Source organism: Diadema antillarum, unplaced genomic scaffold (assembly GCF_040938485.1).
Source record: "Diadema antillarum isolate AM-2024a unplaced genomic scaffold, OU_Dant_1.0 seq00000398_RagTag, whole genome shotgun sequence".
Lineage (NCBI taxonomy): Eukaryota > Metazoa > Echinodermata > Echinoidea > Diadematoida > Diadematidae > Diadema > Diadema antillarum.
Window position 1 is genome coordinate 826,780 of NW_027271389.1, and position 60,948 is coordinate 887,727.

At 39.5% G+C, this 60,948-nt stretch overlaps 2 protein-coding genes across 2 annotated transcripts; one reads left to right on the forward strand and one right to left on the reverse strand.

Moving 5' to 3' along the window:
* The first annotated feature begins 91 nt into the window (after window positions 1-91).
* Window positions 92-17,696, forward strand: LOC139732023 (quinone oxidoreductase-like). Its single transcript, XM_071642899.1, has 8 exons — window positions 92-196; window positions 1,777-1,926; window positions 7,697-7,857; window positions 9,013-9,064; window positions 12,780-12,932; window positions 13,535-13,636; window positions 14,395-14,490; window positions 17,532-17,696. The coding sequence occupies exons 1-8, from the start codon at window positions 92-94 to the stop codon at window positions 17,694-17,696; spliced, it is 984 nt and encodes a 327-aa protein (XP_071499000.1).
* An 11,685-nt stretch (window positions 17,697-29,381) lies between these two features.
* On the reverse strand, window positions 29,382-60,152 carry LOC139732024 (progesterone-induced-blocking factor 1-like). Its single transcript, XM_071642900.1, has 16 exons — window positions 59,705-60,152; window positions 58,265-58,507; window positions 56,997-57,116; window positions 55,452-55,585; window positions 51,016-51,124; window positions 50,229-50,410; window positions 49,104-49,229; window positions 45,920-46,018; window positions 44,631-44,796; window positions 42,625-42,775; window positions 41,267-41,357; window positions 39,524-39,626; window positions 34,112-34,242; window positions 33,153-33,237; window positions 32,414-32,596; window positions 29,382-29,649 (listed from the first exon to the last, which is right to left on the reverse strand). Exons 1-16 carry the CDS (start codon window positions 60,065-60,067, stop codon window positions 29,554-29,556), a joined length of 2,382 nt encoding a protein of 793 aa, XP_071499001.1. The 5' UTR covers window positions 60,068-60,152; the 3' UTR covers window positions 29,382-29,553.
* Window positions 60,153-60,948: the final 796 nt, after the last annotated feature.

A 60,948-nucleotide genomic window follows, 5' to 3' on the forward strand; every position in this document is an offset into this window, starting at 1 on the left:
CATTGTTTATGGGCACGCCTCACAACTGTAGTCTTGCAGGTTTGAAGTCACTGGCAACTTTTTATTTACTTGCAGGACAACAACAGCTGCTATGGCGGGGCGAACGATGAGGGCGGTTGTCATCGAGGAGCTAGGTAGCGCTCAGACGATGAAGGTCAATCCGTCTGCGCCAGTTCCGCTTCCAGGAGCCAACCAGGTACGACAGTTTCCATTGGCAAACTCCCCATATAAAGCCAGTTATAAACATTTCGTATAACTGTTTCAGAAAACACAGACCTTTCGTTTAAATATGAGACTACGAAGGGCACAAATTTCGCTCCCAGGACACAGGAGCTAAACAGGTACGACAGTTTTCATAAGCAATCTCCCTATAAAGCCAGTAATACAGTAGACATTTCGTAACTCTTTCAGAAACACAGACATCTTCGTTTAACCAAGGAGGAACTACCTCCTTGGTTTAACCATAAGACTGCGCAGAGCCGGCAAAAAAGAGAGAAAATAATAACAATAATAATCCCAGGAGCTAACCAGGTACCTCGGTCACGATCGGCAATCTCCCTATATAGCCAGTAATAAACATGCCGTAACTCTTTCATAAACTCAGACCTTTTGTAAGACGTGCGCAAAATTCGTGTGTGTGTAGGGGGGATGATGGGTAAAGAACAAAAAAAAAAAAAAAAAAAAACGTCTATCGGCTAATGAAAGTTGTGGTTTAGATCACTTTCTAAGGTGTCTTTTGCATTAAGATGGATTACGATAGAGGCGTCGAAAGTCCTCAAAGAAATGGGAATATCCGAGTCAGTTGTTCCTGCCACCCCACCGATTTATGGCTGGGACTTTGGTGTGTCAAAATCGTATTTTTGTGCACGTTTAGATAAAGTGATATGCAGGTAATTTAACAATAATAACGTCCATATCCTATATAAAAATGGTATTCAACAACAATAATTCATAATAGCTCGGGTGTCGCCACTCTATAAGGCTGCGACGTATAAATGTTTACGACATTGTATACATTTAACGTGGAAATATAATGCCTTCACTGTTATCTTACACACGTAAACATAGATTTGCTTACACTTTCTTGTGTATGTGATATAGGCGACGTAAATTCAGGATAACTAATAGATTATTTTATCGATAAGAACAAACGGAGCGAGCAAGCTCTGAAATTTTGCACCTTTGCTATAGACAAAGACCCGCAACACCTTTATTGTTCAATGGAAGGGAGGGGGATTGGAACGATGATATTTTCGCTGCTCCTACATTTCTGTCGTCTTTTTATACATGTATGTGCAAACCAATAAGGAAAGTGGCATTTTATAGGTTCATATTTCCTTTTAGTGAAATATAGGGGCTGTTCCCCGTCATGTTCGTTTTGTAAACGTTATACCAAATGGAATCTGCAGCTTTTGCATTATGGTATCGTCTTTAACTCACCATTGCTCACGAAGGTGTTAATTTGGGCGGGGGATGCACAAAATTGATACTTTAATGTATAAACATGATGAATGAAATGGATGTCGTGCTTTCATCATTAGGCGTTTTTGAAGGGAAGAGGACATCCTCTTCACACACAGACACAGACAAACACACACACATACACACACACACACACACACACGTTAATCCGTTGAACCACAGAGAGGTGTATAGGGAAAACATAATCATGTCAAGATATCAAACTGTATTCATGTAGACTTTTATGATGTCATTGTTCTAATTTTTTTTGTTATCAAATCGGAACGAACCTCCTCCCCAATAACAAAAAAAAAGGTGCTGATCAAAATGAAAGCCGTAGGAATAAACGAGCTGGACCTTCGGATACGGGCGACGGGATGGCGCTGGTACACGCCGCCGTTTACGCTCGGCATCGACGGAGCTGGGGTGATCGACTCGGTCGGAGAAGGTGTCACAAGTTTAGCGGTATGTTATCATGCGTTAATCATTATCATCATGATCATCATCTGATTTCTCCTTTCTTATTCACCCGGTGATCTGAAAAGATTTGATTTTTTTTAATCATGATTTATTGTCCAATACGGAAATTCAGTTTTCACATGTTTGACAATCATACAATATTGACTGGCCTTTAGGGAGATACCAGAAAATATTGCCCATGCAGTATTTTTTTTTTCTGGTATCTCCCTCAAGGCCAGTCAATATCATAATCAATACCTATTCCTTTGGTTAATTAGGAAAATATGTGAATACGGCTATACGCTATGATATAGATCAAGCCACATTTGACTTACTTGTAGATCATCACCAACATGTCGAATAATTGTAAAATTGTTCATCAATATACATCATTCAACTCCAACTTCCAAGATACATGATAGTTGTAACAGGCGAACTTCAAACATCTGAACGTATTTACACTTTGTTTTTTCTTCTGTTTCAATTTGGAAAGTTGTAATAACTGATGGTCACTAGGCCTATGCAGTTATTGAGCACAAATGGACTCGTCATTGTTTGACGCGTAGTGCTGCTGGAAGAGGTTGACCTTATATGAGTTGATTTATTGGCGTTCTTTTGCGGTGTGTGTGTCCCGGATTTGTGAATGTCTCCTTTTTGTGATTGACCGGAATGTTTACATGTAAAGTGAATGGCGAAACCCGGATGGAGGGTGATACGCACTAATATCGCCCGCTGACCTCGACGACCGATCAAAATACCAACTACAATTGCCCCGCAAAACTACCTCATATAGGTAATAATACAGAGTATAGACATTGCCTTGTATGATATAACACTTGATATATCCCTGCGGGAGTTATAGTTTCCCGAAGCACGCAGCACTGAGGAAAAACATTGTCTCGAAGGGTGAATATAACACCAAAGGGACCGTCAACTTGGTTATATTATTTTGGTCTACATGGATATACATAATTTCATTCTATAGCTCCATCGGAAGCCATTCAGGTTCTGGAGGTATATTATTTTATACCTGACGTCACGTCGCTGCTCGCAATACAATACAATTTCGATCCTCACTATATTAGTCACGTGGTTGCATAATGACCAATCACCGACCAGTATTTAGGTATAGACCATTTAATCAATATACACACATTGTAAATACTGTATCAACATCCGGATCAACATCTGATGCGACATGATCGCTAGGCTAAGTGAAACTGCTATAATCATCGCACAACCACTTCTAAGGCACTATATAGACCAATTCGGTTTAGATACTGTTTTTATGGTAATTTCTAAATGGGGGCTTCCGATATGCCCAATAAAAGATAATTTATAAGCACTTACATAGCAACGCACCTGGCTCAGTGCATAACTCATTTAAAGTGCTTTTGTTCTTCTTTGGAAGCCCCCTAGGATGGCCGCCATAAGTTACAGTGCTCTGAAGTCGGATTCATCTTTAGCAATCACTATTTTGTGCAGATGCCATACACTCGCAATCTGTTTTGGCATCATGTCGTTTTGCCCATTAAGTCGTGGGATAAAATTTTGTAGTGCGAACTTATTATCAGTGTCCTCCGTAAATTGGCAACTCTGAATTGTGCTGTGCATCCTAACGTTTGCATACGACCAGGTGAAACTGCACAATATCAGAAGAAAATACGATACGTGGCCAATTTGAGAGAAAACTATCACCCTTTGTCTTCCAAAACGTGCTGCCAATTTGACAGTCATTTATTAATGTAAATAGAGAATATGGGGCCATTGACAATCCTGCAACAGAAATAGAAAATTATATCAAACGAAAATTGGGTTCAAATCACAAAGAAATTACATTTGTCCTTCTCAAACACTAAATATGAATATCCATAAGAATAAATGAATTTAAGATAGAGTAGGTAAAACAACAGAGAGATGGTTTTTGGGACGTCATAGGCTAACAATATACAACAAAGTGAATTTTTTACAATGAAATGACGCTAATTGTATTTATTACGTTATTTTTAATGACATTAACTGTAAACGATATACATAGTTAACTTCAAATACATTTTTAACTAGAACAGTATATAGAAGTGTCATCAGAACTGGAGATAAAGATGAAAAATTGCTGGACGTTCGCATGCTTTCACAAAGCAGTATATTGTTCAGATATCACGATGTGATGTGTAGATTAAAGAGTAAATTCCTCCTCTTGTGTTGACAAAATCATGTAATAAAAATCATGTTTGCTTGTTGGTTTTTAAAGAAACATGATGTAACTCAAAGCATCTTTCCTGCTTAGTCACTGCAACTCTACACTTCGATTATGCGTGTAATACAATAATAACAATAACAATAATAAAAATAACAATAATAATAATAATAATAATAATAATAATAATAATAATAATAATACGGTCTTATTTACCCAGAGTAGCCTCTTCAGTGGTTCCACTGCTCTACCAGAGGGCCCTGCCATTATTATTACCCTAGCGTTGCCAGGTACCCATTTATACACCTGGGTCGAGAGGGACGTGGTGGGTAAAACATCTTGTCCAAGGACGCAAGCACTGGGCGGGACTCGAACTCGGGTCCTCCGATCAGGAGTCGAGAGTTTTATCCACTATGCCACTGTGCCCCCACACTTTATTGTTTTCCATTTTTGTTTTCCTTTATAATTCCTGAAATGGGGGGGGGGGAATCGAGTGTACAGGGCCCCATTTCATAAGAGATGTTAGGATAGCAACTCTTGCTGGAATGGCAACTTCCAATACCAACAACAAATCAGGAAGCTGGATTCTTGTTGTTGTCATGACAATTGACATTCCAGCAAGAGTTGTTATCATACCAACTTTTAATGAAATGGCATGAATGGGTCCCAGATCTGTGTGCAGGTCAATCTATGAGACTTGTAAGAGAAACGAAAGTATCATCTCATCTGATTTGCATTTTAAGGACGTGACTTTTATCCCTGTTTGTGGGTTTAAAAAAGTGAAACTGTTATTTCAAGTACGTCAATGACGACATTAATACGATTATTGTTCCGTTTTCAATTCAATAGTTAATTCATCCCCCTAAAAAAATGATACAAAGCGGTACATGTGTCAATTCGACTTCATATTTGTATTGTTCGTATTATTTGCTTTATACTTTTACATACTCTCTCTATATATATAATTCTGCTAAACGAACATAATATTCATAACAGCCCAGAAGAGGGAAAAAAATCGGTGGTCATCCCACAAGACCGACATCCAAGAGTCATACAGCCCATGAGTTCGACACTATACTAGGTAAAAACAGCCCAAGAGTTTGACAGATACAACACGGCGCTTAATGTGTCGGTCTCGTGGGCCTAGTGATTGTTATCTTAGTGTCGAACTAATGGGATGTATGACTTGCGAGCTGTATAACTCATGGGTTGTATGACTAGTGAGCTATATGACGTGATCTGTATGACTCGTGGGGTGCATGACTCGTTGATGTCGGTCTCGTGACGTGTACCAAAAAATAAATAAATAAATAAAAATCAGTCCTTGCTCGTAGACAATGCTTGAAAGCTGCATGCAGACACTACTCGTATAAGCCGAAGCTATTACACGCAATGTTGTGATGATCATTAAAAATGAGGAGATAAAGATCCATAATGATGTTTATTAAATTCACATGATCATACAGGGACGCACGAGATCTACTGGTAATCGTTATAAAAGCGTGTATCATTATTATTACTACCTGTTATTCTATCTGTAATAATTTTGTGGGTTTCTTTTTCTCTCTCTTTAGGTTTATATGATTAATCCCCATTATTCAATTTCATAACTAAAATGAACTTTTTAAATTTGTTTTTGTAGTATTTCGACTGTTTTATGTTGTGATCGCTAAGAAATATTATTTCATTTTCTTCTTTTTTAGGGGGAACTAACCTGCCAAGACCCCTGGCGTTGGAATAATTCATACAATATAATGATTTATGACATATTGCCAAAATTCTGTTATACTTTGTATTGAACACGGAATGCAGACAAAAAAAAGTGAATTGAACTAGTAGGCCTAGTGGAGGAATTGATGACGTCATATCCTTGAGGATTCTTTACTTTTCTCAAATTCCTTTAATGAGGAAATTGAAAAAAAAGACAAATATGTATCCTTCAAATCAATGTCTTATTACACTTGTTACACGTTGTTGTGTTGCGATGACTTAGCTTAGTACCTTCATTGGCAATGTTAGTCGTTACTTTATCATCTTTGTACTATATATACAGACTTCGCTTATGTGATGTTTTGTGCACTAATCAATGGTAGGGCCCTTCAGTCAACGAGAAACTATTAAAAGAGTCACGTGCTTTCACAGATATTGATCTCAACCACATCCATCACAGCATGTAGTACATTAAAGGGACATTCCAGACGATTTTCATAATGTCACATCATGTGATACATAAATCGACAACTCCATCTATAGATTTGTGGAATTTATTGTGGTTCTTGAGCAGAAAAACAATACTTTGAAAAACCTTAAAACAAATTACACCGAACAAGGATGATGACATAAGAGGTTCACATATTTCAGAAATGTAGCGGTGTAATTCCATTACAATACCGCTTGCTTGCGAGTTCACCTGTTTATGATATATGCATGCCTTCTTCTTTTGTTCTGCTTCCTTGAGCCCCGACTCATGCATTCTTATGGTGACTCTGCCATGTCATCATCCTTGTTCATTGCAATTTGTTCTAGATTTAAATAAATATATATATATATATATATATATTCTTATTCTTCATCCTAATTATCACAAATTCCGAAACTCAGTCCTCAGTACAGCTAATTAATAGTTGTTCAAATGTAAAAATCTGAATATCATCCGGAGGTCTCCTTTAAACAAACGAGTTTATGACGTCATTGTCTCACGAGTTTCCCTAATCAGTGGCGGATCCAGAGGGGGTGCACCGGGTGCACGCCCCTCTTTATTTTTTGTTAAAACAAAAGAAATTTAAAAAAATGGGGGGAGGGGGGCACCTGCGCCCCCTTTTAGTTTGTAAAGGCGCTTCCCCTGTACGGAATTCCTGGACCCGCCCCTGCTATTCGACATACCACTCTGCCTTTAAGTGTTATTTATTACTGGCCTTTAAGTTCACATTTATAGCAATGATAGCGAGAAAAGTAGAACTTGTGACCTTGACGATGTCCTTATGACCAATAAAGATGATAACTTCTGTGGGGATGGGTTTTGCATTATAAAGTTGTTAGGTGATTGGAGAAAAACCAAGCTGTTTTTGATATTTACGTACACATACCAATAGGAGATTCGTGAGGCGTCGAATTGTCACTTCATATGAGAATTTCTTTAGAGTTCTGTGATTCGTCATTGTGTACGAACCAGCGAAAGATCACTTGTGACGTCACAACGACGTCACCTCATTATGGTGATGAACATGAATAAATGAGACCGATTCTGATAGAATTAAAGAGTACGTGAGGCGCTGACATCGTCACTTCATGTGAGAATATATTTGAAGTTCTGTGGTTTGTCATTGTGTACGAACCAGCGAAAAATAATCTGTGACGTCATAACGACGTCACCTCTTTATGGAGATGATCATGAATAGATGACCCGATTTTAAAAGAATTAAAGAGTTCAATAACTTTCTTTCTGTCTACAATCTTTTTGTTGTTGTTGTTGTTGTTGCTGAGAGAACGTTTAACCCCCCTTTTGATTGACTTTTCTGTTTTAATTAAAGTGAATTTTGAATGTGGATTTCAATTTGCCTCTGACAATATTGCACACAGACGGGCGACAGGGTGTACGTCTTTCAGCCGATCACAGGCACTTACGCCGAATATTGCCTGGCAGACGAGAGCCGAGTCTTCAAGCTACATGACAAGCTAACCTTTGAGGAGGGTGCTGTTATGCCAAACCCCTACATGTGCGGTATCAGGGCTCTTACGAGGTAAAGAATTTTATCTTTTTAATATCTTTCTTTTAATCATGATTTTACTGCATTGTTCGGGTTTCATAATAAGGAGGGGTAAAAAGGGGGATTCTTTTAACATTATTTGAGCCTTTCTGTGCTCTTATTTGTTTGTTCCTGTATCAGAATTTGCAGAAGCCTCTCAGTTGCTGAATGCCTAATAGATTCTGAAAATGGAAGCACATTAAAGATTTAAGATCCTATTTCTAAAATTAGCTATACTTTTCGTTTTTTGAAAATGGGAGTGGTTTGCAGTGACAAGCAGTACTTCATAGGGGAGATATTAGATCGTTTCTCAGTTTGTTACAGTAGTCCTCATGTGTGACTATATCATTTCCTAATAATAGCCATGCTACCTGTATAAATTTCATTGTGTGCGTTATCTGTAAACAGTATATCACAACCAATTGTCATGTGATATTCACTCCATTTTTCCCCTTTGCACTATGACTGGAACTAGTAGTATTCTAATGGTTCAGCTCATTACACGTGCATGGTATAGCAACGATCACTTTTTATTTTGGAAGACGTGGTAAGAATGCTAAACACCATGAACTATTAGGGTCACCAAACACTGTAGTAGAAGCATGAAAATGGCAAGGACGAAATGAAGTTTTAGGTTTAAGGATGTTGCTGCAGATATTATCCTCACGGTCTTGGCATTAAATTGGCAACTCTGAATTTTGCTGGTCTCCTCAGAGGCAGATTCGATTGAACCGACCTAAAATATATAGTATGGTTTTCTTTACATCTGAACAAAATCATGAAAAAAAAAATTGTCTAAACTGATACATGAGACAGAATTTTAGCTTTAATCTCTTTATATAAGAATATATTGCCAATGTGAAGGTCACTTTACCGGATTTGCACCGTAATCATTGCGAGGAACGTGAGAAGGAGACGGAAGGCGGAAGAGAGATTATTTGCGTCAGCGCAAACATTATTGACAAACGATATTGAATTCAGTGGCTCGTAAACTTCGCAAATACCAGTACATAGAGGAAACGCATACCCAATTATGCGGTATTGATAGCAGTATCAAATGTTATCACGCTATTTATTATATACGCCGGGTTTTTGTATGATTTTATTTTCATCCTTTCTCTAAAAATTTACCATGTGCTTCGTTTATAGAGCTAACTTCAAAAAGGGAGAAACCGTTCTCGTGCAAGGCGCTAGTGGCGGGGTAAGTGGCTTTTATTTCATTTCATTATTTTTTATAGTTTTTGCGTTGTAACTGGCATGAAAAATGATAGGCCTATATTACTTGTGAATTCATACCACGCACCTAATAACACGAGCGGCACCCAGGCCTATTATATACAGAATGTCAAAAAAAAAGAATACAACTGGATTTTCGCATTGATAACTTCCGATATGATTTAACTATCTAAATGGTCTAAACTTCGGGGTCTTAAAATATAACATCTTAGCTATATTTTGCAGAAAACCCCATTCAGTTTGGTCAAGCGATCACAGAGAAATGTGGATTGTTGTGAAGCATGTCATGGGTCTGATTCTTCCAAGTTTAGCACTTGGATGCTCTTGGAACTGCATAATGTGTGTGGGGGGGGGGGAATGACAGAACTTGGAGGGAAGGGATTCCTGACATGCTCTACAAAACTCATTTCTCTTTTATCACTAAAGCAAATCGGATGGGGTTTCTGCAATATGCATTTGGATTGATTCTCTATTTTTAAAGTTATCATTGCGGAGGCTCCCGTTGTATTTTTTTTTGGGGGGGGGGGGGGGCATACGGTACAGAACAAAAACACTCGGGGACGCATTATCATTGTAGTGTTCTAGGCTTTTGGCCTACTTTCATTATTTTGATCTGATTTGATTCGATTCGATTCGACGTTGCTTCCTTCGAACACTGTGATGTGCACACTAAAATGTTATGATAAAAGAGAGCAACTTATTAAAGAAACAATGATAGATACTGAAAGAAAGAGGCTATCCATACAGAGAGGAGAAGATGTGCTAGATTTGCTACAGACAGATATTGGCTGACCCTGCTTTGAATATAATTCCACATGCAGTTCATTTTCAAGTTGGCTTTAATCTCTTTAATTCTTCAATTCCTTTATTTATTCATTACGATAAAAGAGCTTCAATATCTGATACGGGGAGACTGAAATTGTTGAAATTCACCACGATGCTTCGCTTAGGGTGAGAAGGCGTAAGGCGACTTAATAACTCTTTTTCATGGTGTCACGCTGTCCCGAAATTAACACAAGGTGACAATACGAATATCAAGTTCTGAAGTATAGCAATGGTATAGTTTTGGTTGATTAATGGGGTTTAAGGTTGCCAACTTTTTTTGTGAGATAATGAGCAACTTCTCATGAAATATGAAAGAGCATACAATTCTAAAAGGAGATCAAAGTTTATTTGATGAAAATTGGTTTTGAAATGACTGAGATATCCTAAAACAAAGAGGTTCTAATAAGAGATGGGACCCACCTTTTATTAGGACCACTTTCTTTTGCTATGATTTTTGATATCTCAGTCATTTCATACCCAATTTTCGTCAATGAAACTTTGAATTCCTCTTAGAATTGTATGCGCTTTAATATTTTGTAAGTGGTTTCTAGCTAATCTCGCAAAAAGTAAAAATCTGAATCCCCATCTCAGCCAAAATATACCATCCCTTTAATTGGCCCCTGAATCCCCATGTCAACCAAAACTTGTATACCATTCCTTTAAATTGACCCGAACATGGTTAAAAGCCAATCAACAGCCAAAGCAGGTACAATGCTTACACAATGTCACACGAAAGGCACCCGGACCACGCACGAAGGGTACACGAAGATGTGAATCCTTATAAAGAAGATAAAGCCCCCGTTCCACTATCACGATTTGGACCCCGATCTGTCCCGATCTACTAGCAGATCGGGAGAGAGCGGCAAAAGCGTACGGGGATCGGAAGCATCGTAGCAGCAGCGTGTGGAGGTCGGGATTGGAGCGGGCAGTTTTTCAGATCGGGAAGAAATTTTGAACCGGTTCAAAATTTCTTCCCGATCTCCCCGATCAAAATTGACATATTTTTAATCGTACGGCAAGCGGGGAGAGCGTAGTGACAGCGTAAACGCAGCGGGGAGAGCGTAATGACGGCGTAAACGCAGCGGGATGAGCGTAACAAGGTCTTTCTGAGCGTAGTAACATCGGCACAAGAACGGGAAGTAATTTTAGCTGTAATTTTCGAAGAAGAAGAAGAGATGAAGAAAAAGAAGAGAAGAAAGCAGGAAGCAGCTACCCAAAAGGCGAAGAAAAAGAGACTGCACGTGATGCTGAAAGAGGAGGAAGAGGACATAGCAGAATTTTGAAGAATATGAAATCATCTACAGCTGGAGGAAGACGGACTATAAAAGCAAGGACATCAAGAAAAATCCTTTGAAAAATCAGCACGTCTTTGTTTATACAATGCATTGCTGCAAAAGAACCGTGAGTTGAGGAGGCTCTTCAAGTTCAAGTTCAAGTTGATTTATTTCACTTCCAACAAACAAATAATAAACAAATACAAAGAAACGCTCATATACACAGACGTCATGAAATCAGTACCACAATGCGATGAACAGAATAACATTGTAAAAGAGATACAGGCAAATTATCAACAGAGATACAAATGACAGTTACGTCACTGTGGTAAATACATACAAAATATTGCTGGAAATGGAGGGGACTGCTAAAAAGCAGAGCTTGTAGTATTAGAATGCAGTCCCCTCATTGAGAAAAATATATAATTGCAAAAGACAACAACAACAAATTTCCCTAAGCGGTAGCAAAAAAGAAAAGACAGACAGAGTAATACACACATACATGCACACATACGGACGCACATTAACAAACACATGGCGGCTCTCTTGTAAGGAAAAACTAGATGAGAGGATAGAAAGATATAGTTGTGAAGAAGGTAGTAAGTCCGAGGTGGACAAGGGGGGGGGGGGGGGGGAGGGGAGAGGGAAATGGTGGGTCATAACCAGGGCACTGGAGGCGCAGAAGCACGGGCTCGCTGATGAAGAAAGAGTAGTGAGAGTAACGAAGCAACAACAACTTTGAAAATCGAAAGTAAAAAAGAAGAATGAATCTTCGAGGTCCACAGTATATTTCTTCGGTTCTGCATGTTAATAAGTTGACTGACTGCTGACCCACAGTCGAATCGGGGTACATCGGGGCACATCGGGCACTTTTCAGCTCTCTGAACGGGGTAACATCGTGATAAGATCGTATAGATCGTTCAGAGCGTAGATACAGCGTGCATTGATCGGATAACATCGGCAACATCGCACTAACAGCGTAGCTACATCGTTCTAAAGCGTACTGGCAGCGGCAGAGATCGCAATGTCTAATTCCCGATCATCGTAGTAAGAGCGTAGAAAGCACTTGGTGGTCGTAACTGCAGCGTACTTAGAGCGTTCTAACATCGTACTGTGTCCAGATCGGCTCAGATTTTAACCGATCCTTCCCGATCTGAGAAAATTGTCAAATCGTAGCGAGAACGGCATAGTGGAACGGGGGCTTAAACTTGAAGGAGAACGATGCCAATACACGAATACGAATGTTTGTGCGATCAGAGCCGAATTTGAATATTTCCTTTTATATCTCGTGTCTATCTTTGCTCATTATTTTTGGACAGTGTGACGCCAGCGTTTAGCGAGAAGGCTGAAGTCCGGCAAATACGCCACTAAATATGTTAAAGCCTTCATCATGGCAGAAATTGTTTCTTGCTTCTCATTTGACCAAGGCGCCTTGCCATGTTTCAACAAGTAGCAATATCCGTGTTTTTATACCTTTCACTGACATTATCTTCTAGTAAAACGCTGCTTCCCCCTTTTTCCTCCCTCCCTCGTCAACCCCCCCCCCCCCCCAACTCATTAATATTTACTGCCCCTTTACAGTTCGGCTTGGCAGCTGTTCAGCTGGCCCGTGGTCTGGGCGCGTCGAAGGTAGTCGGGTCCGCTGGCAGCGAGAAAGGACGGAAGCTCGTGAAGGAGATGGGTGCCGATGTCGTGCTCGATTACAAAAGTCTAACCTTCAAACAGCAACTCCGGGTAAAGAGTTTCATTAAGTTGAAGTTTACGACATTTTAACACTAACTTGGTGCAGGTGGCAATTCGGCTCGCGTTCCAGGTTGACTTGGGAAAAGCGACTGTGCCGAAAATTCGCAAACTCGACCATCGTATTGGACTTAGACACTACAAAAAATCGCAAAATCACGGAATTAATCATGATGATAATAATGATAATGATAATAATAATAATAATAATAATAATGATAATAATAATAATAATAATAATTGCATTTATATGTCGCTTTATACTGATGTTTCTAATTAAAGATTTTCAATTTTCTAAAAAACAGTAAAAGGGTTATTGGTCACCTGTACAAGTTAGAGTAGATGATGACGTCACTATGGCCCCGCAAGTCTCCCCTTGCATCTGGATCTTCACCTAATTTCTTTTTGACCTGAATTTTTTTTAAAAGAAGATAATCTTCAGATTAACCTCTCTCACACTTTGAAAAAAATTCGCATTTTTTTAGTTGGAATTTGGTTAAAGTTGTATGTAATGTATCTAAAACATTTTCCTGCTCTGACTGTCTGTCTGTCTGTCTGTCTGTCTGACTGTCTCAATCTCAATCTCTCTTTTTCAGGACACGTTTGGACCTAAGGGTGTGGACGTCATCATCGAGACGAACGTTGACGTGAATTTCGAGCTGGACATGGAGCTGGCTGCTAGGATGGGCCGTATCGTGGTACGTGTCCGTTCTCAAAACCCATCCGGTGGATCGGAGATATTTATTAGCTATCATTTACATTGTGTGTCAGTTTAACTCCTACTGACATAACGCTATTGTTTATTAAATTGTATTGTAATGCGGGTTACGCCGAACTTGTGTACTTATGCAATACAACACTTTCGGCGAAAGTTTCCCCTGATTGAACTAGTCTGCAAACGAAAACCAACATTTTATCAGATAAATTTATTATCTCCCTTGTATTTCTGGATGCCCATGAGGTTTCACAGAACAGTCCTTTCAAATGCCAAGATTAAGACATGACGGGATGTTAACATGAACGGATGAATGAAGTATCCATGGATGGATTGATAAATATGTATAATAATACATGGACGACGGGATGTGTAAAAGAGAATGACGAGAGCCACTTTGAAAACACGAAAAAGAAATTAATGAAATGGACGTCGACGTCTCTTTTTGAGACTTAATCTGTTCTTAGTATCGTTGTTTTTGCCCTTTCATGGCAATATCAGCGGTTTGGGTTACCATAAAGCATTTCATTCCAAACGTCGAGTATATTTGTGGAAAATCATCGGAATTTAAATAGAAGGTCCTACAAGATTTAACTTCATGTCTTGCGACGAATGACTATGTGACATGTTTGGAAACATTTCTTTTTAACAGAGACTGATGTATATTTCCCAAACTAGGTAGAGTTCACACTTGCCCTATAATTACTGTTTTGTTTTTATGATTGTCTTCTCTGAGTACAGGTTCTGGGAAAACGCGGGCAGACTCTATGCACGCCGCAGAATTTGGTGTACAAGGAGACAACTGTAATGGGGTGCGCTCTTTTCTTTTGCGATGCGGTGAGTTTCTTTTCTTATCAACAAAAGGGGCCGCGGAACCACCACCCCCCACACACACACTTTAACACAAAACAACGTTAACAATGCTAACAACAAAAGTGATGACAATGATACCCATGATATAGTGATATATGCACTCACATTAGTCAGAACAAAAAGAAAACAACATATATAACTAATGATGTCAATAAAAGTCACAATATCATGATTATGTAATGCCTTTCCGAATGGATGCCTTCCGAGTGTTGACGTTTATCTTCCCGAGGGTCCTGACACACAAATCTACACACGATTTCCTTTTCAAAAATGTATTTAAAGAGAAGAACGAGAGATATCCTTCGCACCTATTCATTCTTACTTTGTATTCACGCAGCCATCTTGACACTCTGAAGGGGAAAGTGTAGTTGCTATTGCCAATACTCATTGACAGAGGATGTCAATATTTTCACGTCAGGCCTATACCTATACCGAGGCTATTATGTATTGCTGGGAGATATCATTGCAAATGCGAATGTAAGCGATATTACTGTTATGACGTGCACAATGAAACCACAAAATCCTATGACTTTATTTTCAATTTCAATGAAATATTAACTGCTCTGTTTATCTGTCTATTCGATCTTTCCGATGGTGATGATGATGATGATGATAATAATAATAATGATAATAATAACTACTATAATAATAAATAACAAATTTCTATATAGCGTATTTCAGACTTGAAAAGAATTTCAATGCGCTTTCCAAACAAAGATAACACAATACAAAACATACGAATGAAAATAACAATACAAATTAAAATATATAAGCCTAAAATGATTATTTTACATATACACGTAACAGCGCAATGTCGGTAATGCATCTGACATAATTATATGAATAGATTCAAATCTAATAAACATAATAATCAATATTATGCTATTTTATACCAATGAGTTTTGAGTCAGTATATGAATAAGGAGTATTTATTTTTTCCTTACAAAATGTTTCTGGGTGTAAATTGTTTTCTTTTTAACTACTATACTCAGGCTAACTAGAGGCCCCTAACCCTACCCCCCTACTGCCAATGTTTTACTTATCGTTTAATAGCTTTTAATCACATCAAATAATCTACATAAATACTGTTCGCTGATTGGTCATAATGTAGTTGCATGACTAGTGCAGCGAGGATCAGAATTGTTATATTGTCTGTTGTGACGTCACGTCAGATCATTATGATTCCAAAATTTACCGGCTGCCGACAGGACCAGAATGAATTGATGAATATTTATGTAAAATCATGAATTATAATACGTGCTAGTGCCTCTTCTTGCAATATAACGCTTGTCAGCAGTCAGCGGAAAGATATCTTTTCTTTTTTTCTAAATGCGATTGAATTATGATCTCTTGGGAAAAATATAACTTCCGTGGGGGTGCCAATTACTAGTATACTACACCTCTTAACAAGCAATATCTGTATTATATTACCGGGCATAGTAACTTGAATTACTTTATGTCTTTTTATTTCATATCTTGCGTTTTGTGCTAACAACGACTTGCATTGCGTGACATGAGCCAAACTGCCACACTTTGTTTACGTGTTATGATAGCCTGCATTTTCAATGGTACTATCAAATTTAATGACAGCACCCCAAGTATTGATATACATTAGGGTGAGCTATTACGAAAGAGTTGAAGTTTATGATTGCCATTGGTGCCTACCAAGAAATAGAACCGGCCATCCGGGGGAAGAGAGTACTGAACATGTGACTTTACTGTATCACTCTCGTGCACACATCGACCCAGAGGAGAATTTTTCACGTGTAGGAAACAGTTACAAACGTACCGTATGCCCCCCCCCCCCTCAAAAAGAAGAAGAAATACGATGGGACCCTCAGCAGTGATAACTTTAAAAATTGTGATTCAATCCAAATACAATTTCAGGGAATGAAACTATTACTTACTACCCACGTCTTGCAGTAGACCCCATCCGATTTGCTTCCGTATAGTCAAAGAGAAAATATTAATTAGGATTTTTGTAGAGCATGTCAGGAATTCCTTCCCTCCAAGTTCTGTCTACTGTGTTTACACATTGATTAATATGCAGTTCCAAGAGCATCCAAGTGCTAAACTTGGAAGAATCAGACTCATGACATGCTTTTACAACGATCCATATTTCTCTGTGGCCGCTTAACCAAATTGAATGGGGTTTTCTGCTAAGAGCTAAGATGTTATTTTTAAGACCCTGAAGTAGCATTTAGACGGTTTAATAATATTTGGTGTTATCAATGCAAAACTCCGATTGTATTCTTCTCTTTTTTTTGGGGGGGGGGGGACGTACTGTATGATCATAGCCCTTGTACATTATAATCTAAACTGGTCAAATCTTACAATCTACATTACATTACAAAGAAACTCAAATCTCTCAAATCTTCTCTGAATCCCACACTTTGCTATACGCACTCAAAGCGACAAAATAAGAGACTTAACAATAAAACGTTTTACAGAACTATCAAATCGTGTTATTTTCACGAAAAGGGGACACCTGTTGCAACCGCAAAATGCAACTTTAAGTAATGCTCATGATGATACTGTCAGCTTGAGTCTTCGTTGTATACAAATCTTCGCAACATTTCCTCTTCCATTTTGATTTTAAGTCAAGACGAAAAGATGGCTCCTAAATTCGTCTTGCTAACTCCTTAGCATAGCAAGAACTATATATAGGAAGAAACGATACAGCATCGCCTTTTTGAGTTTGCTTACGTTGTTGGGACCATTATGGCAAAGCAAATGTGTACTGCATAAATTTGGTGACAAACATGCGTACACATGAAACGCTGAAAATCTCATAAACTGTCTACATTTTAATTCTGATTTTGATGATACCACGACAAAACTGTCTTGAATTTACCCCTATATCAACTGAAGTCAATGATGAATGACGGGGTGGAATTGCATTTGAACTTTAGACGTTTGTTTTTACCGTCATTATCATTATCATTATTATTATTATTATTATTATTATTATTATTATTATTATTATTATCATTATTGTCCCGCAGGAGACAAGGAAACGCATGAATGAAACCATATACCGTGGTGTCGACGAGGGCTGGCTGAAGCCATACGTCGGGACAAAATTTAAGCTGGAAGAAGTGAGCGATAGTCATCTGCACGTGGAGAACCGCCGAGGCGCCAGCGGCAAGATCATCCTGCTGGTGGAATAATGAGGGACACTTTCCGACTCCCCTGAACTGTTAACAATGACCAAAAAGAAAACAACTGCAACAGCAACAACAACAACAACAAAATACCGTCGGTTCCGAAAGAGAGACAGAAACAAAATCAAGAGTGGATGTGGGCTAGTACCAGACTTTATAATATGGAGGCGACGCTTCTATTGGGAAGATGATGGTGGCAACTCTTCGTGAATGTTCGTAATCGTAATGAATGCAAACAATATTATCAAGTTTGGGTTCTAAAGAATTTCAGTGGGATGTCTAATATTCCTCTTTAAGTCATGCTCGCTCTTTTTTCGAGGCGAAATGAGGAGACCAAGAAAAAGTTTCACATTGCATTTCATTATAAACTTCAGCTTGTACACAAACTGTATTTCAACACAAAATTTTAAACGAAATACCAAAAAAAAAAAACAACAACAACAACAACCCACACAATTTAGGGGAGAATTCAAAATTATAAACATGTAATTCTGTTCTCCTCGTGAATGCGCAAATCGGAATGAAAAGAAAATCGGGTCCTTATAAAACCTTGGTATTTTTCCAGAATGGACTAAATACAAGATATAGTGTACCTTTGACATTGGAGAGACTATCACCACTCATCAACTTGCGTTTACAACTACACATGTATACATTTATAATCAGTTTTAAAGCACTGTAGCTTTAAGTGGGTTTCTCATATGTACGTTTTTGGCATGGGGACTAACTACACTGTAGGTGGCGACCTGGTGATGACTTGAGTCTCCGCGACGTCTCGTGGAGACTAGCCGGATCTTTGTGGAGTCGCGGGACAATCGAACATTTCGACTCTTCGGAGACTTTTTCCCCGTCAGTTTGGAAGAGCGTAGACAGCAGAATTACTGGTTGCAGAAAAGCAGCCATCCAATGGGCTTGCACAGTGTATATCATTATGAAATGGGTTAGGCAATTCTTGCAATCTGATTGGTCAATTGCATGCTAATTACTCACTTCTCACTAACTGCACGCATGTTTTCACTTCAGTGTTGTCAGTTTCCATATCATGCGTCCAGTAATCACCGTAGGCATGATTTTTCCATACATCTGCTAATTAAGAGACGCATCTCTACGCATCCCGTAAACTACAGTCAGCACACAGTTTAGCCAATTTTTTTTTCCCGGAATTTTCGACCCATTTTATGAAACAGATAACTCACAGGTTGGTTTGTTGGTTTGTTCTGGTTCCTGTTGTTGTTGCTTTTTGCGTGGGTTGGCAGAAATTGTGTACACTCAGTACCTTTGAATTATCCGAGCAATTGTTAAAACAATTCAGAGATACTCACTTTAGGCGTTTTCACATCAGCCCGATGTTTCGAAATAGCGCGCTATTTTCTGACTTAGGAAATTAACCCGATCACGAAATAGTGCGCTATTTGATAATGTGAACACAAATTGGCGCGCTAATTGTATCGCTCTGATCGAGAAAATTTCTCGAGTCCAACTCGGGAAATTTCAGAAAAAGCGGGAGAGTAGCGCGCTATTTGATAATGTGAAAACGACTCGATCGAGAAATTAGCGCGATGCATCCCATCATGCCTAGCGTGTGTGACCCGATCGATCGAGGCAAACTGCACACAAATCATGAGGAATTTTTGAAAGTGAACACATTACTGATGCTGTTTGCACATGCTCAGCTGTCGAATTAGCTCGAAAAAATTTCGGGCTAATTCTCTTCTGGCTGATGTGATTAAGAAATGAAATAGCGCGCTAATTCGCAATCGCGAAAAATATCTCGAGCTTGGATTTTTATCGGGCTGATGTAAAAACGCCTATGAGTATGGCCTGCGTTTGTGCATTTTTGCTTACAACTAGAAAGGCATGTTTTGAATATGACGTCTGAATTCCTACCCTATACTACAGTTTGTATTAGGCAATATGTAATGAATTGATAAATATATAATGAGTGTTGGACGGCAGCTGATTTTTTTTTCTTCCATTTTTTAAGACAATACCTATCATAATATGGGGCATAAACCACATTTTGTTTAATGTCTCCCTGATATAATGTATAAGATACATACATGCAATGGAGAAAAGACACGGGAATGTGTGAATTAGAAATTGCGCCAAGTTTATGAAATAACGATCAAGAACATTCGACTGCATGTCGGGGCACTAATCTGACATATCAAGCTGTCAAGAACTAGAAGATTATGCCATATCAGTTTTATTAATTAATTAATTAATTAATTAATTAATTTATCAATTAATCGGAAAAGTGGTAAACTCGGATTTCAAGGAGGGTACAGTTTCAAACACTTTCAAAACAGACAACTCTGATCTATAATTTGCACTATAATTTGCACATCATAATTATTTTCATTATCATTATTTGATACCTATGTAATACCTCAATAAGATAATACATATAATCGATAAATAGGCCTATTTATAGTAATAACCGATGTATTTAACATTAATTAACACCATATACGGTGTGACGTTAATGTATTTTTATGGGATATATATCACGTTTTTAAATGTTATATCTTTTTGAATCTGTAAATACATACATGTACATATATCTTCACAAAGCTGGACAAATAAACGGAAAAATCGAACAACTGAATTCGCCCGTGTCTTGTGGGTAATGTACAGAGGGGGAAAGAAATGTGTAGAAAACACTGTAAAACAGTGTGATGTGATGGACACATTCAGTTTTCTTCAAAAACTATCCAACTTTTGCCGACTGAGGACTATGAAATTCAAAGGGCTGAAGAAACGCTCGAGCACACAAAAGTTCATTGCGAATTACGCTGCAGCCACCAAGATAACTTTGCACAAAATAATGTCTACCTGCCAGTAAACCAGATCCAAAATTGTTTATTTTCTCCCTTGTGTGTGTGTGTGTGTGTGTGTGTGTGTGCGTGTGTGTGTGTGTGTGTGTGTGTGTGTGGAGGGGAGGGGGTTAGGATTGGTGAATCTGATCACTGCGCTTTAACCGTTTAAATTCTTGACCAAGGATGCCATGTATTAAAGGAACTATGCAATGCAAATAATGCATGTTGACTTATTTGAATTCAATATACCCTGATCATTACTCATGTGGCAAAAAGAATAAATAATCTCATGTAAGTACGAGACATGTTTTAGAATATTTCTAATATACATGGCCATAAAACTATTTTTTCTTCAGATTATTTGGATACCCCCCCCAAACACACACACACACACACACACACACACACACACACACACAAATCTTCCAAATCAAGATTCTGCTAGTGACATCTGTCAATCATTGCTAAAGCACTAATATGAAAAGGGATGGTATACTTTTTGGTTGAGCTGGGGTATTCAGATTATAACATTTTTGTGAGATGGTTAGAAACCACTTATGAAATATCAAAGAGCATACAATTCTAAGAGGAATTAAAAGTTTATTTGATGAAAACCGGTTTTGAAATGGCTGAGATATAAAAAAAAAACCAAAAACCAAAGTAAAACAAAGTGGTCCTAATAAAAGGTGGGTCCCACCTTTTATCACGACCTCTTTGATTTGGGATTTCTCAGCCATTTCAAAACCGATTTTTCAAAACCGAAATAAACTTCAATTCCTCTTAGAATTGTATGCTCTTTAATATCTCATAGGTTTCTCAGTATCTCACACACGAAAAAGTTGGACACATGAAACCCCACCTCAATCAAAAGCTATACTTTCCCTTTAACAAAAGGCATTGAAATGGAACTTCCCCTAGAATGAGCGTAACTTGAATGTATCCCACGAAAATGTTTTTGTTAATCATCAAATTATTCATAATATTCATTACATGGAGACATGCAAGTTGCGGCAAACGGGGAGAGGCAGGCCGAACCTCGTAAACTAACATCGCGGCACGGAATTACGAAGCACATGAGTAAAAGACATTTAAGTTGCGTACAGTTTTGCAGATACAATGTACATGTAATATTATTTATATAGGTCGGTGGGTTAGCTCAGTAGGTATAGCGCGTCTGCCTCACGATCCAAAGGGCCCCAGTTCGATTCCCGGGACCCACTTGGCAATGGAGTGTGTAATCATACCTTTCCCTGAGACAAAACACCCTGTCCCTCGGATAGGACATAAAAGTAAAAATGGAGTTCCCGTGTGAGAGAGAGTCACAACTCATGCACGTAAAAGATCCCGCCTCATTTATTCATCGCAAAGAGCAGGGTGTTTAACCCGGTGACGTGGTCCCGCCTTTCATCCAACTGGACCCCGTATAGACGAAATAAATCAGCTATTGCAGCTGATTATGGGCTATCCAGCCATCCTCTCACTGAATCTCAGATGGATATTGGGCAAGCATGCAAGCAAGCTAGCTAGCTTGCGGTGGGTTTTTGATGGTAATTTATTGTGCAATACACAGTATATTGCCGCAACGGAAATTCAAGTTAAAGGCACGCACTAAGCTTAAAGTAGGCCTCCGTGATTGTTATACTTTAATACCTATACAATACCAGGGAGGTGATCACCGCTCTGACAATACACAGAAAATGAATGACTGTAGTTATCTGGTTGTAAAAATGCTAATTTAAGGAGTATATTTGTAAGCCCCTTGACTAAATCACGTCTGATCATGGATTACTACCTCCCTCTGATAGCATTTCAAACCCTTTGGACTAATCATTCGGTCTGTAGGTCGTACATTCCCTATGTCGGCCTACATTTGACTCCTGCAAGTATTTTGAAACGAAAGTCATGTATATGTAGTTTGCTTTCACTTCGACAGACTTTAAAAACAACGATGTTAGTCCTCATTTCCTTAGATATGCTGGTACCAGTCGTTACACACTAAAGTGGAAATGCATTTCGAATGTTGCAGGTATGATCATTATGGCGCCATTATCACCAAACGGGCACGCGTTCTTTTACTCACTCCAGATTAGAGAAAATAGGCAACGTCATTATAAATGAACCTCGGCAGAGTGCTGATACGGAGTTACCTCGATCTTCCTCTTACTCCGTTTTGAATTAGTGGCAGTCATGTTTGAACTCCAGTCGAACTGCCTTTTGGTTGAGACCTAATTTCAGGTTTCTAACATTTTTGGTGAGATAATGAGAAACCTCTTATGAAATATGAAAGAGCATGTAATTCTATTAGGAATTCAACGTTTATTTGATGAAAATTGGTTTTGAAATGACTGAGATATCAAAAAAAAAAAGCGATTCTAATAGAGTGTGGAACCCACACTTTATTACGATCGCTTTGTTTTACTTTGTTTTTGGATGTTTCAGTCATTCCAAACCCGATTTTCATCAAATAAACTTTGAATTCATCTTAAAATGGTATGTTCTGTACTATATCATAAGTGTTTTCTTGGTATCTGGCAAAAAGTTAAAAGCCCAATTCTGATCTCCACCAATACTGTACCATCCCTTTAACCCTTTCCGTGCCAGGGTCTTTAGACAGTGTGTGCAAGGCTATGGGGTTTCATGTGCCAATTAACACTCGAAGCACATGAAGGGGTAAAACGCATTTGAAATGACACGAGGGCGATGGAAGGCTGGGCTTTTTAAAGGGATGGTATAGTTTTGATTGAAATGGGCATTCAGGGTTTTAACTTTTTGTTAATTTGAAAATTAGAAACCCCTTACATTAAATATTACAGAGCATACAATTTTAAGAGGAATTAAAAGTTCATTTGAAGAAAATCAGTTTCAAAATTGCTGAGGTATCCACAATCAAAGAGGTCCGCATAAGATGGGACCCACCTTTTGCTAGGACCACTTTGTTTTGCTTTGTTTCTGGATATCTCGGCCATTTCAAACCCAATTTTCATCAAACACACTTTTAATTCCTTCTAAATTGTATGCTCTTTAATATTCACGTAAGTGGTTTCTAATTATCTCACAAAAAGTTAAAACCAGAATTTACATCTCAAACAAAACTATACCATCTCTTTAACAGCTCTCGAAACTTCTCAGACCGTAAAACCCATCCACTATATGCACTAATGCATTATCATTTTCTTTCCTATTCAAGTGCGCCTGTAACTCTGCATGTTCGAGATGACTTTCATAAATAATATAACATAACCACACAGAATTGCAGCAGTTTCCTTTTCTTTCCTGGCACACACACTGATGATGGATTGAATACGCTTTAAATTATGTTCAAAATGAAAGTGCTTTCAGTACATGTGTAAGGCATTGGTTATAAATATGTAAGTTTAGTTTTTCGGAGTAATGTTTCTGGTACTTTGGTGCACTCCTCGTCTGCACTTCGTGTACAAAATGAATATGAGTGGCCTAGGCTTTTGTGCTATTAGAAGCCTGCTAAACGCACCGGTAGCTGGGTTGGCATGAAAGCAGGTGTGTAGGTCGAGTGGACCAGTGCAATGGACAAGATTTTCTTTTTTTTAATTCAAAAGAATTTTCTTGTTTTGATAATGGAAAAAAAAATGTTTGAAAGAAAAGTATTTTTGGCATAAAATACTTGAATTTTGAATACATTGCCCCAAAATTGTAATAACCTGATCAAAGTCAGACATGAAAAGGGAGAAAGTCAATAGAAAGTCATAGTTTTCATGTTTTCTCTGCACAATGATACTGGTAGCATCCACATACCAGTACATTTTGTGTATGCATAATGAGATGAATGTACCAAAAAAACAACTAGAAATTTACTGTCGCTAAGGCGACTGGTATGCCTCCGCCATAATGCATGATTCTCCTAATAGGTTTATAGTAGATGTGGACAATGTATGATTACATTTTCATAATATTGGTAAAATATTGAAATTACATGTTTGTCACAAATGTGTTGAATGTTCATCTTCCTTTACCTAGGTTTGATTGGATGAATAAGAGAGCATGTATTTGGGGATTTAAGGACTTTAACTTGACTTTGACCCATTCATAAGTTTATGTATTGAGTAATTTTCAAGGTATGGAGAAAAAGTGTAATTTCTGTATTGAAAAGTACATTGTTACCATTTTCATCTGGCCTTTGACCCTAAAATTCATAGGATAATCACTGTCAAAAATTACAAAATTGTAATAACCTGATCAAAGTCAGACATGAAAAGGGAGAAAGTCAATAGAAAGTCATAGTTTTCATGTTTTTCATGTTTTCTCTGCACAATGATACTGGTAGCATCCACATACCAGTACATTTTGTGTATGCATAATGAGATGAATGTACCAAAAAAACAACTAGAAATTTACTGTCGCTAAGGCGACTGGTATGCCTCCGCCATAATGCATGATTCTCCTAATAGGTCTATAGTAGATGTGGACAATGTATGATTACATTTTCATAATATTGGTAAAATATTGAAATTACATGTTTGTCACAAATGTGTTGAATGTTCATCTTCCTTTACCTAGGTTTAATTGGATGAATAAGAGAGCATGTATTTGGGGATTTAAGGACTTTAACTTGACTTTGACCCATTCATAAGTTTATGTATTGAGTAATTTTCAAGGTATGGAGAAAAAGTGTAATTTCTGTATTGAAAAGTACATCGTTACCATTTTCATCTGGCCTTTGACCCTAAAATTCATAGGATAATCACTGTCAGGCAGAACATGCATAAATATGTAGTAAGTTTCAAGATAACTTGAGCCACTTCCGAGATATGGAGGAAAAAGTTAGTTCAGCACTTTCCCTTGATCTTTGACCTTTTGACCTTTGAGGCAAACAAAAAAAAAGAGTAAAATTTTGAAGTGTTGCACTTGACCTTTGACCCCTGACCCTTGACCCCATGAACCCTAAATTCTCTAGATAATCACTGCCAGTCAGTACATGTATATATACTATGTTCCATGAAGATACCTTGAACAATTTCCAACGTACGGAGAAAAAAGCAAAGTTTTAATATTTTAACTTGACTTTGACCCATTCATAAGTTTATGTATTGAGTAATTTTCAAGGTATGGAGAAAAAGTGTAATTTCTGTATTGAAAAGTACATTGTTACCATTTTCATCTGGCCTTTGACCCTAAAATTCATAGGATAATCACTGTCAAAAATTACAAAATTGTAATAACCTGATCAAAGTCAGACATGAAAAGGGAGAAAGTCAATAGAAAGTCATAGTTTTCATGTTTTTCATGTTTTCTCTGCACAATGATACTGGTAGCATCCACATACCAGTACATTTTGTGTATGCATAATGAGATGAATGTACCAAAAAAACAACTAGAAATTTACTGTCGCTAAGGCGACTGGTATGCCTCCGCCATAATGCATGATTCTCCTAATAGGTCTATAGTAGATGTGGACAATGTATGATTACATTTTCATAATATTGGTAAAATATTGAAATTACATGTTTGTCACAAATGTGTTGAATGTTCATCTTCCTTTACCTAGGTTTAATTGGATGAATAAGAGAGCATGTATTTGGGGATTTAAGGACTTTAACTTGACTTTGACCCATTCATAAGTTTATGTATTGAGTAATTTTCAAGGTATGGAGAAAAAGTGTAATTTCTGTATTGAAAAGTACATCGTTACCATTTTCATCTGGCCTTTGACCCTAAAATTCATAGGATAATCACTGTCAGGCAGAACATGCATAAATATGTAGTAAGTTTCAAGATAACTTGAGCCACTTCCGAGATATGGAGGAAAAAGTTAGTTCAGCACTTTCCCTTGATCTTTGACCTTTTGACCTTTGAGGCAAACAAAAAAAAAGAGTAAAATTTTGAAGTGTTGCACTTGACCTTTGACCCCTGACCCTTGACCCCATGAACCCTAAATTCTCTAGATAATCACTGCCAGTCAGTACATGTATATATACTATGTTCCATGAAGATACCTTGAACAATTTCCAACGTACGGAGAAAAAAGCAAAGTTTTAATATTTTAACTTGACCTTTTGACCTTTGACCTCATGACCCGAAACTTTCACCAGAGAATTTTAATTGGGTAATACATGTATACACTAAGTTTCAAGAAAATATCTTCAGGCATTGCATAGATATGGAGTAAATAGTGAAATTTTACATATTTGACCTTGACCTTTTGACCTTTGACCTTGAGCATGTGCACCCAAAAATTGATAGGCACAACTTCACCCCCTAATACACATACATGCCAAGTTTCAGTAGGATACCTCAAAAGGTTTTGATAGTTACCCTGTCCACAAAATTCATTGCGGACGGACGGAAGGAGGATGGATGGAAGGAAGGACGGACAACCCGAAAACATAATGCCTCCGGCACCACTTCGTGGCGGACGCATAAAAAAAAAAGTGTCAGCAATCTAGCAGCCACAACCTCATAAGCCTTACAAGCCATCATTGCTGATTAAAGCATAAGTCCATTGTCGTTTCATGCAGAGGGCACATGTTCAGTCTGATTTCATTAAAAAAATTGAAAAATATCTAGAGAAGATATCTGTGAAAGTCAGTGGCGCTTGTGAGGCCATAAAATCATCACCTCAATGTCTGATAAAGGCAAATATCACCCTATTCATGTAACACGTAAGGTTTAATATTTCCATTATACTCTTGTTTTCAGGTCCACTTTAGTATAGTGGAACAATTTCTTAATTTGGTTTTATAAAATGATAAAGCATATCCTAATCATTGAGAGCATACATGTATATGTGACCAGGCATTCATTTGGCCAAACATGTAATTTGGGTTATGACCAGTCATATTAAAGCAAAAGTACAATGATTGGACATTAGCATGTACACTTTGCGATGGTGACCGAGCAAGATTTTTTCATTTTTTAGACTTGGCAAAATGGCACTTTTGATGACAAGGACATGCTTTTTCATTTTGTAGAAATAATGATACACATCATTTCATTCAGCATAGCATAATAACCCACACTCAGTATCTTTGAAACAGTGTTAAAACACCCTTGACTATCGCCTCAGGCGTGGTAGACTATTCCAAATGTAACTTGCGTGGGTAATTCTTACTAATGCCCTCAATGATGCGTATTACTTGTATATTACTCCTGCCATAAAATATCAATGTGAACATGGAGAGGCAGTCAACATTAATGTCCTGACAAATTCACACCACAAAGACAGAAAGCAAATACCCAAACGACAGTAGTTTTGGCAACACATTTAGGTTGTGTGTATCTTGCAAAGAGATTATACCACAAGAGGGCGTAGTCCAGTAGGGAGGCAGCTGCGTGAGGGAGCTGCCATTTCGTGTTGTGGGAGCCGCCATTGCACGGATCCTGGCAGCGCACTGTTTAATGCGCTCGACTTGAATCTTCGGCGCAGTGACCTTGCGTTTTTTTATTGTGACGTCACAATGATTATGTTTAAGCGTCATAATGGTGCAGATGTTGTTTGATTTTATGGTGTGAGTGGGAATGTACGCGAAACAAACGTCATAATGCTCAAGTACTGTCTAGTCTACACCCAAGTTCCCACTGTTTATTTTACGAACAAAAAAAAGGTCTGGACTCTACCAAATGGTTCAAATGATATGACATCATCATAGAAACTAATATTTAAACAATTAACCACATTGTGATTCTGAAAATGAAAATGTGTAATGAAGAATAACATATCATTCGAAATATGATATGAGAAGATATGACTTGAACGTAGACTTAGATCCAGTGCCAGGAGCTGAGTGTGCGCTCCCTCTTCAATTTTGGACGCACTATGTGTACGCACGCGTATGGCGACTACTTACTCTACAGGTATAACCTCTTTGGTATCTTGCGAGACTGGTGTCAGAATGCAGCCGACAGCAAATATTCATTCAGATCATGTACCTATGCATTTATTTCAGGCATCATTCACTTAGTATTAATTCATGATATATTTGCATTTATACACCATCCAGAGAGATTCTTGTTACTAGCAGCTGATTGGTTGATGGCTCGTCACATGACATTCAGTATTAAAGAGTACCACTGCACACTTTTTGTCAGAAATATGCCCATGGTGTCAAGCGGTGCTGGATAGGGCACGCTGCTGTCACAAACCATGTGTATTACTCCCAAACACTCTTCATGAAACTCACAGTGATGCAGTCTGCCATATTCGGACCATTGCTTGGATCACGTCCAACCTCTGAGGTGTTGGACAAAAGACATATTGCATGGCCTTGGATGCATCAAATACTGTATACGCCATATATTTAGCGAGTCTGATTTATCATGAATTGGGACCTCCCACCAATTTCGCGAGAGGTTCAAGTTGTGATTGTGGAGTACCGAACTGAACGGAAAAATGTACGCGTGCACATCACGTTCATGCCAGGATTAGAGTTAATATTTTCGTGTGTTTTCAAATTCACGAACAGCACCTGACTCGCGAAATTAATGAAAATTAAAACCTCATGAAATATTCGACGTATACAGTAAAAGGGTCTCATCTTTCACCTCGTGCAAAATCTCGTAGAGTTCCACTTGTGAACATTTCATCATTTGTGTGATAGCACTTCGTCAGCATACTTGACAACAAGATATGGGCTGACCAGCACTGTATACCCGTTTCATGGGTCATTTCATATCTTCGGTCAAAAAGCCAGCTGTTGCGTGCACACGTCACGTGATTAAATGCTGTACAGACTGTCGAGGTAGGAGGGTCCTTCGATAAGCATCATGTTGAGTTCAGTTCGGTCAATGCAATGCTGGAAGTTGATGTGTGACACAACTCGGTTAAAACCAAACATACTATTTTACCGATGTAAGATAAATTCTCAAGGTGCAATCTTTATCAGGAAGACGTGTCTTATAAAACATATAATGCACATATTTGTCATCAGGTATTTGTCATCAACGTTAGTACAGTGTACTATCCCCCCACACATCGTCCTAAATGCGATCACACTTGTACTCTACATGTTGTCTGCTATTCGCATTCTATCCAACGTCTACTTGAGGGATCACCATGTCATCTTCTTGCTGTCTCACATTTTGTCAGTCCAGGATTTCCGATGACTTCGACTCCTCCTTGCATTGGCCTGCTGCATCCTCTCGTACCACTGTGACGTTTCTCCCTGTGTCTGAGGAGCGAAACCAAATGAAATGATTAATTTTTTTTTTATGTTGTTGAAGGTACTCTATAAATGAAATAAATGTGACCCGCTACAACAAAATGATTCTAAAGTCGGGCGAGGTCGATTATTTGAAAATTGCATGATATAATCCCCTAATCTTTCTGCTTTAAATTGATATATAACACATTTTATAAAAAATAATCGGCTGCGGAGATATCGATGTTTAAAAGAGAGCATGTCGAGACGTCTGGAAAATCACTGTTTCGAGAAAAGCGCCCTAAAAGTCTTCCTTTCGACGCAATTGCGATCAAGGGACACGCAAGTCAGTTTTCACCTAAGGACAATAGAAGGTAAGCCCTAGCAACCCCCAAAGAGTTCATTCAAGCACATCAGCGTCGGCGGTCTCCTCACCAACCAATCAGTGACCAGGATGTGAGAAGCGGCTGAGCATAGCGCACCCCGCCCGCACGTACCAGTCGACTGGGCAGTGTGCAAGCTTCACGCTTCGGTTAGCAGCAAGCAGCAAACTGACCAATGAGATCACTCTGGTCGTTGTTAGGGGCGGAGCCTCTCTGTGGCGCTCAATCCAAATTTTCGAACCAGTTTCTGCTTCGTTGAAACACCAAAAAACATGGCTAAGAAAAACGCTATTCTTTTATCTTTCCTTAGATCATTTTGCTTCAAAATTTCGACAGATGATAGAAGACATATTAGACTCCAATAATATATCAAAATCAGAAAATCGTAAGTTTTGACCAATTTTAATGCTCTGACTTCAAACTCGATTTTCACGGCTTCGACCGTGCGCGACTTTAGGACCATTTTGTTGTAGCCGGTCACAAATGTCTCCCCGACCACCCCTTTTTCACTCTTCTTTATATAACAATGGTGTGTTCAAAGGCATACCTTTACATTGGAAAGGCATAAACAGTCAACCTTGCCCCAAGTTGAATCTACTTGGACTGAAGAAATAACTTGGCTTTTGAGAAAATTTGACTTTAGAGGGATTAAGCTCAATAGAAATATAAAGAGAAGAGGACTTGAAAACACCTTCGACATAGGCGATTTTTCGACCTATGCGAGGTCGACTTAAGGAAGGTTGGTTGTATATGTTTGTAAGCATTATCAGCCACTGTAAACTCTTATCTTTCTTGACATGCTCCCATGCAGTGAAAGCACAAAAGATTTATGGAGCCAGTGGAAAGTTTGAAAAAAAAATCAGACAATCCATTCAAAAGTTATGATTTCACCAAAAGTTTCAGTTAATGCAACGCACTACCTTCACCACATGAAAAGTCTCCACACCAATTTGTGATGTCACAATAGTACTTTAGGAGAAGAATTAAAAAACAATAATGTCCTGTCCTTCCCTTTTCTCTCAACTCTCCCAACAACCTCCTTCCCAACTTCCAATGAGGTAAAACAGTAGCAAAAAAAAAACCACTAAAATGTCGCTACAGCGACTGGTATGCCTCCGCCATAATGCATGATTCTCCTAATAGGTCTAGATAGTACATGTGGACAATGTGTGATTACATTTTCACAAAACTGGCAAAATATCAAAATGACAAGTTTGTCACAAATGTGTTGAATGTTCACCTTCCTTGACCTAGGTTTGATTGGATGAATAGGAGAGCATGTATTTGGGGATTTAAGGACTTTAACTTGACTTTGACCCATTCATACGTTTATGCATTGAGTAATTTTCAAGGTATGGAGAAAAAGTGCAATTTCTGTATTGAATAGTAAATTGTTACCATTTTCATCTGGCCTTTGACCCTAAAATTCATAAGATAATAACTGTCAGGCAGAACATGCATAAATATGTAGTAAGTTTCAAGATAACTTGAGCCACTTCCGAGATATGGAGAAAAAAGTTAGTTCAGCACTTTCACTTGATCTTTGACCTTTTGACCTTCGAGGCAAAAAAAGAAAAGAAAAACAAAACTTTCCAGAGAATCTCTATTAGGTTATACATGCATACACCAAGTGTAAAAAAATAATCCTGCTGGCATTGCATAAACATGAGGGAAATAGTGAAATTTTGAAGTGTTGCCCTTGAACTTTGACCCCTGACCCTTGACCCCATGAACCCTAAATTTTCTAGATAATCACTGCCAGTCAGTACATGTATATATACTATGTTCCATGACGATACCTTGAACAATTTCCAAGGTACTCAGAAAAAAGTGAAGTTTCAATATTTTTACTTGACCTTTTGACCTTTGACCTCACGACCCCAAACTTTCATCAGAGAATCTTAATTGGGTAATACATGCATACACTAAATTTCAAGAAAATATCTTCAGGCATTGCATAAATATGGTGGAAATAGTGAAATTTTATGTATTTGACCATGACCTTTTGACCTTTGACCTTGAGCATGTGCACCCAAAAGTTGATAGGCACAACTTCACCCCCTAATACACATACATGCCAAGTTTCATTAGGATGCCTCAAAAGGTTTTTTAGTTACGCTGTCCACAAAATTAATTACGGACGGACGGACGGAAGGGCGGACAGAAGGACAGAAGGACGGAAGGATGGAAGGACGGCCGGCCGGAAGGACGGACAACATATTCAAGGATGTCAGGACACAGTTTCACTCAACCGTACAACAACAGACAACCGCTATGTGAACCAAACAGCAACCACAAAACAAAAATCAACCCAGCATACCAAGTCATCGGGGAACTTTGATGGGAAATAAATTGTAAATCACAGAAAGAAGAATTTTCATCAACCCCCTTCACATATCAACATGGCTTACAAAAACGGTCGGCTGAGGTTGCCCTGCACTTTGATCGACCCGGTCATCACCAGCCTCCTGGGACAGAGGCGGTCCGACGAGAGCCGACGCAGTCAGCTTTTCACGGACGACAGGGTTGCTGGTAGTCATCCCACCGCTCTGATGACTCAATCCAAGGACCATCTGTTTAATGACGGCCATTTGCTGTCAAAATAAAGGGAGATGGATGCAATGAAAGAGGCAAGCCCATTTGTAACACGATACTAGGGATTGCGGGAATTTTCTCGTAACAAAATCTCATTAATAAAGACACCAATAGGTTGCTACTATGGATACACCTGTGCAGGTCTACAGACAGTTGTGACATAGTATAAAAGCCCAACTTGCCGGTGAGAAGGTCATCTTACAGGCATATGTTTATGTGGAATAATGCCGTAAACAGAGAATAATTTGCAGGGTGGAAATTTTTGTGGATAACAATTTAACATGCCTATAATTTTTGGAGGTATCAAAATATGTACAGAAATACTATCATCTGTCAAATTATGAACAAGGGAAGGTCCCTGAAATTGGCCAAACACACAAAATTTACGGCATAAAAGTTTCAACTTTTACGGTCACTATAGAAAAATTACAATACTGCTCCATTCAAATACATTTTGTAAGTGGATTTGAAACGCCTTGGAATCAGCAGCTTGCACAAGCTCTTACTTTTTATCTCCTACAATTTTACTTGAAAACTGCCTATTTTCACACCCACCTCTCGCTGACTCAGTAATCTTTCCAAGTCTGCGGCCATCTGATTCTTTTCTCTGATCAATTTCTCTCTCTCCTCCTTCAATCTCCTAGTGCAGGATATTTCATGCCACGAGAAAAAAGATGTGATAAGAACAAGAAATGTCGCTAAGGCGACTGGTATGCCTCTGCCATATACATGATTCTCCTAATATGTCTATAGTACAATGTCTTGACAATGTGTGATGACAGTTTCACATAATTTGCAAAATATTAAAATGACAGGACTGTCACAAATGTGTTGAATGTTCACTTTCCTCAAACTAGGTTTAATGGGATGAATGGCTATATTGTCTATGAGTGCAGATATTTGGGGATCATACTTTATACTTAGACGGAATTTGGTAAAATTCCACCCAATATTGCTCAAGTTATCGCGTAAACGAATGGGGACAGACGTACCTATGGACGTACAGACAGACAGACAACCCGAAAAGATAATGCCTCCAGCACCCTTCGGGTGGGGGCATTAAAATACGGAGAGAGAACAAGTGAAAAAGGAAGTACAGGTGTATGTATCAGGTTTTCATCTATGACTTTTGGGGAAAACTCTAGCTGAAAGTAAAAATGTACTCCCAGTCCAAACTGAATTTAATGGCTGGAGTCCAATTAAATGGCCAAAATACTTATGGATTCATTAAAATCAGACAAAGTGAATAACACCCCAACCCACACACGTAAACACACATCCATACCCACACAGGAACAAACAAGACAGAAGGATCGACAGGAATGAGAACAAAAGTACAGCAAAAAAATAAAACACACCCACGTAAAAACAAAAAACAAAGAGATCAAAACCTAAAGTAGACAGAAAATTTGAGGACATCCCCTTATCCCGTTAAATAATCGGGCAGGTGTCTATGGGAAATGCATGTAATAGCAAAATCAGTCCGTCCTCAACTGGTTAATACAAAAGCATACCTGAGATCTTCGGTGGCTGCTGCGATGTGATCTCGCTGGGAGCTGATCTGCCGGTCTCGCGTCTTGATGCTGTCGATGAGATAGTTGTACGGCTGCTGGGACTGCTCTAGCAGGTTCGTGGCACTCGACAGCTTCAGAGAAATTAAAGAAAGAGAGAGATAAGAGATACTGTAAAAGTGGATATTTTCGCGCGACTACTTTTTCGCGCTCGGCGGGGTTAGAAGAGTTTCGAGTGTTTTTAATTCCGCGGAATCAAGACGTCGACTACTGGAACATATGGCAAGCAGAAATATTCGCATGCTTTTATTTTCGCGCTAGTTTCTGGTTGCGCGAAATGCGCGAAAATTACAACACCGCGAAAATTTCCACTTTTACAGTAAGATAGAAGAAACACACCTGCATCAAGTAACACCCATAAATAGAGCAAAGTGCTTACAAATTCTGTGGTTTCACATCATACGAGGTCCAGCAGGGAAACTTTGCACAAAATCAGACAATGCTTAAAGGACAAGTTCACCTTCATAAACATAAGGATTGAGAAAATGCAACAATATTAGTAGAACACATCAGTGAAAGTTTGAGGAAAATTGCACAATCGATGCAAAAGTTATGAATTTTTTAAATTTTTGTGTTGGAACCGCTGGATGAGGAGACTACCACAGCTTGTGAGTCATATGCGTACAACAGTATAAAGAAAATGTAAAAGAAAATTCAACATATTTTCACTTTTTTGGCATAATAAAAGTGCACTTGACTTGCCTCTTTCTAAAGGCAGGGGTAAAAATTTTACCCATAACATTTGTCGGTAACGAGTCAGGGGAATGTGTACTTTTTTCAAAAGATGGAATTTTGTGAAATTCTCTTTATATTTTCCTTATATTGTTGTACGCATGTGACATCTAAGTTATTCATACACTGCAGTAGTCTTCTCATCCAGCGGGTACTGCACAAAAACTTCAAAAATTCATAACTTTTGAACGGATTGTCTGATTTTCCTCAAACTTTCAATGACGTGTTCTACTAATATTGCTACATTCTCTCAATCCTTATGTTTATGAAGGTGAACTTGTCCTTTAAAGAAGTTTCTTTTTTTTTTTTTTCAAGGTTTTGACTGAATTCAGCGATATCCTTACACTACCCTCACATGTTGGCAAATGTGATCATGCATCACAAAACGAACAAAAAGTCGCACACAATGATATTGTGTGAGGACTGAAATTAGGTGAAATGGGTCAACCTAACCAATCTTGAGTTTTTCATATTTTCTGAAAGAGCAAGTCTTTTTCTATATTATAGTAAAGTTAGGATTCATAAAACAAACAGCAACTTGTGTTTTGAGCAGTTTTTCTCAAACACTTTTTGGTGGAATAGTGTGATAAGTTGTTTCTCATAGAACTCTCTTCCCATTTCACAAAGACCCTGTCCATACACTTTACTTTCAACTCCAATAACTCTGGAAAGAATGACGCTAGTGCATTGAAAGTTGGCATTAAACATGTACAGAATGTGCTATTAAATGAAGCACACTCAATTTTAGTTTAATCTGATAATCCCTTCATTGTTGTTGCTCCAGTGGTCAACATCCTGTTTTTTGTTCCATTCATCCCACAGCTAGCATAGCTTGGTAAAGATTAAACGCTTAAATACACCCTGTACTTCGGAGCCTGTTTTCTCAGTTCACACTTTCCAGAGTGTGTCCTTTCTTTCCAATATTTAGATAGGTTAGGAGAGTCCATTTGAATTGAGTTATGCATCATTTTAAAGCTTAGAGTCTACTCTTTCAGAATCTGCTCTGAACTAAAAATCCATGTCTAGCGACTTTCTGTTTGTTTTTTGATGCAGGGTCACAAATGCATAAAATTGTGGAATCTTACTTCTTAATAGCAGATTTGATTGATTATTAAGCATTTGTTTTTGCTCTTTAAGAATAAGGGCTCTAACTATAAGCACATGTTGCTTCTCTCAGGACTTGGTTGACCTGTTTCACCTCTTTTGAGTCCTCATGTAAAATCAAGGGGTGTGGCTTTTTGTTGGTTTTGTGATGCACGGTCACATATTCTCTTTTCCTAGAATTATCCCATTTGCAATACCCTTTCCTTAATATCATTCTACTCCTGTGACATTATGAATTGGTATACAGTTCCCCACTTGAAAAGATGATTTATAGAATTTACCAAAACTTACAAATTCACAACTTTTGAACAGATTGTCCAGTTTTCCTCATACTTTCTCTGAGTGTTTCACCAATCTTTCTGCATTGAATTCACATAATATAACGGGGACTCTTTCCTCTTGCAGATCCTAAACGTCTGCAATGAAGCTTTGCTCGGTGGATTTCCCTCCCCTTATACTGCTACCTCATGGAAAAAGAAACTTCTGATAGTGGATAAGAAATGAAATCAGGATGGTTTTTCCCGAATATACTAAAGAATCATCAATTGATAAATATCTCACAATGACCTTATTACACTGTCCCAAATTAAAACTGTGAAACATCTGCCTTGGGAACACAACGTGAAATGTTTACACATGTCACATTAAAAAAAAAAAAAAAATTATGCTTCACTAAAAAGCAGTACATGAATGAACAGATTATGTACTACCCATGAATGATATTGACTGTACGATGTCAACTGCTATGCTTCATTTAACACGGTGCTATTTCAGACTTGTGCATTTAAAAAAAGATGCACACTACAGTTTAGTTATCTTAAAGTTTCTGCCTAGGAATGGGAGAACTCTGCACCCTGGCAGCATTACCAGCACAGTTTGCGCTAAGTACCCAGCACTTTATTTCCCTGTCGTTGTATTTTAATGTAGCATGAATATGAGTAGTGGCCAAAGGCAGCAGTATGCTCTGGACAAACTAGATTAAGACTTTTCAGTTATTTTTGTCCGTTGTAAATGCATAATACACACTACATAAGGGCCACCGAATGTTTGTGTTTTTTTTTTTTGGGGGGGGGGGGGGCTGCAGGCGAATGGGGGCAGGGCATGTCCAAGGGTCAATGGTGGGAAGGATCTCCAGGCTGAACTTTCAGAGTGTCATGGGTTTTGTGATTCCTTTTTATTTTTTATTTTTTCTCTTTTACCTCCACCCAAGAGGTTATGTTTTTGTCACCGTTTCTATGTCTGTTTGTCTGTGTGCAAAATAACTCAAAAGTTGTGAACGGATTTGGATGAAACTTGCAGGAAAAGCTGATAATGGCACAAGGATCAGATGATTAAATTTTGGTAGTGATCCGGGACTTTTCATGGTTTTTTGAAGGATTAAAAAAAAAATCTTTTGGCAGGTAGGTTCAATGAACTTCGGCATTCAAGCTGCATGCATTTGAGGTTTGCATATATGCATCCCAAAGCACGTGCTCTGCTTGGGCGAGGCACTGCGCAACTGGAGGCTGATGATGTAAACAAAAGGCTTCTATATCGGGAAATTGGGCGATTTTCAGCATGCAAGTATGGGTGAAAATGAGCTTGCTTGGCAGAGGTCTGCGCTCTCCAAGGGCTTTTCTAGTTTTTTTTTTTTTCCAATATTTTTGTGTCGAGATCCTATCCCTTTAGAGATAAGACCTACCAAGTTCGGTGAATATCCGTCATGGGGCTTTCAAGAAGATGACAACATAAAAAGTTTATGCACGCCGGATGTCGCACGCCAAACGATCGCAACAGCTCACTTGAGCCTTTGGCTCAGTTGAGATAAACAAGGAACAGATTCCTGGAATCTCACCACCATGTATGTAAAAGAAGACATATCATAATAATGGGAGAAAAATTTCAGGGAGTTGACAGTCTAATCAACTTTAACGGTAAAGCTAAATACTGCGTGAAGGCACTGCACACAACTTAAGTTGAGCGTACCAGCATGTTTACGTAATAGTGCAACTGCAATGTACCTTGGTCCTGCTCTGTTATCAGTTTGTGCAACATTACACTTTCAGAGTTTTGCGATGTCACCTTGTCCATACATTTGTTTGTTTTGTCTTGTTTTGATTTTTTTCTCCAATTGGTCAGGCTATCAAATATCATTCCAGGTCTACATCAGTAAGTTGATATCACTGTAGTAGTACCCCTAGCATTTTCTTTTCAAGTATACTGTCACAATAGTACGAAAGCTGAGCTCAAAATGGTCCTGGTGCTTTGTTGTCAGTGTGTTCTACTGTACATGTGTGTGGGGGGGGGGGGGGGGGGGGCACACTGAGTGTGAATATTCCTGTTAAGGCCATTTTTTTGCTTGTTGGCTAATAAAACCCGGAAGTGGCACTGGAAATAAAAACTGTGCCCATCCCCCCCCCCCCCCCCCCCCCTTTATGGAATTCCTGGATCTGCCCTTGATTGATCATGTTTTTTTTTCACTTTTTTTTCTGCTCAAAGTCGTGGCAACTTGGTCATAAAGATTTCTATCTATCCAATTTTGATCACATTTTCCCTGTTGTGCATATGAAATCTTATGCCCCAGTCATATATAGACACAGATGCTCAAGGATCTACACGGTGATCCGGGGAGACCCGGGGACGTCCGGGGAGATCCGGGATTTTGGTATGACTGTACACACGGATAAGGCCGGAAGAGTGCGGCGTCTACACAGACAAACACGGCATCTACACGGATCAACACGGCAGCTACACGGCAGCCACACGGACCATCCCGGATTGCTCTGCCAAAACGGCAATCCCCGGATGACGCCGGATGTTTTTGACCTCCAAAAGTTGCCGTGTTGGCCTCCCGGCGTCAACACGGATCTCTCCCCAGATCAGATCCGGGATGGTCCGGGGTGATCCGGGATGTCTATGTGACTGGGGCATTACTCTTTCTTATCAGACGTCCTGCTCCAGAATTCCCCTGTAAGAGGTACAGAGCTTCATCAGCTCCTGGTGCATCATTGTCAAATCATTTCATCAGTTTTTAGACACCCTGGTCCCGACGAGAGATGAAGCAGGATTCCCCAAGTACAGGGGCAGTGGGAGTCTGCCTGCACTCACTGCAAGCCGACTCCACATTCTACCCAACCACATTTCACCTTTCTGCAAAAAAGGGGGGGGGGGGGGGGGGCACACAAGCATACAGATCTGGATTCAGAAGGACATGCCGACACATCAACCTGAGGGCCTTCCAATTCTAATTTTATCTCGTAACGTTAGTTGCGAAACTAAATGGGATCCTGCCCGTGCGAGTGCCGTAAATTCGTTTGTAGCACATTGCAATGGGTGGTTATGCAGATGAGATCACGCATCAAAGGTACATGTAGCACTCAGTTATAGATTAGTGATAACACATCAATTTTTACTGACAATTCATGTTTAGCTTCAAAGTGTCTTGATAAATTTTCATGTACATTTTCCTCAGAAAAAAAAAAGACAGGCAAACAAAACCACATGAAGGGTGAGAGCGACGTGCACCATACATCAATGTACCTCCTCGCACAGCTGCTGTATCTTTGTTTCTCCCTGCCCGATCTCTTTTTTCAAGCGGGTGTTTTGGCGTTCCAGTTCCAGGACTCTCCTTGCCAGGTGAACACTGTCGACAAGAGAATCAACATCATATGAAGGTGATAGGTCAAATGTACATAGGTTAGATGGCCAGGACAAAATGATCAAAATATACAATAAAAATATAAATGAAAAACAAACAAGAAACTGTGAGTATCTGACATGGAATTCATAGAGAAAGAACTAGCAATGATAGGACAGTCTGAAATATTAAAGAATTCAGGGGACTGCTATCTTAGCTGTGTGGGTATCATTGCTGGGGATTGGTATTCAAAAGTATGCTGTCATGGTTACTTGAGTCTGGTAGTCTCCATTTACAGACTTTGTCTTTTTCTGACCAAACTGATGAGAAGCTGATCATGAGGAACAGTCAGTGTGAAAAATCATCACTCGGGGTCAGACATAATGACAGTTGAAGCAAACAAGTAGATTATTTGAGAGAGAAAAAAATGATGTTAAACTGAAATCATCAACATTACTTGTTTTCACACGGTCAATATCTCACAGGTAAACTCCCTTTCCCCCGAGTCATAATGATTTGGCAAATGTGGACAACAGTAGGTAATTGGATACAATCAAGAGTTTCTGCTCACCCCCCCCCCCCCCCGACCCCTCCACAAACACACACACAAATAAACATCTGATCATATTGAGGGCCGAGGCAGTAAAGGCATATCTTTACCATCGGTTCCGTTAACGATACTGGTGTAATTTGATACATTAATAGTAAACATGATGGTAGTCCTACAAGCATATCATGTACATCAGTGTCCAGTACCTGTCGCCATCTTAATAATAATTACCCCATCGTCCTAGTTTTTTAGTTATCTCTATCGATAACGAGACGTTTATTTCCTCTCAAGATATCTCCTTAAAGTCAACGGCCATGCCATGAATCTCCGCATCTGATCGGTAGACAGAAATAAGCACATCTGTGACAGTGACAATAAAAAAAAAAAAATGGTATGTCCACAGCACACTTTTTACTTCTGTCCTTTTTTTTTTTTTGATTTTATCTGCATTTCTTCTTTCCTCTGAAAGCGGAATGTGGCAAGGACAACAATGGGTGGATCAGTGCTGGGTCACATTCAGAAAAACAAGACAATGTACCACTCTGCCCTAGGTACAATCAAAGCACAATTTCACTCCTTCTTCAAATAGACTTTCATGTATAAAGTACAATAAATAGAAAAAAAAAAATTTATTCGATCTGGACACATAGTGAGAAAATCATTGGATTGGACAGTCATACATTGTTATGACACTGCAATATTGGAAGCAATAATGGATGCAAATGAGATTCAGTGTCTGTGAAACAGTGAGTTCCGAAAAAAAGTGACGGCCGGATAACCAGATTGTAACACGTCAAAGTTTGAAATAGACAGCCACCTGACAACATCTCTGCCTCCTCATGTTACATTGGAGGAGGATCCTCTCGTGATTTTTGTTTGTTGTTGTTGTTTTCTTCATTTGCACCATGTAATTTATACAGCACTGCCCTGCTATTAAATGTATTATCTCGATTTTGCACTTCCACTTGTTCTGCACACAAAAAAACTTAAAATTTATGCCTACGATAACCTTCAGAAGTGAAGGACACGGGCCACCACCAGAGAAGAAGATATCATAAGGGAGAAAAAGTAGAGTACCAAATATTTTGTTACACACCTGTGCTGGAGTCGTCTCTTGGCCGTGGATGGGACATTAGCACCATAGCCGTAGGAGAACAGGACCTTCTTTGCCTCCTCAGCGTCATCATCTTTTGGTAAGAAATGACATAACTTACTTTTAGTTGTTAGCTAGAGCAGATTCTTTATCTAAAAGATGTCATTAATTCAGCATTTCTCGAAACATAGGGCAATGCAATAATGGATGAATTGTTCCAAAATTATGTTCCTCCAAAACAAAAACAAAAACAAAAACCGGAGCCATATCCATGTTATTCACAAAGTAATAACAGTAATGTAATCCAATTGATGCATAAGTGGCCAATTCTTGCGGTCGGCTACACGTCACTTCCGGTCGACTGGAGTGAAAACAAACAGCTTGCAAGCGCTAAGGCTGCGAAATGCGCATACTGCATGCTGTGCATGTGCGACGCGTATAATTTATGTGCAACTCTACGCAGACATGGGGACTGTTTTTCATTATTCATTTTGTCATTTGTGCCATCATTCATGAGATACATGTATGCACCATGTCTTGCCAGCAATAGTCTAATAATCTGGATCCTGTCGATCGATCGGTCCCGGTATTTTGCCAAGTTGGGCAGTCGGACTGGACCTGTGCGGCCCGTATGAAATCGCGGCAGGACTCTGGATCAACGACCCGACAAAATGGCCAGATGTGCAGTAGAACCTCTTTGAGTAGGCCCTACCCCGATATCTACGCTTACTTAGTACCTCATAGAAACTTCAGGTAGGTCTATAGGCCTAACGTTAGAACTGTAGTAGGCTTAGGGTAGGGCTTAATTTAGGGTAGGCCTAGGGCCTAATCCTGCCGCCCGCACAGCTACAGTAGTACAGCTTGCGCTAGCGCTATGCTCGCGGGGCGCTCCGGCAGAAAACACGTACAGCATCACCACTCCAGGCTCATGCGACTGTTTGTTTTCACTCCAACGCTATCCATGACCCCGTGACACGCAAAATACCCGGATGTCCGACCATGAGAATAGACACTTTTTCCCTAACAATACCCATACTGTGTGAGGGGTACCCAACCTCAAGAAAAAACAAGAACAAAAAGAAGTATATCCAGCGAAAATGATTGTGCATTTGCTTTTTTATATGGGCTAGGCTACTGCCAATTCACAATACGTTGAATTCTGACAAGTTTCATCAATTATTCATGCAATGCTTACTCCTATTGGCTTGCTTCATACCTACAGCATAGCCTTGCTAAAATGGGTATGCTTGTACACACATACACACACACACACATACAAACAAACCAGTAGCTCCCTAGTAACTTCCCCTCCACCTGAGTTATATTTATAATGCACAGATCGACACTTCCCGACGGCTTACATTCGGCCGCCTGCATGACGACGTCGTCAAGTTCTTTCTCCAGACGCTCGTAGGTGTCGAGCTTTGTCCTCAGCTCCGACACCTGTGCCTCGAGCTCGGCCGCCCGTCTCTCGGAGGTCGACTGGAGAGCGTAGTACTCCTTGGTGACCACCTGGATGGAGAAAACAAAAGAGAACTGTCCTCACAAAAAGTCAGATCATTGTGGAAAAGGAAACCAGAGTTGGTGTGTACACACATTATCCTTATAGCATGGGTGTGCCATATGTCCCACAAAAATTAAAACGGGACTCTCTGCAACGATCACTTTAACCCTTTGAGGACGAGTCCCGAATATACTCGGGCAAGCGACTGTGGGAAATGTGTGTTGTAGCAACGGGTCAAAAATAGTGAATCGATCCAAATACAATTTCAGGGTATGAAACTATAACTTATCATCCACATCTTACAGAAAAACCCCATCCAATTTGCTCCAGTGGTAGAGCATGTTAGGAACCCCTTCCTACCAAGTTCTGTCCATTGTGCTCACACATTAATATGCAGTTCCAAGAGCATCAAAGTGCTAGACTTGGAAGAAACAGACCCATGACATGCTTTATAACAATCCATTTTCTCTGTGACCTAAACCAAGTTGAATGGGGTTTTCTGTAAAATTAACAATGATTAGGAAACCCACTTGGCTTGCCATATTTAAGTTGTTCGTAAAGTTGTGCGTAACTTTACGAACAGCTTTATGAAACAGGGCACTGGGGGGTCACATGCACAAATTATGTGTATGAACAGATAGAATACAACGTGTACATATAATATGAAGCAGAAAAGGATAGTGCACTGGTAGCAGGAATCGTTGACAGCACCAGGGTCAAGTGAAAAAAAAAAAAAATTGATTTCATACAGTAGTCATCTTTGATGATAGGAATCATAGTTACCTAACAATGAGCTGCACTTGATGATAAAATCCTGAAGCACAGAAGAGCCTCGCATTCAATGACCCCTATTTTGTGCATTTGCTTACAGTTTTTTGTTCAATTACGAGATTCAAGTAGTTTAGTGTTCGCAAGGGAGATGACGTACCAGCAAGTTTGCGAATGGTTAAATTCGCAATCATGGAGTACAGCAATGAATGGAGAAATCAGTAACATAGGCATTATCAGGAAGAAGTGTGTGCATCCATTACCAAAGTCAGCATAGAGGCCTACTAAACTATTATTGCGCACTGTGTATAGTAACAGTACATACAACGTACAAGTGCATGTTGCATTCATGTCGGGGCCAGAGCTAACATCTTTTTTTTGTGTGTGTGAGTGTGTGTGTTGTTATCATCCGGCTCAAGCAATTCGGAAAAACAAAAACCCTGCGAACTAGAAAAGCACTCTGAGAGCGCAGACCTCCGCCAAGTATGCAGCTCATTTCCACCACTGCTCTTGTTCTTCCATAGAGATATCAGTGATTTGCACCCATATGTATTTATAGCATTGTGTGCTGAAAGTCGCCCGATTTCCCAATATAGAAACCATTTGTTACATCATAAACCCTCAGCTGCGCGGCGAGCCTTACCTTGGCAGAAACTAAAGCACGCACTTTAGTGGGCGCATGCAAACCTCAAATACACGCATCCTGAACTCCCAAGTCCATTGACCCTTCCTACCAAAATATCAAAAATCCTTCATAAATTCCCCCAAAATTCTCTGATCACCACCAAACTTTAATCATCTGTTACTTGTATCATTCTAAACCTTTCCTGCAAGTTTCATTCAAATCCATTCACTACTTTTTGAGTTATTTTGCAGACGGACAAACAAACAAACAAACCAACGGTAATGAAAACATAACCTCCTCCCTTGGCGGAGGTAAATATATGGCATATACAGTTTGTGATGACCGAAGCCGATGTGCACACACAGGATACAATGAGAAGGGAAAAGAGATGTCTTGCTGTGGATCGGACTTCCGACTCAGACAGAGACCAGGGCATTCCAACCACCAAAAAAAATCTCTCCGACAACTACCTCGATTTTCTTCTGGAGCTTGTCGCTGTCCACCTGCGCCTGCTTCAAACTCTGCAGCGTCTCCTCCTGTATCATGCCCGACCTCTCGGCCTCGAAGCTCTTCAGCCGCACCTCACCGCTCAGCTCGCTCAGTCTGGCATCTGAGGAGGCCTGCAGCTCTCGATATCTGCAGTATCGTGGAAAAAAAAAAACAATTCCAAATATTTAAAGGACAACTTCACACAATAAGTTCACAGATTTCAGTCATACATATGATATTGTCAAAGAAATATACAAGAGTAACATGAGTTAATCATATATTAACACAGGTTATTTCCACCCTCCTCTTTGTACATCTTACTGCATCTGGCACACTACCCATTGATGTAATATTACCATGACACCTGCAGAACCAAATGGTATGAGGTTGATATCACAGTATGTTAACCTTTCAGTCATTAGAGTAACATATATCTTATCAACGTTCACTGAGGCTGCACACATCAAATGTATATATATCAGTATGCAGAAGATCACATAGTATAATCATTCAGTACACACTACATGTGCACCAAACTTTGCAGACTTCCATCATGCATTAAAGCCCGGTCACACAGTGCTTTATGGCTTAATCACGGCCAAAACGTGTCAAAAAGTGGTCTCCCGTGAAGCAGACGGTGTTGTCCGCGTTGATGTCGAGTTTAAGACGAGCTACAGTCGATTTATAGACGTGGCAGGACGCCGGGAAAAATCGGAACGGCATCGGACGCGGTAAAAAGTTTTGAACTGCTCAAAATTTTATTCCGCGGACAACCACGGGCGGCACACTCGGTAAAGACGTGCAACACACGTGAAACACACGTGATAATCCGTGTTCCGGCAGTGATTAAAACTTGGAGAGACGCGGTAAGACGCGAAAGTTTAGCGGTCTGTCACGGGCAGAGCACAGTCATCTGACGCGTGTTACATGTTGGTATCATGGGAAATAGCGTGTGTTTAGCGGCTTATCACTGACAAATGGATTTTTCCGCGTACATACGCGTGGCTGGACGTGGTTAGCCGTGCTTCAGCAGTGCTTCAGCAGTGGAACAGTCGCCAACGGCCATACCCCTTTATACAAAGCACGGCCACAGCAAAATTGACCAAAAAATTACCACTTACGACCACGTCCACCAGATTTTCATAACTTTTTGTACGTGATTTAAACGTGGAGTGCTGTGTGACCGGGGCTTTAGATATATACAAAAAAGAAAAGGAAAAAGGAAAAAAAAAGAAACTACACAGAGTATAGAGGAAAAGGTGTTACTCACTTGGTAAAGAGTTCCTCATATTTGGATTTTACTTCTTTTTCTGAGGCCAGGACTCTCTCCTTCTCTAGGAGTGCATTGTCTCGGGATTCCCGCAAACTCCTGTGAAAGGGGGAAAAAATGGATTGGAGGGAAAAAAGGGAAAGTCATGAATGCTTGCCACGGAAGAGAAGCTTTTACTCTTACAAATAAGATTAAGATTACTTCCAAATAACAGTACAAGGCTCCCTTCACTCCCAATGTCAGCTGCTCCCACTCATTCATATGCCAATTTCTTATTGGGAGATACCGTATTCGCCGGCGCAAAGGCCGCAGCGCCGTATAAGCCGCACCCCCGATTTGTGCAAGGCAACAAAAAAAAAAAAAAAAAAAAAAAATTAAAATTAAAAAAAATACTAAAAAGAAACGTGAAAACCTGATGCTTGAAGACGAATGATGAAGACACTTTACGGTAAAAAAATACTTAAATTTACACGGAAATAAACAAGTGGGTACCATACAAAATACGATGTTCTCGCACACACGTAGATACACTGTTCAATCGAAAAACTCGAACAAACACTTGAACAAAAACTCACCTCCAAATTTTTGCCAGTGAGGTAATAACTTAACAAAAATGAACAAAACACACTCAGAAGTACGATTGTACTCTGAAAATAAGGTGTAATGATACAAAAGCAAAAGAGAGAAAATGAGGGAAAGGGACAGGAGGAAATCTAACGCTATAGAACATACACCACAGGTGTGCGAGTTGCTAGTCGATCGAGTCACATTGTAATAGCATAGACAGGTGGTTGTCTGTACATGCAAGTCTATAGACAGGTACATTGTAATATAGTAGACAGGTATTCATGTAATAGACAGGTGGTTGTCTGTACAGTCTATAGACAGGTACATTGTAATATAGTAGACAGGTATTCATGTAATAGACAGGTAATCATGTATTGTATTCTTGCGGTCGGCTACACGTCACTTCCGGTTGACTGGAGTGAAAACAAACGTACAGCTTGCAAGCGCTAAGCCTGCATAAATGCGCATACTGCATGCTGTGCATGTGCGACGCATATAATTTATGTGCAACTCTACGCAGACATGGGGACTGTTTTTCATTATTCATTTTGTCATTTGTGCCATCATTCATGAGATACATGCATCATGTCTTGCCAGCAATATTCTAATAATCTGGATCCTGTCGATCGATCGGTCCCGGTATTTTGCCAAGTTGAAGGCAGTCGGACTGGACCTGTGCCCGTATGAAATCGCGGCAGGACTCTGGATCAACGACCCGACAAAATGGCCAGATGTGCAGTAGAACCTCTTTGAGTACGCCCTACCCCGATATCTACGCTTACTTAGTACCTCACAGAAACTTCAGGTAGGTCTATAGGCCTAACGTTAGTACTGTAGTAGGCTTAGGGTAGGGCCTAATGTAGGGTAGGCCTAGGGCCTAATCCTGCCGCCCGCACAGCTACAGTAGTACAGCTTGCGCTAGCGCTATGCTCGCGGGGCGCCCCGGCAGAAAACACGTACAGCGTTATCACTCCAGGCTCACGCGACTGTTTGTTTTCACTCCACCGCTATCCATGACCCCGTGACACGCAAAATACCCGGATGTCCGACCATGAGAATAGACAGGTACTACGGTACATTGTCATAGACAGGTTCATTGTAATAGACAGGTAACACGTAATAGACAGGTAATCATGTAATAGACAGGTTCTGACAAACACTTTATTACTCGTTATTAGTTAGCACAGCGCTACGCTTTGAGCTTAAGTTTTATTTTTGCCTCATTAAAATTTCATAGAAAAGACAAAGAGGACATACTGATGAGGAAAGTCAAGTTGTGAAACAAACACGGAATGCAGCTTTGCTTGTAAGATTTGTATACCGGTATTCATATCATCGGGGGATGGTTGCCTCCTTGGTTGCCTATTGTGTAGTCCCATACATGTATAAATGTGCTAGTTTTTACTCCCGATTTGCCGGGTTGCAGAGACCAATTTTGGTTTTGCCGCCAGATAGGCCGCACCCCGATTTTTCACTTTTATTTTTCTGAAAAATACTGCGGCCTATACGCCGGCGAATACGGTATAGCGACAATAAAAAGTTGTCATTGTTTCAGTTTGACTTATTCACTGACACTGCAAAGGATCACCGAGTCTCGGCACTGGAGAAATGAAACGCTGTCACCATATTGGTGAAAAGTGACTGGCTAAACAGTCTGCTACAACCAACTATGACTGTGATTTTGACTATTTCTGGTGGGCTTGCTGCACACTTCTCATGCACTGCAGGGGGTAACAAGTGGAAGGCATGACAAAAAAAAAAATATCTCAATTTTGCTGTGATGAACTTTTTCAATTCCAAAAACATGAGAGAAAACTTTCAGTGAAGTTAGAAAAAACACACACTCATGTGCATAATTTCTCTGGCGATACATTTCCATATACATGTTTGTTTGGGGTTTTTTTTGGTAATACCTTGCAAACACATTTTTTATTGAATTTGGGAAATTGTCAATCCCCAGAGAGTTCTGAATCTATGGAGAGGAACCAACCAGGGAAAGGGTTACACAGGAGGGAACTTTTACATTTTTCAAACTAAAGTGACAGATCTGGTAAACACTTTTTATGATATATTCGGAAATCTGTCAATCTAAAAGTGTACAAAGTCTATGCAAAAGGATCAAACAGGGAGGATGTGGGAGGGGGTCTCCCTCTCCCACGCAAGGGAGATTTTGCATTTTCAGAACTGAAATTCAACAGTCTGGTGTACACTTTGGGTGAAATATTTGGACAGTTTTCTATCAAAACAGCATGAAAATTTTCCACATCATGGGAATTATGGGGGGGGGGGAGGGGGCAAATGACATGTTTGCCTCCTCCCCCCACATCTTTTTTTTTTTTTTTGGGGGGGGGGGGGGGGGGGGGGGGGAGCAACTTCCCTCTCCCTGCCCTTTCTTTTTACTTTCTTGATATTATTGTCCTTAATGATGACATAAAGTGCAGTAGACTTCTTATCCAGCAATGATGGCACTGAAACTTTAAATTTTGTAAATTTTGAACGGATTGTCCTCTTTTCCTCAAACTTTCAGTGATGTGTTCTTCTAATATTGCTGCTTTCAATTCAATCTACATTTATATTTGGGCTTTGGTTTCCTTTAATAAATGAAAATTATGCTCACCTGTTCTCCCTCTCAAACGTGTCCCTCATGGTACTCTTGAGCTTGTCAATCTCCGCCTCGGTTCTCAGACGGATCGACTCCAGCTCCTCACGCAGCTTGTTCTCGTACTCTGACTTGTAGCGATCCCTGGACAAGTAAATGATGCACCGGTAGGTGAGTCCCTCATCCTATCAGAGAATCTATTGGGTGCCCAAAGGGCTACACAGCGATCACGCCCTTAATCCACCTTGCCTTTCTACTCTGCCTTGAAATCATCACTTACACAGGACAAACGTTCTTCTTCTCAATCATATATTCTATGGCATTCAAAACACCCAGCTAGCAGTCAACTCCCCGTGTAATTTGTCTCCACACTCTGACTGGCAAAACATGAAAATGGACAGAAGAGTCTCCATTCTAGCAAGAAATCTGAGTGTCATCAGACCAGATAATGCATTGGTGAAAGAACAGTCTTTCTCAACATATCATTGTACAGAGGAAACATCCTCAAAGATCAAGAGCAAAACCGTAAATAGATGTTAATGACTCTGTGAAAGTTAGAGAATGAAAGTGATTATGATAGATGATATCAACACAATTTGTCTATGATGTGAGAAAATAGTCTTTAATACACTCCTCTAAGCCCCTAATAACACTAACATGATGTAGCCATCAAAAGAATGGTAATATCATCTCAAAACTGATTAAAATTTGTCTTAAAGAAGCACCAGATGATGGTGGATAAGGTCCTGGACTGTAATCATGAAATCTTGGGTATCAGGCTAGATAGATTGTGGCTCAGTCACTAATGGTCAATTAGTCTCTGTTGCATCAGAGCCAATTTCAATCATATCTTAGCTACGTCTAGGCACAAAATTTTTGTTTTCATTACTTATCGAAGTTTGGCAGCTTTTGTTGTTGATGGCTTTTGGCACAAGAGCACTGTGATCAGAAATCCAAAGCACCTTGAAAATAACCTCGTGATCTTTGAGTGCACTAAAGAAATTGTTTTTCTGTGTGAAGTGTCTGAAACATTCATAGATAGCATCTTCTTCTTTACTAGTCAATTCTCAACAGCTACAAAAGCTATTACTCACAAGCTATTACTATTAGAAAAGTAGAATTAACCAGAATATGGACACCGACCTCGACTCGATGTATTTCTCATAGAGGTCCTCCCGAGACTTCTTGGCCCTGTCCACACTGGCCTGAGCTTCAGCGAGGCGCTCTTCGGCGTGGGCTAGCTTGTTTGCCGTATCACCGTGCTGCTTGGAGAGGTATCCCTTGTCTTGTTGGAGCAGTAGGAGCTCTTGCTTTCTGTCACCGAGCTACGGGGGCGCAACAGCGAGGAGCAATTTATAGAGGACCCATTTTTTCCTACCACATTTCCATGATGCAAAATGAAATGCTCTAGGTAGCAATTGAAGATTATCTGAATGACTTAAACTCATGTAATGTAACTAAACATGTGTGCATGCAACAGCGGAAAATGAAGACAGAAACCCAGGGACATATCTTATACTTTGTCTGCCTTCTTTACTCACCCTCTTTATCATCACTTCGGGGACAACTAAATCTTGCAAAATCATAGATTATGCTTGTACTGCGCACAATGAAGAACAGTTTGATGGATACAGTGCATTCCCGTCATAACAAAACAGTCGTAACGAAATCCCCGATACAACAAAGTTAACTCAGGGCTCAAAATTATCATCTTGATATTGTCATACACTTTATTTGCTCAGATCCAAAATGAAATGTTGATATAACAAAAGATAAATGCCGGTCCCGTGAACTTTGATATAACGGGGGGGCCTGTTCTAGATTCACAGAACTTTTCTGTAGACCGGTAACTGCCCCTGTTTGCTCCCACAAGCACGGAAAAGCGTAACACAGGCACCTCTGGAATTACATGACCACAAGATGACCTTACCTCCTTGGCGAGAGCGTCCCTCTCCTCAGCCACAGCCTTATACGTCACATCTAGGTACGTGTGCTGGGTGCGGGCATCATCCAGTTCACGCTCTAAGGAGTCTCTCTCACTGTTACGGCCATGAAAATCATGCAGATAGAATGAGGGAAAAATTTGCAAAAACATTAGATAATCAGATTTCTGAAAGGACAAGTTCATCTTCATATACAATACATGTGGATTGAGTGAATGCAGCAATACTAAGTAGAACACATCATTGAAAATTTTAGGAAACTCAGACAATCCGTTCAAAAGTTATGAATTCATGAAGTTTCAGTGCCGCCATCGATGGATGAGAAACCTAACGGTACTGCAGTTTGTGATGTCACATGCATAGAACGATATGACGAGGAAAAAAAAATGTCAAGATATTTTCACCCTTTTCTCACATAATACAAGAGCACTTGAAGTGCCTCTTTCAGAAGGCAAGGGGAATAACTTTAACCTTACCATACGTCAGTGTCAAGTTGAAGGAATGTGCTTTTCCAAAATAAAAAAATTTTGTGGGATTCTCGTCATATTTTTCTTCATATCACTCTACACATGTTACATCACAAACTGTAGTAGTTTCCTCATCCACTTAGTGGAGTGGACGAGAGTGGATGCACATCCACTACGTACCTCTTCAACAATCTGGATTGAATTACTGTTTTTGATTAACATCACATTTTGCCATGAGGAAAAAAGTCCAGCAACTGCACACTCTCTGCATGTTCAACAAGTCAGTATTTGTCTCAAAGATGAAGAGGTGGACTCAAACGAGAAATGAGCGGAAAAACTCTAAAAGCCAAGGATCCTTCACCAAAGAAAGAACCTGAGGTACGGGGCCAGGAGCTACATGAACCGGGAGCAGACCAGCGAGCCTTCTTCGGGAGTTCTCCCCTCACTCCAGCTGGTCAAACTAACCGAGGACCAGTTGAATGGTTCGCATCTCTTCAATAGCATCCGCACGCATGTGAACAAAGCGATCAATGAGGAGACTCATTCAAGTTATTGTCGACGCTGAGAAAGAGGAAGTGACTCGACAAGTTTACGAGGCCATTCAGCTGGAAATTCATGAGTACAAGGAGAAAACTGCGAAGCTTGAATCATCTGTACAAGATCTCTCACTGCGGCTGAAAGAAATACATCGTCTGCGTGAGGACCAAGAGCAAGAAATGTACTAGATTAGATTTTTTTAATGAATGGTATACCAATATGACAAGTGGAATCGTGTTAAATCCCTTGGTTTTATTGTTGATAACAAACTGAAATGGGATATCCGTATTGAGAATTTATGTAACAAAGCTGAAAAATTAGTAAAGTATCTACGCAGACATTGACATTTTATTAATGAATCTAATTTGTAGCTGATTTCTCAGTCCATTATCTTGCCACTTTTTGATTATGCTGACATCATATTTGATTCAAATCATAAAAAATATATCAAACAATTGCAAATTCTTCAAAATCGCACTGGGCAGTTCATCATGAAACAAATCCTTACAAAACATGTGCCTAACTTACATTACAAAGTCATTCTGTTTTAAATTGGTCTTCTCTTGAGTCTAGATGTAGGAAGCATTTGAACATGTTTGTATTTAAATCAACTTGCAATATGTTATCCTCATCCGTGAGTGATATGTCCAAGCTTCAGCTTAAGATGACGGTTCTCCTGCATTTTGTTTGTATCAATTCGATTGAATAATCAATGATTTTCCAATTGTTCTTGTATTATAACTCACCTATATACAATATTTCATTATTGGTAGATTAGATATGATTATATTTATATTCATTTTGTGTTGGATATATGATTAGTATTGGAAAATTGTTTGTTATGTTGTTGTATGTACTTTGTGAAAAATGCAGATAATATAAAACAAAATAAGATCAGAATCAAATCAAATCAAATCAAATATGTTCCAGCATTCCTGTTACTCATATTCTCTCCATAACGCAGATAACATTGTTCTCCCGAAGCCTCATACTGATTATTGCAATAAAGAACAACACATTATAGGGGAGCAAATGAATCCCTCCTGTGGAGAAGAGAGAGATACAGGCTGCAGCTGTGGCTAGCTAGCTACATGGAGGAGATACGAAAGCTCTACCTGAACGTCAATGATCCGGAAGACCATGATGCTTCACGTTCAGACTTTAGTGGCTCAGAACCTGAAATGTAGTCAGTGACACTACGGACTCATTGGGCTGCGAACTTCCAGGATAAGTTTTCGCCTCAAAATTTATTGATGCTTTTAGTTTGCTGAAGTGAACGTCTGCAGATAAACTCAGTGGTACCTATTCATTTGCATGAAAACTTCAGGATCAAGTGCAAAAGGCACCATTGCAATGCAGTATTACTGCAAAGACAGCTTGTTAGGTACTAATGATTACGTTCTTTTTAATAGTGACCTCCATGGTGGTCCTGTTTTCATTTAGGCTTGATGGGTTGATTTGGAGATGGTCTTTCAAATAAGTTTTACCTCCTGTCAAAAAAGAAAACACTAAAAATCCCCAATCCATCCATTCCAATTCATTGTACATTGAGCTCAGTTGAGCTCCTTGAAAAAATAAGGAGTGCAATTTATGGAACATCATCAAATTCTAAATGGACAGCCTGATCAATGCAATACAATGCACTGCCTTACGCCTTGAAATTGACCCCAAATCCACATACATTTTCAAAGGGATTAGAAAATTGTATTTCTGATTTTATGTGATTAAATGCAACTGTAGATGTCTATTCCTCATTCATCTTCTTTTTCTGTTGAATAAACGTAAAATGCTTATATATTTTTTTTTTGGTGTGTATTACATTTTATCATCAACGCTTATAACTGTATATAATTCTCATCTGAAATATTACTCTCAACGTTTGTATTTTCTTCTTATGTATGACTGTATTATGTTTGTTTATATTTCTCATGTAAGGGACCCCCTCCATAAAACAGTGCTGTTATGACAGCAGTGCTGAGCAGGGTCATCCCTCTGTTGAAGTGTCTATTTCATGTAATATATCTTTGAACATGCATAACTTGTAAATGGATTGTCTAATATTCCTAAACTTTTCACTGATGTGCTTTACTAATATTGCTGCATTCACTCAATCCACATGTGTACGAAGGTGTCAGACAATTGAAGCAAACATGCTTTTACTCACAATGCATTATGACATTTCACATGATCTACGAGGTTAAAACTGAAGTCTGGCTATTTGAAGGTACTTTCTAGTATCTGTCAATTATACTAACGAGTATCAATTACAGTAAAATTATCTCTGTTGTTTTAGCTTGATAGTACTATGGTACTCCTTCACCACATAGAAGGCTTGCGAATGGTAAATTGCTCATCATCCAATCATTTTTCATTCATTTTTGTATTAACATACTTAAATGGCCTTCGTCATGGAGAGGGAAAAGAAATACAAATTTTTTGGCCATTTCATGCCAATTTTTTCTTTATGGAAGATTTTGAAGACAGGACTCTGAGTTCATTCTCTGGCAATCACCCTCTCATTGGTTCAAATATGTGGATGACACCTGGGTCAAGATAAAGCTTGGAACTAGAAAAGCTTCCTTTGAAGACATCAACAATGGTGACCCTTGTATCAAGTTCACGGTTTGAGAAAGTGAAGGATAATTTTTTTTTCCCAGCACCATCAAAGGCAACGGAACGTTCTTTCCTCAGTCTACAGGAAAGCCATCCATACAGGCCAACACCTCCTGTATGATTCCCACCACCCTTTCATTCACAAACTGGGAGTAGTAAGGACATTGTTTCATACATTCCATCTTCTGATAAAACAAAGAAGTTCAAGGAACATAAACATCTTTGGAAGCACTTTGCTTGTGTGTGTGGCTACCACAAAAGGAGAACCTCACCCTTAACAGGGATGGGAGAGTGCAACACCTCCTCTCTCAGGTGTACAGCTCTGTAAATCCAGAAAATTCCCTCGACAACTGACTCCAAACAATAACATCAATAGTGCATCTGCGCCGGACAGCAATGACATTTTCCCGCCACAAAATCAGACAAGCAAACAAAGCGTCCAGTATCAGACATGAAACCGTTCACAGAATTAAACAGTACGTCCTGGTGCTGTGATTTAATTCTTGTTTCTTCATTCAATTACATTTGTGAATGTGTAATTCAAGTAGAGGGAGCTAAATATATATTTTGAATCTGAGCACATCTGGGCATGTCTGAGATGAATGCTCCATAAGGAAAATGAATGGTGGCATTCAGGTCTCTAACGCAAATGCAGGTGCTTCATCAAGAAATGCAAAGGACAATGGCAGTCATTTTTTTTAATCATTCTTTTTCTCTAAAGCCAGGTAAATTTTGGAGCATGCACTGGGAGTATTCAGATTTGCCATGCTAGAGCAAATCCAAATATAAAACAACCAACTACTTACTTCTTGACTCTGTCATAGTTTTCTCTCCTGTAATCATCTTGGTTTTGGGCAGACTTCAAATTGGCAACTTCGAGGGTCAACCGCTGGCAGTTTACTTCAAGGTCCCTCTTTAACTTCTGTTCCTTCTCAAATGCCTATGAAAATGAAATGAGATGTGTATTAAACCAATCATTCTAAAGTGAACATGTCTATGGGTGGCAGACTGCTTCATATTCATATCCAATATGCAGGTGTTATTCTACAAAATATCAGCATTTTCATTTTTGGGGGCATGACCCTAATTAGACCTGAAGGGGATTTTGTGCTTAGTATCTAATCATTACACCTACATCAGTGGGGGGTGTTTCATAAAGCTGCTCGTAAAGTTACGAGTGACTTACGAGCGACTGGTGATCAGTTCTTGTGCTGAATTATGGAAATTCTGATATGTATAGCACATCAGAACTGATCACCAGTCACTCGTAAGTTGATCGTAACTTTACGAACAGCTTCATGAAACAGGGCCCTTCTGTTTTCTTACATTGGCCCCTGGGACAAACAGACAGCAATAACAAAAAAATACTGCCTCCAGTTTCTTATGGGAGGAGGCATAATGGCTCAAATACAGCATTCAAATTGTAATGTCACACTTTCAGCTGGCTCATGTTGATGGTGATATAATCAATATTCCCATTGGTTTCTGCACAAAAACAATTGCAAATCCTTTTGTTGTTGTTGTTGTTGCTGTTACATATGTAGCAGCTGCAATCCTTTCAATCCTTCAGGGGGGGGGGGAATAACTATCATAGCTCCCTGAATAAAGGAAAAATATTGCATTTCTTTTTTGTGTTATGTCTCATTTTGATAAAACCTCATACATTTTGCTTGTTTTGTTCTACCGTAATCAGTTAAGATTTGTGTGTCCCTTTTGCAACCCTGAAAGTTAATGTAGATTCCTTTTGTAAGTTGGAATATTGTAGAGGAAGGGAATTTGGACCTTTCCTCAAGATAATAAACTGAAAACTTCTTGGAAACGATGATACATTTTCAGTGAGTTTATTAGGACCATAAACAAATTCCAACCGTTATTCTTAGTGCAAACATGGATCTTATTCTTGAGAGACATCCCCCGGGTTAGTTTTCTATTTACTTTTAAAAAAATATGAGGTGTATTACCGTAAGATCTGATACATGATGTTCGGGGACATTATTCTTCAGCAATACAAAATTTCATAACATTTACGAAAGGGATATACGACCTCTAAGCCAACTTTAACATGATGCTGACTTCCATCTTTAAAGCAGGGCTGCACATTAGCCCATATTTTCTACTGCTTTCAACCGACCTGTCTGTTGGACAAGTACATACCCACTTTTTCCATTTTTCACTGGCCCATTCCTGAAAAAAAATTACTGGTCCAAAAGTGATTTTTTTTTACTGGTCAGGGACCATCGGACCAGAGCCAGTGTGCATTGTGCATTATATTTTGGAAATAGTGCAAATGTGACAGAAGTACACCTACAATTGTAGTATCATAGACCTCACATCAGGATGTTACAGCATACCTCCAAGAGCCTAGCCTGCTCTTCTTTGGTCCTTCTCAGGTCTACTTCCAGGGTCTCCTTGAATCCATCCAGATCCAGGAGCTTCAACTCCAGGGGGCGCTTCTCCTCATAAAATTTCACCTTTATGAAAACGAACATCAAGTACATAGATAGAGTGCACTGTATAAAAAGCAAGAATCTAAGACTTATCATTTGCTATAGTTCAATAAAGTACAGAAATTTATGCAATGAACTTACAAAAAGGAAATGAAAGCACACTTAAAAATATAAGACAAAGATTCAGTTAATGAATTCTCACCAAGTACGTTTAAATAAAATGAAAGCAAAAGTAGGTCCTCCTGAATTGCAGTTAGAATATTGAAATGTCTGTGCCTTTTATTTCAATTTAAACAGTTTTGGTCCTTTGGGCATTGTTTCTGATTCAGGAAGAGTTAATGAAAAAAAATGTGAAGGATGAAGACAAAAAACTTTATGCATTAAATGATAATGGTCCTGCTGCCATGCCAAACACTTCACGCAGAAACTTTGTAAGGTTTGTGGGTTGCCATGGGAGCCCTTCCATGATGGGGGTACAGCATGACAGGGGGTCATAATGAAACTCATTCATTTAGTAAACACAGGAGGGTGGTAGTTCCACAAACTTACTGTCCCTGAGGTGGCAAGTCCTTGTATCTCAATTGGCAAATAAACCTCATACTGTATACGCCGAATGTTTTGCAAGGTCCTTATTTTTGCAAATTTTGTGAGTCAGGTGATATTCGCGAATTTAGAGACAAGTGAAACTGATGAATGTTACGTGCATTCTACTCCATGGTCGTGAATTTAACCACTCGCGAAATCGTCGGGAAGTCCCAATGAGAAGATTAAACTCTCCAAATATATGGTGTATATATATATATATATATATATATATACAGTAATTTAATTTTGAATATACCAATTATACTGATTTCAGCAGAACTATCATTCATGAAATCTATAACAATGCTTCTACATTATTTGACATTGATAATGATATTATTTGTGAAAATGTTGTGAAAACCAAAAAAGCCTTTTCACTCATTGAACATTCATGTTTTTGAGATGTGAGGTCTTGTCGCCCCATGGACGTTACGCCAGCTTTGAAAAAGCTGTTTGTCTATTGAAAGGTAAATATCAAGCCATTAACCCATTGAGGACAGACTGAGTTTGCCACAACACGCATTTCCCATAGGCACCTGCCCGAGTATACTCGGGACTCGTCCTAATGGGTTAAGAGAGAATCTCACAGCAATGATATCCCGGAGAGTCAACTCCTCCTCCTTCAGACCCTTCAGAGCGGAGTACTGCTCCTCGGAGAGCTCCAGGTCGTGAAGGACCCTCCTGGCATCCCTGACCTTCCGCTGGAGCTCGGCGTTGGTGGCCTCCAGCCGGTGCTGCTTCTCCCCGATGGCCTCCAGGTCACTCTGGAGCTTCTGCTGCCTGTGCTTGGCCTCCTCCTTGTGCAGATTCAGCTGCGCCTCAAGCTTTGCCTGCATTTGCATCAACCAACCAAGACAAGCTCAAGGCAAAGTACGAGTAATCCCTGGACAATAAACATCCATAGAGAGTTCAAGTATTTTGCCACTTGGCCAAAAGAAATATCGGCTGAGAGTCCATTATAGAAATACCAGAATTGATTGAATAAATGTACAATTGTACATCAGAAATTTACTCTTAATACCACTGGCACTGCACTGAAACTTGCCAGTGACAACAATCAAGCACAGAAGTACATGTAAGTGCAGATTTGCACATCTCCAAATGGATTTAGACCCTCTACATACCATTATTTATTTATAAACCAGTAGTCGCCATTTGCACGTAAAATGCCATTTTTGTAGAATTACACGCTGTCATCTATGACCAATCTGTGCGCTTCCACACACACAAAGTAAAATATCACTTTCATGCCTTCATGAGATGGCTTCATCTACAATATTAGATAAGAGAAAATCACGGCACGCTAACAAAAAATATATAGATCTACAGTATTATAGAGTCTAACTTCTCAGTAGAAACCCCCCTATTCAATTTTGTTAGTTTTGAATGATTCTCCACTAGACTAGTTGTGATATCAGAATATGAAGTCTAAGTCAGTGTCATTCTAGACATTTCGTCTGATTCCATAATTATTAGACAACCTAGTATTTAAGTAACGTTAGTACTTAGTAGTCAAGACAACAAGAGCCCAGTGTTCAGAAGTTCTAAACAATAACGTTCAAAAAAAAACAGACAGCATAGACAGTCTATGGTACTAACTTGGGGCCATGGCAAATGGGGATCAGTTCGGGAAACCCACTCACAAGGGGGGCCCCTCCTTATAAGTAACCCGTCTGCACTCAAGCATTGCCGCGCCGCCGCGCCTGGCGACACTCACGCCAGTAATCGCTCGCATTTCAGCATTCGCATGGGTCGTTTGACATCGCATTTAAATCCATGATTTTAGATATGATGCCTCGAACCGATTTTGCTCAAATTTCGTGAGTAACTAGGAAACTTGTGAAGCTTTATGGACATAATCAAGCGAATTGCCGCAGTCCTTTCATTTTCGCGTTGCATTGCAAAAAAGCGTGGAGACTCCTTATAAGGGGTGCCCCGGGGGTTACTTATAAGGGGGACGGATTACTTATAAGGAGGGGCCCCCTTGTGAGTGGGTTTCCCGAACTGGGATTACGGGTACAACAAACCTGCAATATTTGTTTCGTATGAGATGCCTCTGCTAACCGTTCCTCCAGCTCCTCAATCCTAGTAAGACTTTCTGCTTTCAGATTGTCAATGATCAAAGTCTTTTGAGACAGTTCAATTTTCACCAGCTGCAGATCATGCAGGAGCTGCTTTCGTTCGATGAGCTGCCGGGTGATCTTGCCGGACAGGCCCCGTTGATCTTCGGCAGTCGAACGCCGCGGTTTGGTACGCTGCTGACGCCCCTTACCAACACGATCTTCGGTTTCATCCGACAGGGACAAATCCGTCGCGAGTGAAGTGCTTATCTCCCATGTCAAGTCAGTATCCAACTCACTTACCAAGCTTGAAATATCCCTTTGAGACATACTGCAAGTTTCTGTAACCCGTATGGAATGATCAACGGCTTCTATGCATGATAAAAAGGGAGTATTTTACCGTATCTACAAAAACTGTCTAGTGTCAGAGCTGTGTTAGAGCCACTGGCACTGCACTGCACCTGGCTGCACTGGTAATCATGTAACCCCGTCGCGGGGCGCTGTAACACAGTAAGCCCTTTACGGTACGTATTTGTCCGTATGGGGTCGCTGCTGCGGTTAGTAATCATGGTAATGTAACACTGTCACTAGAATTTCAACTGAACTGTCAGCCGGTTGTGTAGCAGTGATCAGCTTCAAAATACTTTACAATACAAAAGAAAATAATGTGGAGCTGTCACCTACCCAGTCGGACAATTTTACTTCTAACTCTATACTTGCTGTAGGTCGAAATTCGCGTGTGGATGGCTTCAAAACAGTCCTTGTTTGATTCCACCGCCGTTTGTATACTGCACTCATTTTGTCACTGTTGCCTCAATGAACGTAGGGGGCAGCAAACACATGTGTGCACATAATTATAGTCCATGTCCACTCGACTGTTTTCACATCAAATCCAATGTTGTATTCAAGAGTTTCATGTTCAAAACAGCTGTCAGTTTTCAATGAATGCACAAAAGAATTCCACAAGGTTAGTGTTCTTGTGCCTTTGATTTTCTATTGAAGCCGCCATCTTTCTGGCCAGTCTGAAGGGATTTGTGTAGGGATTTGTGTAGGGATTTGTTCAGGGTTTTTGTTTCGGATAAGTTAGGTTATAGGTCTTTTTGTCTTAGTTTCTTTGTTTCATCCATTTTCAATGCTTATCAGTCTATCGATCATATAATTTCTTGTATTACGTGTGGGGGGAATGCAGCCTACAAGCTCAGCTTTTTAGC

Coding starts and splice junctions, on each gene's coding strand:
- LOC139732023 (XM_071642899.1), top strand. CDS start 92: ATGGCGGGGCGAACGATGAGGGCGGTTGTCATCGAGGAGCTAGGTAGC. Junction 12,933..13,534: donor CCTTCAAACAGCAACTCCGG/GTAAAGAGTTTC, acceptor TCTCTTTTTCAG/GACACGTTTGGACCTAAGGG. Junction 13,637..14,394: donor CTAGGATGGGCCGTATCGTG/GTACGTGTCCGT, acceptor CTCTGAGTACAG/GTTCTGGGAAAACGCGGGCA.
- LOC139732024 (XM_071642900.1), bottom strand. CDS start 60,067: ATGTCTCAAAGGGATATTTCAAGCTTGGTAAGTGAGTTGGATACTGAC. Junction 44,797..45,919: donor TATGAGGAACTCTTTACCAA/GTGAGTAACACC, acceptor ACGATACTGCAG/ATATCGAGAGCTGCAGGCCT. Junction 42,776..44,630: donor AGCTCCAGAAGAAAATCGAG/GTAGTTGTCGGA, acceptor TTCTCCATCCAG/GTGGTCACCAAGGAGTACTA.